Source organism: Oncorhynchus nerka, linkage group LG6, assembly GCF_034236695.1.
Source record: "Oncorhynchus nerka isolate Pitt River linkage group LG6, Oner_Uvic_2.0, whole genome shotgun sequence".
In the NCBI taxonomy this organism is placed as follows: Eukaryota; Metazoa; Chordata; class Actinopteri; order Salmoniformes; family Salmonidae; genus Oncorhynchus; species Oncorhynchus nerka.
Genome location: NC_088401.1, coordinates 9,031,103 through 9,103,191, shown reverse-complemented (window position 1 = coordinate 9,103,191; position 72,089 = coordinate 9,031,103). Strand labels below are relative to the sequence as shown.

Genomic DNA, 72,089 nt, shown 5'->3' with positions numbered 1-72,089 from the left:
CGTGGGGATGAGGACGTGGGGGATGAGGAGATGGGACGTGGGGAGATGAGGACGTGGGGAGATGAGGACGTGGGGAGATGAGCACGTGGGGACGTCGGGAGATGAGGACGTGGGGAGATGAGGACGTGGGGACGTCGGGGGATGAGGACGTGGGGGGGATGAGGACGCGGGAGATGAGGACGTGGGGAGATGACGTGTCAACTGGCCACTATGGGCAACAGTTAGAGCTGTTACCTTCAAGTGGGTGTTGGTTTTGTTGACAGGGATGGTGGAAGGGCTTGGTTAAGTATTTGCCTCTGATTCCAAAGGTTGCATGTTTATATCCAGCGATAAAAAGTTGTTTTGACGATTTTTGTTTTAAACCTATCCATCCATCCCAAACCTTAACCCTTACCTTAACTATTCAGAGTTAAGGTCTAAACTTAACCTTAAACACTTTGACATTTGACATTTGGAACAACTTAGAAATTTGACATTTGGAACAACTTAGAAATGTTGACATTTGGAACAACGTAGAAATGTGACATTTGAGAAACATGGATGAGCTAATTCTGGAGTGAGACTGAGAGCTGGTAGGTGTAAGGGGCCTGTTCAGCAATTCTCACATCAACTCAGTAAAAACACAAACTCATCACTTTCTGAAGAATTCACTGATCAAAATGATTTGTTTGATATGAATACATCATCAGACTGACATGTTTAAGTGGGATCAGTCAACAGACATTATGTGGGATCAGTCAACAGGTGTTATGTGGGATCAGTCAGCAGACATTATGTGGGATCAGTCAACAGGTGTTATGTGGGATCAGTCAACAGGCATTATGTGGGATCAGTCAACAGGTGTTATGTGGGATCAGTCAACATGCATTATGTGGGATCAGTCAACAGGCATTATGTGGGATCAGTCAACAGGCGTTATGTGGGATCAGTCAACAGGTGTTATGTGGGATCAGTCAACAGGCGTTATGTGGGATCAGTCAACAGGCGTTATGTGGGATCAGTCAACAGGCGTTATGTGGGATCAGTCAACAGGTGTTATGTGGGATCAGTCAACAGGTGTTATGTGGGATCAGTCAACAGGCGTTATGTGGGATCAGTCAACAGGCGTTATGTGGGATCAGTCAACAGGCGTTATGTGGGATCAGTCAACAGGCGTTATGTGGGATCAGTCAACAGGCGTTATGTGGGATCAGTCAACAGGCGTTATGTGGGATCAGTCAACAGGCGTTATGTGGGATCAGTCAACAGGCGTTATGTGGGATCAGTCAACAGGCGTTATGTGGGATCAGTCAACAGGCGTTATGTGGGATCAGTCAACAGGTGTTATGTGGGATCAGTCAACAGGTGTTATGTGGGATCAGTCAGCAGACATTATGTGGGATCAGTCAACAGGTGTTATGTGGGATCAGTCAACAGACGTTATGTGGGATCAGTCAACAGGTGTTATGTGGGATCAGTCAACATGCATTATGTGGGATCAGTCAACATGCATTATGTGGGATCAGTCAACAGGCGTTATGTGGGATCAGTCAACAGGCGTTATGTGGGATCAGTCAACAGGTGTTATGTGGGATCAGTCAACAGGCGTTATGTGGGATCAGTCAACAGGCGTTATGTGGGATCAGTCAACAGGCGTTATGGGGATCAGTCAACAGGCGTTATGGGGATCAGTCAACAGGCGTTATGTGGGATCAGTCAACAGGCGTTATGTGGGATCAGTCAACAGGCGTTATGTGGGATCAGTCAACAGGCGTTAACAGGCGCAGGGGATCAGTCAACAGGCGTTATGTGGGATCAGTCAACAGGCGTTATGTGGGATCAGTCAACAGGCGTTATGGGGATCAGTCAACAGGCGTTATGTGGGATCAGTCAACAGGCGTTATGTGGGATCAGTCAACAGGCGTTATGGGGATCAGTCAACAGGCGTTATGTGGGATCAGTCAACAGGCGTTATGTGGGATCAGTCAACAGGCGTTATGTGGGATCAGTCAACAGGCGTTATGTGGGATCAGTCAACAGGCGTTAGTGGGATCAGTCAACAGGCGTTATGTGGGATCAGGGCGTTATCAGTCAACAGGCGTTATGTGGGATCAGTCAACAGGCGTTATGTCAACAGGCGCAGATCAGTCAACAGGCGTTATGTGGGATCAGTCAACAGGCGTTATGTGGGATCAGTCAACAGGCGTTATGTGGGATCAGTCAACAGGCGTTATGTGGGATCAGTCAACAGGCGTTATGTGGGATCAGTCAACAGGCGTTATGTGGGATCAGTCAACAGGCGTTATGTGGGATCAGTCAACAGGCGTTATGTGGGATCAGTCAACAGGCGTTATGTGGGATCAGTCAACAGGCGTTATGTGGGATCAGTCAACAGGTGTTATGTGGGATCAGTCAACAGGCGTTATGTGGGATCAGTCAACAGGTGTTATGTGGGATCAGTCAACAGGTGTTATCAAAGGCATGATTTCCTCCATGTGCTGTGGTGAAAGTTGTATCTTTCCTCTCAGCCCCTAAACAATACTAATGCCACAAAAATATGATTATAAACTGGGTGGTTCGAGCCCTGAATGCTGATTGGCTGACAGCCGGGGTATATCAGACCGTGTAAAAAAATGTATCACTAGCCACTTTAAACAATGCCACCTAATATAATGTTTAAAATCAAATCAAATCAAATCACATTTATTTATATAGCCCTTCGTACATCAGCTGATATCTCAAAGTGCTGTACAGAAACCCAGCCTAAAACCCCAAACAGCAAGCAATGCAGGTGTAGAAGCACGTTTACATACCCTACATTACTCATCTCATATGTACATACTGTACTCGATACCATCTACTGCATCTTGCCTATGCCGTTCGGTACCATCACTCATTCATATATCTTTATGTACATATCCCTTTACACTTGTGTGTATAATGGTAGTTGTGAAATTGTTAGGTTAGATCTGCATTGTTGGAACTAGAAGCACAAACATTTGGCTACACTCGTAATAACATCTGCTAACCATGTGTATGTGACCAATAAGATTTGATTTGATTTGTACCACAGGTATGACAAAACATGCCTTTTTACTGCTACAATTACTTTTTTGTAACCAGTTTCTAATCACAGTAAGGCACTTTGGCAGTTTGTGGTACAGGGCCAATATACCACGGCTAAGGGCTGTATCCAGGCACTGCGCTTTGTGCCATGCGTAAGAACAGCTCTTAGCCGTAGTTTATTGGCCATATGCCACACACCCTCGGGCCTTAACATCCCAATCATTCATTTTCTGTCAGCCACTAGGCATTTTAATTTACTGCATATTTTCAGTTGAATAAATCAACTCCCTCAATATTCAAAGCCGTAAAGAAAACAACTAGCTGATGAAAGCTTTGTATGTCGCTGTGCTTCAGGCAACTTCATTGAGCTACACTGAAAAAACAAGGCATCTATTAGTTTATAGAGGGCCTTTCCCTGATTTCCTCCCTGGAGACACGAGGAAACGATTGCAGGTCAACACCACGGATTTTGTCCCTACGGATACAGTTGTAAAGCATGAGACTTACTATTCCACTAAAACAAAGGGATCGTTATAAATCGACTACAATCCACTGTCTCTAGTCAAATCCCCACATTGATTTTGGCCACACCTGTATAGTGACTATGACCCTCGCTTCCAGGGGAGAGCCCTTATTGGCCCCTGAGCTCTTGTAGCCAATCACAAGTGGACAGATGGGTGGAAAGAATGCATCAGTAGCCTGATCAGCTGATCAACCCACCCAGAGGGCAGGAACATACAGTACTTCACCTAGCCACTGGACCGAGCCCAATCACCGCTCTGGCCACAGATCCTTCGTTGTGATTGGAGGACTCCCACTCCACGCAGTAAATTTATCAAATCTGATCTAACAAAGTAGATATTGGTAAAGTCCGTCATGATCGGTGTAACTGTAAACAGGCCCAAAATGTGATTGTCCGATTCTGATATAATGTGGCTGTTTTAACACTTGGAAGTTTTTCCCTTTTCAGGTTTAGATGAAGCGACTGCTCAATGCTAACTCCCGTTCGAATAAGCTGGTATAAGCTGGTTAGCATAGCTAGCATACAGACATCAGTGGTCGTAGTCAAAGTTGTTTTTTAATGCAATGCAGTTGATTGGTGACGATGACATGAACATTTATTAGGGATGACATCCATAAAAGGATTACACGCAGATTTTTACCTCAACAAAGTGTAAAGGGGGCTGCCTTAATCGACATCCAAGTCAACAACGGGTTAACTGCCTCGCTCAGGGGCAGAACGACAGATTTTTACCTTGTCAGCTCGGGGATTCGTTCCAGCAACCGTTCGGTTACAGACCAATCTTTCCCTTACGCGTTTCCATGGCAAATCCATTGTTTGGGTCGACATCCATTGACCTCCTTAGTGAGGATGATTAAGTGTTCACTTCTACCCATGGTCTGGATTCAACATTATCTACTTGAGTGTCTCAAAACATGTTTTTAATTCACATGAATTTAAATGGCTGGAACACAGTCGAACAGAAGTACTGATCTCCCTAACACCCTTCTGGACAGGAACACAGTCAAACAGAAGTACTGATCTCCTTAACACCCTCCTGGACAGGAACACAGTCAAACAGAAGTACTGATCTCCCTAACACCCTCCTGGACAGGAACACAGTCAAACAGAAGTACTGATCTCCCTAACACCCTCCTGGACAGGAACACAGTCAAACAGAAGTACTGATCTCCCTAACACCCTCCTGGACAGGAACACAGTCAAACAGAAGTACTGATCTCCCTAACACCCTCCTGGACAGGAAAACAGTCAAACAGAAGTACCGATCCTCCTAACACCCTCCTGGACAGGAACACAGTCAAACAGAAGTACCGATCTCCCTAACACCCTCCTGGACAGGAAGTACTGATCTCCCTAACACCCTCCTGGACAGGAAGTACTGATCTCCCTAACACCCTCCTGGACAGAGGAATGTCTGCAAAGTTTTTCAAATGTCACTCCTTGAGTTTAATGTGATTTTTTTTCAATAGCTACATCTTTCAGAAGGCTTTTTTTCCTCTGCTGTGTTCCAAACATGCCATTTTTTCTTACCTGGATACCAGATTAGGGCTGGGAGTATTGCTTCTACAGTGAAAAGGGAGCTTGTAAAGCTGCAATGGCAGACTCCAACTATAGTTCTGCTCGGAAGACCCCCCGAGCCATCCCCTCAGCTTCGCAGAACGAGATGCAGCATTTCATGAACAGTCCCAAGGTTTACTATTGCCATAGGCATAGTGTGTGTATGTATCCACAGTGTGTGTGTGTGTGTGTGTGTGTGCTCATACGCTTAGCTCAAAGATAACAGCTGGGGCTCTGACAGTGTCTTCGTCTGCCCCCCTCCCCCCCAATGCCTCTTTGAGGAACCGCTCTGTGTGTGTGTGTGTGTGTGACACACACACACAGACACACACACACAGACACACAGACACAGACACACAGACACACAGTCGTGTATAGCTAACCTTCTGGGGACACACAATTCAGCCCCATTCAAAATCCTACTTCCCTAAACCCTAACCTTATCCCGAAACCTAACCCTAGCTCCTAACCCCTAACCCTAAAACTATCCCTATCTCCTAACCCTAACCCTAAAACTATCTCTAGCTTCTAACCCTAACCCTAAAACTATCTCTAGCTTCTAACCCTAACCCTAAAACTATCTCTAGCTTCTAACCCTAACCCTAAAACTATCTCTAGCTTCTAACCCTAACCCTAACCCTAAAACTATCTCTAGCTTCTAACCCTAACCCTAAAACTATCTCTAGCTTCTAACCCTAACCCTAAAACTATCTCTAGCTTCTAACCCTAACCCTAAAACTATCTCTAGCTTCTAACCCTAACCCTAACCCTAAAACTATCTCTAGCTTCTAACCCTAACCCTAAAACTATCTCTAGCTTCTAACCCTAACCCTAAAACTATCTCTAGCTTCTAACCCTAACTCTAACCCTAAAACTATCTCTAGCTTCTAACCCTAACCCTAAAACTATCTCTAGCTTCTAACCCTAACCCTAAAACTATCTCTAGCTTCTAACCCTAACCCTAAAACTATCTCTAGCTTCTAACCCTAACCCTAACCCTAAAACTATCTCTAGCTTCTAACTCTAACCCTAAAACTATCTCTAGCTTCTAACCCTAACCCTAACCCTAAAACTATCTCTAGCTTCTAACCCTAACCCTAAAACTATCTCTAGCTTCTAACCCTAACCCTAAAACTATCTCTAGCTTCTAACCCTAACCCTAAAACTATCTCTAGCTTCTAACCCTAACCCTAAAACTATCTCTAGCTTCTAACCCTAACCCTAAAACTATCTCTAGCTTCTAACCCTAACCCTAAAACTATCTCTCGCTCCTAACTCTAACCCTAAAACTATCTCTAGCTTCTAACCCTAACCCTAACCCTAAAACTATCTCTAGCTTCTAACCCTAAAACTATCTCTAGCTTCTAACCCTAAAACTATCTCTAGCTTCTAACCCTAACCCTAAAACTATCTCTAGCTCCTAACCCTAACCTTAAACCTAATTCCAACCCTTACCTTTCCCAGACCCCCTGTTCCTATCCCCCCAACAGGTACAAAACCCCTGAAAATAACAGACTCCTTCATTCCAGACTCTAAGCCGCTTTCACCCAAACACAACGTACATTTCCCCTCGCTCCAGGCATTCAGACCTATATCAGCATTCCACAGAAACCCAAACCTAAGGGATCTCTTAGTCTATGTAAAAATGTTCCAATAAATCCACTCCTAAACCACCTGTTGAGCAACAGTATTATAGACAACTCCCACACATTCAAAAATCCACATGCACAAACCGTGCAGTCCTATCCCACAACTCATGACCATTCAGAGCACCAACATTGTTTACGCCATAACATTGCACATTATAACACAACATTTCTATACGAGAAACCAGTCACACAGTCTCGAAACACCTCAAAATATTACCTCTACGCAATTTCATATAAAAACATATTTATTTTCACAAACACACCTGGTAAAACTCTTTCAAAACCAACCTACAACCTCCCTCCGCATCACCAGTCTGGAGATGAAAGCCTCCTGGGCCACAGACCAGAGAAGACCAACTGAATCCAAACTTATGACCATGTGTTATGAATGGTAAAGAGTAGGATAAAGCATCGACAGTGGGAGTTAGTGAGGGCCTAATTAAGAGAGCTGGAGGGACCACCGACAGGAAGAGGAAGTACAATTGTTTATTTTTTTAAGTATTTATTTGCTTAATCTGGTTTTGTCTTTTTTATATTTTTACATTGAATTGTATTATATCAAGCACTTTAACATAGCACTTATCAAGCACTTTAACATAGCACTTATCAAGCACTTTAACATAGCACTTATCAAGCACTTTAACATAGCACTTATCAAGCACTTTAACATAGCACTTATCAAGGACTTTAACATAGCACTTATCAAGCACTTTAACATAGCACTTATCAAGGACTTATCAAGCACTTTAACATAGCACTTATCAAGCACTTTAACATAGCACTTATCAAGCACTTTAACATAGCACTTATCAAGCACTTTAACATAGCACTTATCAAGCACTTTAACATAGCACTTATCAAGCACTTTAACATAGCACTTATCAAGCACTTTAACATAGCACTTATCAAGCACTTTAACATAGCACTTATCAAGCACTTTAACATAGCACTTATCAAGCACTTTAACATAGCACTTATCAAGCACTTTAACATACCACTTATCAAGCACTTCAACAGCACTTATCAAGCACTTTAACATAGCACTTATCAAGCACTTCAACATAGCACTTATCAAGCACTTTAACATAGCACTTATCAAGCACTTTAACATAGCACTTATCAAGCACTTTAACATAGCACTTATCACTTATCTTTGTACCACTTAATCATATCATCCCTTCGGGGGGGAATTTCCAATTATGAACTTATCTAAATATATATGTAATTATTTATTTATTTAATTGACCCAGAGAGTTTTATTATGATTTATTATATAACATTTGTTTTAAAGTTAAACCCTCTGCACTTTATCAATAATTGTCTTCTTCCTGTTGATGAACTGTGATGGGTGACCTCTCAGAGCTCTCTGTCTCTCATGTTCTCCCATCCTCTCCAGACCTGTTGATGAACTGTGATGGGTGACCTCTCAGAGCTCTCTGTCTCTCATGTTCTCCCATCCTCTCCAGACCTGTTGATGAACTGTGATGGGTGACCTCTCAGAGCTCTCTGTCTCTCATGTTCTCCCATCCTCTCCAGACCTGTTGATGAACTGTGATGGGTGACCTCTCAGAGCTCTCTGTCTCTCATGTTCTCCCATCCTCTCCAGACCTGTTGATGAACTGTGATGGGTGACCTCTCAGAGCTCTCTGTCTCTCATGTTCTCCCATCCTCTCCAGACCTGTTGATGAACTGTGATGGGTGACCTCTCAGAGCTCTCTGTCTCTCATGTTCTCCCATCCTCTCCAGACCTGTTGATGAACTGTGATGGGTGACCTCTCAGAGCTCTCTGTCTCTCATGTTCTCCCATCCTCTCCAGACCTGTTGTTGAACTGTGATGGGTGACCTCTCAGAGCTCTCTGTCTCTCATGTTCTCCCATCCTCTCCAGACCTGTTGTTGAACTGTGATGGGTGACCTCTCAGAGCTCTCTGTCTCATCATGTTCTCCCAGACCTCCCTCTCCAGACCTGTTGATGAACTGTGATGGGTGACCTCTCAGAGCTCTCTGTCTCTCATGTTCTCCCATCCTCTCCAGACCTGTTGATGAACTGTGATGGGTGACCTCTCAGAGCTCTCTGTCTCTCATGTTCTCCCATCCTCTCCAGACCTGTTGATGAACTGTGATGGGACCTGACCTCTGTTGATGAGAGCTCTCTGTCTCTCATGTTCTCCCATCCTCTCCAGACCTGTTGATGAACTGTGATGGGTGACCTCTCAGAGCTCTCTGTCTCTCATGTTCTCCCATCCTCTCCAGACCTGTTGATGAACTGTGATGGGTGACCTCTCAGAGCTCTCTGTCTCTCATGTTCTCCCATCCTCTCCAGACCTGTTGATGAACTGTGATGGGTGACCTCTCAGAGCTCTCTGACCCCATCTGACCTGTTGATGAACTGTGATGGGTGACCTCAGAGCTCTCTGTCTCTCATGTTCTCCCATCAGACCTGTTGATGAACTGTGATGGGTGACCTCTCAGAGCTCTCTGTCTGACCCTCAGAGCTGTTGACCTCACCCTCTCCAGACCGGTCTGATGTACAATATAGAAACAGGGCAGAAAGTTGCAACCCAAGGTTTGATACCGGCATAAACAGAAACCCTCTTAAACCTAACAGTAATTCTAACTTCAACCATGAACTCCCTAGAAATAACATTTGACCTTGTGGGGACTGACAAAATGTCCCCAGTTGGTCAAATGTTTGTTAGTTTACTATTCTTGTTGGGACTTCTGGTCCCCACAGGTATAGTTAAACACACACACACGCACACGCACACACACACACACACACACACACACACACACACACACACACACACACACACACACACACACACACACACACACACACACACACACAGTCTTGTACAAATAACCTTGTGGTTGACACACAATTCAGTTACATTGAAAATCTCATTTTACCCAACACCTAACCCTAAACCTAACCCTATAACTTTAACCCTCAGCCTAACTTGAACCCTAACCCTAAAAATAAACCATAGCTTCTAACCCCCTAGAAATAGCACACACACACAAACAAACAAACAAACATGTCCCTTCCTCATTATCATTAATACATTATATATACTGTATATGAGGAAGGGACATGTTTTGTTGAAGGCAATGTGGGGACACAGATTACAGCGCATAGATGGAGGATTGTTGAAGACATCAGGCTGTCATTCCACAGTAATGAATAGTCCCCGACTACCATCCTTACGCTATTTTTCGCATTGTCTAGGGGTTTTTGTTTGTCTAGAGTTTTTGTAGGTCTAGGTGATTTGTATGTCTATGGTGGTCTGATATGGTTCCCAATCAGAGGCAGCTGTTTATCGTTGTCTCTTGTTGGGGATCATATTTAGGTAGCCATTTCCCTTTGGTGTTTGTGGGTTCTTGTCTATGTGTAGTTGCCTGTCAGCACTCGTTTGTATAGCTTCGAGGGTTCGTTTTTGGTATTTTGTTAGTTTGTTCAGTGTTCATTCTTATAATAAATAAGAATGTACGCATACCACGCTGTGCCTTGGTCCGATCCTTATAACGAACGTGACAGAGAGTTAATGGAATATGGCAAATATTAGTAAATTCTTGCAATCTATCCATGCTGGCTTTTGCGGGCTACCTGAAACAGATCGGTGAGAGGGCATACAGACTGTCGCCAATTTATTCATGCACAATTTGTCTAAATGGATGATAGAAACGCATCAAACCCTCCTTTTCTATTTGACATTAGTTTTTTTGCAAAACAAATGTATGTATTTTCTGTTGTGAGAGATAACAATTATAGGCAATTGTCAATGTAAACTTTCTAAATGTTGACAACAACAACAACAAAACGCTTGAAGGAGGAGAGGTTCTCAATATACATTTTATGGGGAATAATCCAAATATGAAACAGAAGGCCTGGGTTCATTCAGAGGTCTGCAGTGCCATGGCAGAAATGCATTTTAGACGGCTCCCGGTTATTTGAGCATTTACAGGCCAAGTTTGACTGTTCATTTGGAGCCGGGTGAACGTGGCCCATCCGTCATGAGCTTTTAAAAGTCAACGTGTGAGAAATGACAAAGCGGTTCTGGAACATTGCTCAAACCTAAAAGGCCAGTTCATATGTGCTCTATAAAACACAAGGCTAGTAAGCTATTTCCCTCCTCCAACCCTCCATCCCTCTTTCTCTCTCTCTGACAGGCTCCAGATGGTTAGATAAACAAGAGGCTAGACGAAAGAGTGCAGTTGTTCGACTTGACATTTAAAACAGAGAATCGTAAACTGAGAGGTGTAGCTCTAAAAGGGCACGGAGTTTTAAAAAAAAATACAAAAACAAATCTTTATCTGTTTCTGCATACTAGTATTTGTTTTTTTTTGCCTGGAGCTCTGCCCATACTATGACATGGAGGTAACGGAGGAGAACCTAAACATAATATTTACACGCAAATACTTTTTAGATCCCAAACTGGTCTTGAAGCTGTGGGTAAAGATTAATCATTTTGAGTGACCTGTAATTTTAGCCTGCAGGTAGAAAGCTTTAAAACCTGTGAGCCTTTATCATGTTTTATAATAAGGCACGCAAGAAGCAGTGACGGCCTCCTATAGTTCCAAAGAGAGGAAATTGCTGCTATTGTTCACAGACTGTGGTCAGCCAAGCCAACTGGGCTTCATGGTTTTGCAAGCCAATAGGGGCTTTAAGCTTCATTAATCTTGACATCTAGAGGTAAACCTCTAATTGAGACAGTCAGTGTGGGATGTCATTCAGAGGTAAACCTCTAATTGAGACAGTCAGTGTGAGATGACATCTAGAGACAAACATCTAATTGAGACAGTCAGTGTGAGATGACATTCAGAGGTATATCTCTAATTGAGACAGTCAGTGTGAGATGACATCTAGAGACAAACATCTAATTGAGACAGTCAGTGTGAGATGACATTCAGAGGTAAACCTCTAATTGAGACAGTCAGTGTGAGATGACATCTAGAGACAAACATCTAATTGAGACAGTCAGTGTGAGATGACATCTAGAGACAAACATCTAATTGAGACAGTCAGTGTGAGATGACATTCAGAGGTAAACCTCTAATTGAGACAGTCAGTGTGAGATGACATTCAGAGGTAAACCTCTAATTGAGACAGTCAGTGTGAGATGACATTCAGAGGTATATCTCTAATTGAGACAGTCAGTGTGAGATGACATCTAGAGACAAACATCTAATTGAGACAGTCAGTGTGAGATGACATTCAGAGGTAAACCTCTAATTGAGACAGTCAGTGTGAGATGACATCTAGAGACAAACATCTAATTGAGACAGTCAGTGTGAGATGACATTCAGAGGTATATCTCTAATTGAGACAGTCAGTGTGAGATGACATCTAGAGACAAACATCTAATTGAGACAGTCAGTGTGAGATGACATTCAGAGGTAAACCTCTATATTGAGACAGTCAGTGTGAGATGACATTCAAAAACCTCTATTGAGACAGTCAGTGTGAGATGACATTCAAACAATAAAAACAGTAATTGAGACAGTCAGTGTGAGATGACATTCAGAGGTAAACCTCTAATTGAGACAGTCAGTGTGAGATGACATCTAGAGGTAAACATCTAATTGAAACATTGTAGAGTCTAGCAAAACCTTAAAACCCTTGAAAAAGTATAGAAAACCCCCAAATTGTCTTCTCACTGTGACTTTTGTTACCCTCCTTAAAACAGTGTTAAAACAGTGTTTTAAACAGTATTAAAACAATATTAAAACAGCAGTAAAACAGTATTAAAACAATATTAAAACAGTGTTTTAAACAGTATTAAAACAATATTAAAACAGTGTTTTAAACAGTATTAAAACAATATTAAAACAGCAGTAAAACAGTATTAAAAGAATATTTAAACAACATTAAAAGAGCATTAAAACAGTATTAAATGTACCCGGAGGAGCACTTTGAATTTATTTCGTCATTGGATTTATTGCGCTGCCAGACTCAGAAGAAGACGAAATCCATGTCTGTGTTTTTTTGGCGAGTTGTTTATGGGATAGCTAGCAGCTTGTAAACAATTACCCGTTCCTATATGACTACTAGTTTAATAGAATATATTACAAAAATACATTCTTCAACCTAGCCTAAAACTACAATCTTCAACCTAGCCTAAAACTCCAATCTTCTGATATTTAAAAAAAGGTTCCACATGTAACCCCTCCCATCAGAAAAGATTCCAAATGTAACCCCTCCCATCAGAAAAGATTCCAAATGTAACCCCACCCATCAGAAAAGGTTCCACATGTAACCCCTCCCATCAGAAAAGATTCCAAATGTAACCCCTCCCATCAGAAAAGATTCCAAATGTAACCCCCCATCAGAAAAGGTTCAAAATGTAACCCCTCCCATCAGAAAAGATTCCAAATGTAACCCCACCCATCAGAAAAGGTTCCACATGTAACCCCTCCCATCAGAAAAGATTCCAAATGTAACCCCTCCCATCAGAAAAGATTCCACATGTAACCCCTCCCATCATAAAAGATTCCAAATGTAACCCCTCCCATCAGAAAATATTCCAAATGTAACCCCACCCATCAGAAAAGGTTCCACATGTAACCCCACCCATCAGAAAAGGTTCCACATGTAACCGCTCCCATCAGAAAATATTCCAAATGTAACCCCTCCCATCAGAAAAGGTTCCACATGTAACCCCTCCCATCAGAAAAGATTCCAAATGTAACCCCTCCCATCAGAAAATATTCCAAATGTAACCCCACCCATCAGAAAAGGTTCCACATGTAACCCCACCCATCAGAAAAGGTTCCACATGTAACCCCTCCCATCAGAAAAGATTCCAAATGTAACCCCTCCCATCAGAAAAGGTTCCACATGTAACCCCTCCCATCAGAAAATATTCCAAATGTAACCCCCCCATCAGAAAAGGTTCAAAATGTAACCCCTCCCATCAGAAAAGGTTCAAAATGTAACCCCTCCCATCAGAAAAGATTCCAAATGTAACCCCACCCATCAGAAAAGGTTCCACATGTAACCCCTCCCATCAGAAAAGATTCCAAATGTAACCCCTCCCATCAGAAAAGATTCCACATGTAACCCCTCCCATCATAAAAGATTCCAAATGTAACCCCTCCCATCAGAAAATATTCCAAATGTAACCCCACCCATCAGAAAAGGTTCCACATGTAACCCCACCCATCAGAAAAGGTTCCACATGTAACCGCTCCCATCAGAAAAGATTCCAAATGTAACCCCTCCCATCAGAAAAGATTCCAAATGTAACCCCTCCCATCAGAAAATATTCCAAATGTAACCCCACCCATCAGAAAAGGTTCCACATGTAACCCCACCCATCAGAAAAGGTTCCACATGTAACCCCTCCCATCAGAAAAGATTCCAAATGTAACCCCTCCCATCAGAAAAGGTTCCACATGTAACCCCTCCCATCAGAAAATATTCCAAATGTAACCCCTCCCATCAGAAAAGGTTCCACATGTAACCCCTCCCATCAGAAAAGGTTCCACATGTAACCCCTCCCATCAGAAAATATTCCAAATGTAACCCCTCCCATCAGAAAAGGTTCCACATGTAACCCCTCCCATCAGAAAAGGTTCCACATGTAACCCTCCCATCAGAAAAGGTTCCAAATGTAATCCCACCCATCAGAAAATATTCCACATGTAACCCCTTTATACAGGGGTTCCTCGAATGACCTTTTCAGAGGGGAAACTACAATTTAAAAAAAAAACAAGAACAGCGACAGCAACAGTACAACAAGAACAGCAACAGCACAACAAGAACAGCAACAGCACAACAAGAACAGCAACAGCAACAGTACAACAAGAACAGCAACAGCACAACAAGAACAGCAACAGTACAACAAGAACAGCAACAGTACAACAAGAACAGCAACAGTACAACAAGAACAGCAACAGTACAACAAGAACAGCAACAGCACAACAAGAACAGCAACAGCAACAGTACAACAAGAACAGCAACAGTACAACAAGAACAGCAACAGCACAACAAGAACAGCAACAGCACAACAAGAACAGCAGCCGATCCAATGCAGCGTCTCATTTAGTTTATTTTCCGTTTCTCATCCAAACTCTCCACATTAATTATAGCAAGGACTGTCTCTGCATGATAGAGCCAAACTATTACAGCTAAACACACAATGCTGGAATGATTAAAGGGGCCCCTAACACCCTGTCTGGGTCCCTGACAGTGACGATGGAAATATGACTATAAGCTTCAACAAAACCGGACAAGAAAGGTAAAAAAAATATATCTTAAAAAGGCTGAACATTGACTTCTGCCTCAGGTATTTCTCTTTACTTTTTTTATTTTTTTATTTTTTTTATTTCACCTTTATTTAACCAGGTCGGCCTGTTGAGAACAAGTTCTCATTTACAACAACACAAACAACAACACAGAGTGACACGTGGAATAAACAAAACGTACTGTCAATAACACAATAGAAGGAGTACATCTGTATACAGTGTGTACTTGAACGCAGAAACTACAGGCCGTCTCTAGGCACACTGTACATGTCACGACTTCCCCCGAAGTCGCCCCCCCCCTCCTTGTTCGGCGGTCGACGTCACCGGCTTCCTAGTCACCACCGATCCATGTTTCAGTTTCGTTTTGTTTCGTCTGTATTACACACACACCTTGTTTCAATTCCCATATCACGTTCCTTATTTAACCCTCTGGCATACATGTCTGTTCTGTCCGTGATTGTTGGTGTCTTAAGTGGTTGTTGATTGTGCTAGTGTGTAGTGTATGTTCCTATGTGGAATTTTTGTTAGACTTTTATGAGTAAACTCCGTTGTGTTGCTCAAACCTGTGTCCTGCTCCTGGCTCCGCCTACATCTCTGCACCCAATCGCTGACAGTACATTTAATACACCGTTATACAGTGAAGTGAACACACCAGATATGCTACAATACCCGCACTAGCATAGGCCTACTATTAACAATGCATTTCCAATGGATAGTGGCATTGTGTTCTACTGTGGATACTGGAACGGGTGTCACCATCTACAACAGCATGTGTTGATAACCATAATGTAAACGGGGCCACAGCAATACATAGTGAATAACCAGAACGTCACAGGCAAAACAAGAGACATGTGTCTTCCCACCAGTACGTATTCGTGCTTCTACACCTGCATTGCACCACTCATAGCCTGATTCCTCTCTAGGTTTCTTCCTAGGTTCTGGCCTTTCTAGGGAGTTTTTCCTAGCCACCGTGCTTCTACACCTGCATTGCTTGCTGTTTGGGGGTTTTAGGCTGGGTTTCTGTAGGGCACTTTGAGACATCAGCTGACGTACAAAGGGCTATATAAATAAATGTGATTTGTTAGACAATGTTGTAAGTCATTTATGTGTCAGCTGATATTGCTCTCTTGCAAAGAGATGATTTATGAAATCACAGATTGTAACCATCAGATCATATCATTACATCATATTTGAGAGGTAATGAAAAGATCAAGTTGTCCTTTATTGGAAATGTGAAATAGTCACTTAAGGAAGGACCAGATGGGAAAGCTGTTCCTAGTACAATAGGGAATAAGTACTTACTTAGCTAATAGGAGACAATGCCAATAGTGTACAAAGCTGTCATCAAGGCAAAGGTGGCTACAGAATTTAAAATAAAAAATATATTTTGATTTGTTTAACGCTTTTTTTTGGTTACTACATGATTCCATATGTGTTACTTCATCGTTTTGATGTCTTCACTATTATTCTACAATGTAGAAAATAGTAAAAATAAAGAAAAACCCTTGAATGAGTAGGTGTGTCCAAACTTTTGACTGGTACTGTATATTGGCAAATTGGGTAAAATTGAAATATGGGTAGGTCTACTAGGAGTTACCACGACTGAGAATTAATATGTAAAACTGTGGTCTCCAGATTATTAATCCTCCCCAAAAAACAGTTACCCATTTAAGAAGAGCTACCGAGAGTACGGAGAGAGCTCCAATGTTCCCCAATACAGACACAATATTTATGCATGACCGTTCTCTCTCTCTCTCTCTCTCTGTCTCTCTCTGTCTCTCTCGCTCTCTCTCTCTCTCTCTCTCTCTCTCTCTCTCTCTCTCTCTCTGTCTCTCTCTGTCTCTCTCTGTCTCTCTCTCTCTCTCTCTCTCTCTCTCTCTCTCTGTCTCTCTCTGTCTCTCTCTCGCTCTCTCTTTCTCTCTCTCTCTCTCTCTCTCTCGCTCTCTCTCTCGCTCTCTCTCTCTCTCTCTCTCTCATGCTCTCTCTTTCTCTCTCTCTCTCTCTCATGCTCTCTCTTTCTCTCTCTCTCTCTCATGCTCTCTCTTTCTCTCTCTCTCTCTCGCTCTCTCACTCCCTCTGACCTCTCCTCACTCTCTACCTCTACCTCAGGGACACACAGAGATACTTTTCGGCATTCTCAATTATCCAAATCACCCTTCATTTGAATCACCCATCATTCATGGTTAACACCCCGGCCGTCCTATAATCTAAACTAGAACAACCCTAAATCCTCTTAGATATCATCCTGACCAACTTGCCCTCTAAATACACCTTTGCTGTCTTCATCCAGGATCTCAGCGATCACTGCCTCATTGCCTGCGTTAATAATGGGTCCGCAGTCAAACGACCACCCCTCATCACTGTCAAACGCTCCCTAAAACAGCTAGCCTTTCTAATCGGGTATCCTAGAATGATATTGACCTAATCATCAGTAGAGGATGCCTGGTTGTTCTTTAAAAGTGCTTTCCTCGCCATATTAAATAAGCATGCCCCATTCAAAAAATGCAGAACTAAGAACAGATATAGCCCTTGGTTCACCCCAGACTTGACTGCCCTTGACCAGCACAAAAAACTTCCTGTGGCGTTCTGCATTAGCATCGAATAGCCCCCGCGATATGCAACTGTTCAGGGAAGTCAGGATCCAATATACTCAGTCAGAATAAGAGCACCTCTTCCCAGCTGCACACTGTACTGAGGCTAGAAAACATTGTCACCACCGATAAATCTACGATAATTAATAATTTCAATAAGCATTTTTCTACGGCTGGCCATGCTTTCCACCTGGCTACCCCTACCCCGGCCAACAGCTCTGAACCCCCCCCCCCCCCCCCCGGATTCTCCTTCACCCAAATCCAGTCAGCTGATGTTCTGAAAGAGCTGCAGAATCTGGATTCGTACAAATCAGCTGGGCTAGACAATCTGGACCCTCTCTTTCTAAAATTATCTGCTGAAATTGTTGCAACCGGTATTACTAGTCTGTTCACCCTCTATTTTGTATTGTCTGAGATCCTCAAAGATTGGAAATCTGCCGCGGTCATCTCCCTCTTCAAAGGGGACATTCTAGACCCAAACTGTTATAGACCTATATCCATCCTTCCCTGCCTTTCTAAAATCTTCGACAGCCAAGTTAACAAACAGATCACCAACCATTTCGAATCACACAGCACCTTCTCAACTAGGCAATCTGGTTTCCGAGCTGGTCATTGGTGGACCTCAGCCACGCTCAAGGTCCTAAATGATATCATAACCGCCATCGATAAAAGACAGTACTGTGCAGCCGTCTTCATTGACCTGGCCAAGGCTTTCGACTCTGCCAATCACCACATTCTTATTGGCAGACTCAATAGCCTTGGCTTCTCAAATGAATGCCTCGTCTGGTTCACCAAGTTCAGTGTGTCAAATCGGAGGGCCTGTTGTCCGGACCTCTGGCAGTCTCTATGGGGGTGCCACAGGGTTAAATTCTCAGGCCGACTCTTTTCTCTGTTTATATCAATGATGTCGCTCTTGCTGCTCGTGATTCTGTGATCCACCTCTATGCAGACGACACCATTCTGTATACATCTGGCCCTTCTTTGGAGGGGGGCGGCAGGGTAGCCTAGTGGTTAGAGCCTTGGACTAGCAACCGAAAGGTTTCATGTTCAAATCCCCAAGCTGACAAGGTACAAATCTGTTGTTCTGCCCCTGAACAGGCAGTTAACCCACTGTTCCTAGGCCGTCATTAAGAATAAGTCTTAACTGACTTGCCTAGATAAATAAATTAAAAAATAATAATAATATTTGGACACTGTGTTAACAAACCTTCAAACGAGCTTCAAGGCCATACAACACTCCTTCCGTCGCCTCCAACTGCTTTAAAATTATAGTAAAACTAAATGCATGCTCCTTTTTATTTCATCTTTAACCAGGTAGGCCAGTTGAGAACAAGTTCTTACATATGGAATAAACAAACATACAATCAATAATACAGTAGAAAATAATATATATACAGCATGTGCAAATGAGGTAGGTTAAGAGAGGTAAGGCAATAAATAGGCCATGGTGGCGAAGTAATTACAATTTAGCAATTAAACACTGGAATGGTAGGATGTGCAGAAGATGAATGTGCAAGTAGAGATACTGGGGTGCAAAGGAGCAAGATAAATCAATACAGCATGTGTTACGTCAATTGATGGAAGGATTGGACCAAGGTGCAGCGTGGTAGGCGTACATCTATCTTTTATTGATGACACCAAAACAATAAAAAAAAAAAAAAACGAAACGCACAGTTCTGTAGGTACAAAAACAAGATCCCACAAACTAAAGGTGGAAAATAGCTGCCTCTGATTGGGAACTCGGCCAACAAAGAAATAGAAAAACTAGAATGCCCACCCAAATCACACCCTGACCTAACCAAATAGAGAAATAAAATGTCTCTCTAAGGTCAGGGCCAGACAGTCTGGGGATGAGGTAGATTGGATGGGCTATTTACAGATGAGCTATGTACAGGTACAGTGATCTGTGAGCTGCTAGTGAGGGAGATAAGAGTCCAGATCCAGAGATTTTTGCAGTTCGTTCCAGTCATTGGCAGCAGAGAACTGGAAGGAAAGGCGGCCAAAGGAGGAATTGGCTTTGGGGGTGACCAGTGAGATTTTCCTGCTGGAGCGTGTGTCAACAGAGAACTCCGCACGCCCGACCAGCATCACTACTCTGGACGGTTCTGACTTAGAATATGTGGACAACTACAAATACCTAGGTGTCTGGTTAGACGGTAAACTCTCCTTCCAGATTCACATAAATCATCTCCAATCCAAAATTAAACATATAATTGGCCTTCCTATTTTGCAATAAAACCTCCTTCACTCAGACTGCCAAACATACCATCGTAAAACTGACTATCCTACCGATCCTTGACTTCGGCGATGTCATTTACAAAATAGCCTCCAACACTCTACTCAGCAAACTGGATGTAGTCTATTACAGTGCCATCCATTTTGTCACCAAAGCCCCATATACTACCCACCACTGCAACCTTTACGCTTTCGTTGGCTGGCCCTCACTACATATTCGTCGCCAGACCCACTGGCTCCAGGTCATCTATAAGTCTTTGCTAGGTAAAGCCCCGCCTTATCTCAGTTCATTGGTCACCATAGCAACACCCACCCGTAGCACGCGCTCCAGCAGGTATATTTCACTGGTCATCCCCAAAGCCAACACTTCCTTTGGTCGCCTTTCCTTCCAGCCGTTGTATGTGTCTCACTGCTTTGCTTTATCTTGGCCAGGTCGCAATTGTAAATGAGACCTTGTTCTGAACTAGCCTACCTGGTTAAATAAAAGGTGAAATCAAATCAAATCAATACATTTGGGTGTGTGAGTAAGAAGTCGAACATTGAGAAATAAACCCTTCACTTACAGAAATTTGCATTTGCATTGACTATTTCTCAATTGGCCTGCTGACGCACCTGCATATTAAAGACATAATCTCTGATCTTTATTAATGGTGTGCGTAAAGAGGCATGTAGATGGGGAAACAGTTCCATACACCCCTGATCTGATTTAGATGAGAAGTTGCAAACCTCTCTTTGTCACTGGGAGGACCAGATGTACACATGAAGGAGAGAGGAGTCAAAATGATCAAATGAAATGTATTTGAAGGGTACCTTCACCCATTCTTCTGCAGAAGTGTCTTACTCTATTCGGCTCCATTTCTGTTTTCCTTATTTCTGAACGCAAAACATTCATTAGTATTGTATTATTAATTATTATTAATTAGTATTGTATTATTAATTATTATTAATTAGTATTGTTCTCCACAAAGTGTTGTTTACCCATTACATCTATTGGTGGTTGGAGAAATACAAAGTGTTGTTTACCCATTACATCTATTGGTGGTTGGAGAAATACAAAGTGTTGTTTACCCATTACATCTATTGGTGGTTGGAGAAATACAAAGTGTTGTTTACCCATTACATCTATTGGTGGTTGGAGAAATACTAAGTGTAAACAGTGATCTGTTCTAAGGAACCCATCCGTCTGAATAAAGATTCAGCTGTCTTTGGTGGCCACTTGATTGAGAAGTCAATGACCAAACTATTCAATATGCTTCCATTGTGGTGATAGTTTCACTGTGAGTGAATCAGAATATTTGGCAGTGTCATATCGGGACTGAGCTAGACCCCAGAGGATAACCACGGGAACCATGTTGGACAGCACATATCTGTGTAAATCACGTGTAAACATTGCTGGGTTGATGCTGAGGGGAAAAAAACACTCAGGGCCAATCAGTTAAACGTCTGTGAACACGTCTCACAGAAATGAGTGGATTTATTTGTGCTTTCCCATGCACTCAAGGACACACACAATGAGCAAAACGGTGCACGCATTGAGCAAAACCATCGCTACAATTTGAAAAGATGATCCAAGGTCAGTTCCAAATACTCGCATACAAGTGAAAGCAGTGAGATAAAGTAATTGGGAAACTGAATATGAGTGAATTCACAATCGGGAGACTGGAGAGGGGAGACGGGAAACTGGAGAGGGGAGACTGGAGAGGGGAGACTGGAGAGGGGAGACTGGAGACTGGAGAGGGGAGACTGGAGAGGGGAGACTGGAGACTGGAGAGGGAGACTGGAGACTGGGGGGAGACTGGAGGGGGAGACTGGAGAGGGGAGACTGGAGACTGGGGGAGACTGGAGGGGGAGACTGGAGAGGGAGACTGGAGACAGGAGAGGGGAGACTGGAGACAGGAGAGGGAGAGGGGAGGCTGGAGAGGGGAGACTGGAGAGGGGAGACTGGAGAGGGAGACTGGAGAGGGAGAGGGGAGACTGGAGACTGGAGAGGGGAGACTGGAGAGGGAGAGGGGAGACTGGAAAGGGGAGACTGGAGACTGGAGACTGGAGACGGGAAAGGGGAGACTGGAGACAGGCGACTGGAGACGGGCGACTGGAGAGGGGAGACTGGAGAGGGGAGACTGGAAAGGGGAGAGGGGAGAGGGGAGCGGGGAGACTGGAGAGGGGAGACGGGAGAGGGGAGACGGGAGAGGGGGACTGGAGAGGGGAGACTGGAGAGGGGAGAGGGAGACTGGTGAGGAGAGACTGGAGACTGGAGAGGGGAGAGGGAGACTGGAGAGGGAGACTGGAGACTGGAGACTGGAGACGGGAGAGGGGGACTGGAGACTGGAGAGGGGAGACTGGAGAGGGGAGACTGGAGAGGGGAGACTGGAGGGGAGACTGGAGACTGGAGAGGGGAGACTGGAGACTGGAGAGGGGAGACTGGAGACAGGAGAGGGGGGACTGGAGACAGGAGACTGGAGAGGGGAGACTGGAGAGGGGAGACTGGAGAGGGGACACTGGAGAGGGGAGACTGGAGACTGGAGAGGGGAGACTGTAAAGGGGAGACTGGAGAGGGGAGAGGGGAGACTGGAGACTGGAGAGGGGAGAGGGGAGACTGGAAAGGGGAGACTGGAGACGGGAAAGGGGAGACTGGAGACAGGCGACTGGAGACGGGCGACTGGAGAGGGGAGACTGGAGAGGGAGAGGGGAGACTGGAGGGGGAGAGGGGAGACTGGAAAGGGGAGACTGGAGACTGGAGACGGGAAAGGGGAGACTGGAGGGGAGACTGGAGAGGGGAGACTGGAGGGGAGACTGGAGGGGAGACTGGAGGGGGGAGACTGGAGAGGGGAGACTGGAGGGGAGACAGGAGGGGAGACTGGAGAGGGGAGACTGGAGAGGGGAGACTGGAGAGGGGAGACAGGAGACTTGAGAGGGGAGACTGGAGAGGGGAGACAGGAGACTGGAGACTGGAGAGGGAAGGCAGGAGAGAGGAGACAGCTTGCAGCTCTGTTTCGCCTCATTTCCATCATAATTCTAGAGCTGAAGCTGTGATCATAAGGCGTTCTATAGCTGCAGCTGTGATCATAAGGCGTTCTAGAGCTTCAGCTGTGATCATAAGGCGTTCTATAGCTGCAGCTGTGATCGTAAGGCGTTCTAGAGCTTCAGCTGTGATCATAAGGCGTTCTATAGCTGCAGCTGTGATCGTAAGGCGTTCTAGAGCTTCAGCTGTGATCATAAGGCGTTCTATAGCTGCAGCTGTGATCGTAAGGCGTTCTAGAGCTTCAGCTGTGATCATAAGGCGTTCTATAGCTGCAGCTGTGATCGTAAGGCGTTCTAGAGCTTCAGCTGTGATCATAAGGCGTTCTATAGCTTCAGCTGTGATCATAAGGCTTTCTAGAGCTTCAGCTGTCACAGCTGTCCCCAGTCCTCTTCTGGCTGTGCCGGGTAGAGATTATAACAGAACATGGCCAAGATGTTCAAATGTTCATAAATGACCAGCATGGTCGAATAATAGTAAGGCAGAACAGCTGAAACTGGAGCAGCAGCATGGCCAGGTGGACTGGGGACAGCAAGGAGTCATCATGTCAGGTAGTCCTGGGACATGGTCCTAGGGCCCAGGCCAGTTGAAACTGGAGCAGCAGCATGGCCAGGTGGACTGGGGACAGCAAGGAGTCATCATGTCAGGTAGTCCTGGGGCTTGGTCCTAGGGCTCAGGTCCTCCCAGAGAGAGAAAGAAAAAGAGAAGGAGAGAATTAGAGAACGCACACTTAGATTCACACAGGACACCGAATAGGACAGGAGAAGTACTCCAGATATAACAAACTGACCCTAGCCCCCCGACACATAAACTACTGCAGCATAAATACTGGAGGCTGAGACAGGAGGGGTCAGGAGACACTGTGGCCCCATCCGAGGACACCCCCGGACAGGGCCAAACAGGAAGGATATAACCCCACCCACTTTGCCAAAGCACAGCCCCCACACCACTAGAGGGATATCTTCAACCATCAACTTACCATCCTGAGACAAGGCAGAGTATAGCCCACAAAGATCTCCGCCACGGCACAACCCAAGGGTTGTTCTAGAGCTTCAGCTGTGATCATAAGGCGTTCTATAGCTTCAGTTGTGATCATAAGGCGTTCTAGAGCTTCAGTTGTGATCATAAGGCGTTCTAGAGCTTCAGTTGTGATCATAAGGCGTTCTAGAGCTTCAGTTGTGATCATGGAAGTCATAGGAATTGCAGTCTGGGAGCTGGAATTGCATATGACCTATAGCTTTCCATTGTTAGAGTATGGGCTCTCAAAAATAAAGAGAAATAGACCCTAGCCTGAAGAAGTTAAAACTAGTTAAGTGTTAGGGGGAGCTATTTTAATTTTTGGATGAAAAACGTTCCCGTTTTAAACAAGATATTTTGTCACGAAAAGATGCTCGACTATGCATATAATTGACAGCTTTGGATGGAAAACAATCTGAAGTTTCCAAAACTGCAAAGATATTGTCTGTAAGTGCAACAGAACTGATGTTACAGGCGAAACCCAGATAAAAATCCAACCAGGAAGTGCCGCATTTTTTTAAACCGACTCATGCCAAAGACTCCTTATATGGCTGTGGATGAGCTACGAATGAGCTTACGTTTTCCACGTATTCCCCAAGGTGTCTACAGCATTGTGACATCTTTTTACGTATTTCCATTAAAGAATAGCTGTAAGGGACCATATTTAGCAAGTGGTCACGTGGTGTCTCCCGCAGAAAATCTTGCGTAAAATACTGAGGTAGCCATTTTTCCAATCGCTTCATATGAGAAACCAATTGCCTCGACGGATATATTATCGAATATATATGTTAATACCACCTTGAGGATTGATCCTAAACAACGTTTGCCGTGTTTCTGTCGATATTATGGAGCTAATTTTGAAAAAAGTTCGGTGTTGTAGTGGTAGCATTTTCTGGTCGATTTCTCAGCCAAGCATGATGAACAAACGAGAGCTATTTCGCCTACAAAAATTATCTTTTTGGAAAAAAGGAACATTTGCTATCTAACTGGGAGTCTCCTGAGTGAAAACATCCGAAGTTCTTCAAAGGTAAATTATTTAATTTGGTTGCTTTTCTTATTTTCGTGAAAATGTTGCCTGCTGCCAGCAGAGCCTAGCATAGCATTATTCTATGATAAACTTACACAAATGCTTGAAGCTATGATTACGCTCCCGGATCCGGGATCCGGGATTGCTAGTCGCAAGAAGTTTTAAAACTCATTTTTCAACCACTCCACACATTTCTTGTTAACAAACTACAGTTTTGGAAAGTCGGTTAGGACATCTACTTTGTGCAAGACACAAGTAATTTTTCCAACAATTGTTTACAGACAGATTATTTCACTTATAATTCACTGTATCACAATTCCAGTGGGTCAGAAGTTTAAAGCCCTGACCTCAATCCTATTCAAAATGTGTAATAGTAAAATACTATAGAAAATTTGTGGGCAGAACTGAAAAAGCGTGTGCGAGCAAGGAGGCCTACAAACCTGACTCAGTTACACCAGCTCTGTCAGAAGGATTTAGCCAAAAATCACCCAACTTATTGTGCGAAGCTTGTGGAAGGCTACCTGAAATGTTTGACCCAAGTTAAACAATTTAAAGGCAATGCTACCAAATACTAATTGAGTGTCTGTAAACTTCTGACCCACTGGGAATATGATGAAAGAAATAAAAGCTGAAATAAATCATTCTCTCTACTATTATTCTAACATTTCACATTCTTTAAATAAATTGGTGATCCTAATTGACCTAAAACAGGACATTTTTACTTGGATTAAATTTCAGGAATTGTGAAAAACTGAGTTCAAACTTATCTAAACTTCCGACTTCAACTGTAGATAATTAATGTTAGCTCTCCATGTACTTTTGAGGGCCAGCCATGCTGCCATGTTCTGTGCCAATTGTAATTTTCACAAGTCCCTCTTTGTGGCACCTGACCACATGACTGGACAGTAGTCCAGGTGCGTCAAAATTATAGGAACTGACTTGTTGAGCTGTTAAGAAGGCAGATCAGCGCTTTTTTACGCACAGATTTGTTAGCTACTGATGCATCAATATGTTTTGACCATGACAGTTTACATTCCAGGGTTACTCCAAGCAGTTTAGTCACCTCAACTTGCTCAATTTCCAAATCATTCATTACAAGATTTAGTTGAGGTTCAGGGTCTAGTGAAAGATTTTTCCCAAATGCAATGCTTTTAGTTTTTGAAATATTTATGACAACCGTGTTCCTTGTTCCTTGCCACTCATTCTGAAACTAACTGCAGCTCCTTGTTAAGAGTTGCAGTCATTTCAGTTGCTGTTGTAGCTAAATGTATAGTGTTCAGTCATCCGCATACATAGAAACACTGGCTTTACTCAAAGCTAGTGGCATGTCGTTAGAAAAGATTGAAAAAAGTAAGGGGCCTACACAGTTGCCCTGGGGAATTCCTGATTCTAACTGGATTATGTTGGAGAGGGTTTATTTAATGAACACCGTCTGTGTTCTGTAGACAGGTACCTTTTTTATCCACCTTATAGCAGGGGGTGTAGAGCAATGACACATACATTTTTTCAGCAGCAGACTATGATCGATAATGTCAAAAGTCGCACTGAAGTCTAACAAGACAGCCCCCACAATATTGTTATCATCTATTTCTCTCAGCCAATCATTTGTGTAAGTGCTGTGCTTGTTGAATGTCCTTCCCTACAAGTGTGCTGAAAGTCTGTTGTCAATTTGTTTACTGTAAAATAGCATTGAATCTGGTCAAACACATGTTTTTCCAAAAATCTACTAAGGGTTGGTAACAGGCTGATTGGTCGGCTGTTTGAGATAGTAAAGGGGGCTTTACTATTCTTGGGTAATGGAATGACTTTAGCTTCCCTCCAGGCCTGAGGGCACACACTTTCTAGTGGGCTTAAATTGAAGACATGGCAAATAGGAGTGGCAATATCGTCCGCAATTATCCTCAGCAATTTTCCATCCAGGTTGTCAGACCACGGTGGCTTGTCATTGTTTTTCCCCTCTTTCCTAACTCACTTTACGGAATTCAAAAGTACAATTCTTGTCTCTCATAATTCGGTCAGATATACTTGGATGTGTACTGTAGTGTCAGCATTTGTTGCTGGCATGTCATGCCTGAGTTTGATCATATTGCCAATGAAAAAATCTTTATAGTAGTCTGCAATATCAGTGGGTCTTGTGATGAATGAGATATCTGATTCAATGAATGATGGAGCCAAGTTTGCCTTTTTGCCCAAAATGTAATTTAAGGTGCTCCAAAGCATTTTACTATCATTCTTTCTATAATTTATTTTTGTTTCATAGTATAGTTTCTTATTCTTTTTATTCAGTTTAGTCACATGATTTCTCAATTTGCAGTATGTTTGCCAATTGGTTGTGCTGCCAGACTTATTTGCCATTCCTTTTGCCTCATCCCTCTCAACCATACAATTTTTAAATTCCTCATCAATCCAAGGGGATTTAACCGTTTTACAGTCATTTTCTTAATGGGTGCATGCTTATTAGTAACTCAAGTGCAGCGTCTGGTTGCTCCTCATTACAAACCACAGACCAGCAAATATTCTTTACATCAACAACATAAGAATCCCTACAAACTTGTTGTATGACCTCTTATACACTATATTAGGCCCAGCGTTAGGATCTTTGGTTCTCCTAGATATGGCTCCAATATTGTGATCACTACATCCAATGGATTTGGATACATTAGTAAAGATGTGATCAATATATGTTAATGATTTAATTCCTGTTCTGTTTGTAACTACCCTGGTAGGTTGAATGATCATATGAACCAGGTTGCAGGCACTGGTTAGAGTTGGAACCTTTTTCTTGAGTGGGGAAGGTTGATGAAAGCCAGTCAATATATAAATCACCCGGGGCCTCCCGGGTGGCACAGTGGTCTAAGGCACTGCGTCGCAGTGCCACCAGAGATTCTGGGTTTGAGTCCAGGCTCTGTCGCAGCCGGCCGTGACCGGGAGGCCCATGGGGCGGTGCACAATTGGCCCAGCGTCTTCCCGGGTTAGGGAGGGTTTGGCCGGCAGGGATATCCTTGTCTCGTCGCTCTCTAGCGACTCCTGTGGCAGGCCTGGCACAGTGCACGCTGACCAGGTCGCCAGGTGTACGGTGTTTCCTCCGAGACATTGGTGTGGCTGGCTTCCAGTTTGGATGGGCATTGTGTCAAGAAGCAGTGCGGCTTGGTTGGGTTGTGTTTCGGAGGATGCATGCCTCTCCCGAGTCCGTACGGGAGTTGCAGCGATGAGACAAGACTGTAACTACCACCAATTGATATCACAGACATTATCAAGCATTTCACACGTTATCCAGATACTGACTGTTAGCACTTGATGGTCTATAGCAGCTTCCCACAAGAATGGGCTTTAGGTTAAGTCATATTACTTCAACAGTATTTAACATGAGATCCTCTATAAGCTTTACAGAAATGTGGTTCTGAATATAAACAGCAACACCGCCCCCATTGGCATTTCTGTATTTTCTGTAGATGTTATAACCATTTATTGCTACCACTGTATCATCAAATGTATTATCTAAGTGTGTTTCAGAGATAGAATATGAATGTAATCTGTTACAAGAAAGTTATTGACTTCATGAACCTTGTTTCTTGTACGTTAATATGGGCAATTTTTTTGCACTTTTCTGGGTTGCTTGATTGTTTTCAATGGTTTACTGGAAGCTTATCAGAGGTAAACTTGCTCATGTTATTTATATTGGAGCTGATAGTGCAGGGTGAGCTGCACAAAGTGGACTTTTTTCTGTCAATTATGTTTTGCTTTCGATTTGATTGGTGTGAAGCTAAATCCAAACTAGCTTCCCTTGGTACTTTTTTGGGGGGCGCCCCAACACCATTCACGGTTGAGTCAATCAGTTTAGCTTAACGCTGATTGGCTATTATTGTATTTATTTGTTTTTTATCAAGGGAGGCCAAATGCTGGTTGACTTCCCTTGCGTTCAGTGCTGTGGGCAACAATGTCATACTCTTTTTGACCAGACAGCATCAGATAGATTGGCTAGACATACTGAGACAGATGGGTGCTGTTTCTTTCGCTCAGATTCTTTCTCCAATGAGAAACGTTTAGCCTCTTTCAAATTGAATACATTTTATTAAACAGAAAGACGTTTTTTATGTTTTTTTCTTTCTCAATCTTTTGGAGAAGCCCGGCTTCCCTTGGCATCCATAAATACACACCACTGTCCCTATATTATGTAAAATGCATTATTTTGTGTCCTCCTCTCATGCAAAACCGTTAAAGCATTCAGAATGACTTGTCTGCTACCAAAGAGGATTCACCCTGGTTCCGCCACTCTCCAAGATACCCCCGTCCGTCCGTCCGTCCTATAAACAGAACCAAGTGGAGCAGCTGTCTGCATGTGAGGTTGTCCTTCAGCTCAGCTGCAACACCTCTACATTCATATTTCATCACACAATCACACATTGACCTTGTTGGGTTGCCCATTTCGTAGCTATTCGTTAGATGTAAAAATGCAATCTCACAACTCCTATTCACCACCAAAGCAAACAATACTGAAAGCAAATATAAACAATATAGGGAATCATTTAATATGTTTTCAGTCCCCCATGGTCTCTACTACTTTGTTATTTAAAAAAATAATCAAGGACATTTAAAACGCTCTATGACATCTAGGGAAAAATATGACTTTGTTGGGAAAATACTTATTTTGCCATCTAAAGTCACGGGCTGAGTTCCGCACTCAACCTTTCATAGATGCACAACATGTATTAGTGCTGGCCTAACGTTCACCCTGAAAATGCCTTGTATCATCGTCATATATATCTTTTTTTCACATTCGGCACCTACATGTCTTATCACAAGCTTTGGAACAGAGGACATAGACTTCAGTTAATAGATGCATAAAACCAAACACATCATCTACTGTATATACACACTCACATATCCCACAGCGCTGGCAAGACCCTCTGCGTCGACAGAAAGCACAAGAAAGATGTCTTCAATAGAGCACCGAATTGGAAATAGAGTAGTAGAGAATACTGACGTTTTTGCCAGGGCTATAAACACATTGACTCAGCTCGGCTGGACTGAGATGCTAGGGAAACAGCTTCACATACTTCTGGGAGACTCAAAAAAATGTAAGCAGAAAATTGTAAATCAATACAGGTGTATCACTAGCAAAAACAGTGCAATTTTAGCTACACAAGTGACGGCAGGCCTTATGTTGTCATTTATCCTTGGGGGGAGGGAAGTGTTCTACTAAACAAAAATAATAACATTTAATGAAACATTGAATTTGGCCTTACTGGTATTAGCCCATAAACACACATTGAATAATATAGGCATACACGGAAAAACAGATTACAAAATAAATAAAATCTTTCTATCTGCAAATTAAATGTAGGCCTAACCATACTTTATAAATCATATATAAACAATTATACTATTTAGGCCCATATAGCATTTACGAAAGTCATCAACAGCTATCATTTCAATTCAACCCAGTGGTTCAACTAAAAATAACAACACATAAAGGCCAAGGGATTCAAGCTTCGGTTGAGTTCAAATGTCATTTTCAAGGTAATCATTTATATGTTGGATTCACTTCTCTATCTGTTTTAAGATGGTCATACCATGGATCATTTTGTCACGTTCTGAACTTAGTTCCTTTGTTTTGTCTTTTGTTTTAGTATGGTCAGGGCGTGAGTTGGGTGGGTTGTCTTATGTTAGTTTTTCTATGATTTGCTATTTCTGTGTTTGGCCTAGTATGGTTCTCAATCAGAGGCAGCTGTCAATCGTTGTCCCCGACTGAGAACCATATTTAGGGAGCCTGTTTTCTATTGTGTTTTGTGGGTGGTTATTTTTCTGTCTTTGTGTGTCTGCACCAGACAGAACTGTTTCGGTTGTTTCCTTTGTTATTCAGTTTACATTAAAAAAGATGAACACGTACCACGCTGCGCATTGGTCCTCACCTTCTTCCCAAGACAGCCGTTACACATTTAGCTATTTGACTTTAAATTATAGGAACCCTGAAGGTATCAAATCATTTTTTTATTTTTTTTAAATATTTTTTAATTATTTGAACAAATATTGAATTTGGCCTTTACTAATATAGCCCATAGAAACACATTGAATAACACATTTAAAAAAATGGCAAAACAAACAGTAAAAAAACAAACCCCATAAGGAATAAAGTTTTGAAATGTCTTTCCTATTTCTCGGAGATATAAGAATTAAATATTTTTCTTTTTTTTGGACACATTTAACCACCTTTTTATTTGTTGCCACAAAACTATTTCCATTCTTCCATTATAATTTTTAAAACCGGTACTGGGTTACCTTCAGATGAGTCCCGTGAAACAGAGAACACTGTCGTGTTCGTGAGACTCTCCCCTTTCCATAGTGGGGTGGTATTAGTTTGTAACCCAAACGGTTCTGACGCTACAGACGGAAGTTGGTACCGACTTCAGACGAGTCCCGTGTTCCTGGGAATCTCATCTTTCCATAGAGGAAACACAGAACAAAAAAATAAACGCAACATGCAACAATTTCAAAGATTTTTTACTTAGTTCATATAAGGAAATCAGTCAATGTAAATAAAATCATTAGGCCCTAATCTATGGATTTCACATGACTGGGAATGCAGAGATGCATCTGTTAGTCATAGATACCTTTAAAAAAAAGTAGGGATGTGGATCAGAAAACCAGTCGGTATCTGGTGTGACCAATATTGGTCTCATGCAGCGCAACACATCTCCTTCTCATAGAGTTGATCAGGCTGTCGATTGTGGCCTGTGGAATGTTGTCCCCACTCCTCTTCAATTGCTGTGCTCAGTTGCTGGATATTAGCGTGAACTGGAACACGCTGTCGTACACATGGGTCCAGAGCATCCCAAACATGCTCAATGGGTGACATGACTGGTGAGTATGCAGGCCATGGAAGAACTGGGACATTTTCAGCTTCCAGGAATTTTGTACAGATCCTTGTGACACGTGGCCGTGCATTATCATGCTGAAACATGAGGTGATGGCGGCGGATGAATGGAACGACAATGGGCCTCACGAACTCGTCACAGTATTTTTGTGCATTCAAATTGCCATCGATAAAATGCAATTGTGTTCGTTGTCCATGGCTTATGCCTGCTCATACCATAACCCCACCACGTGGCACTCTGTTCACAACATTTACATACATTGCCCACACAACGACATACATGTGGTCTGCGTTTGTGAGGCCTGTTTGACATACTGCCAAATTCTCTAAACGAAGTTGGAGGTGGCTTATGGTAGAGAAATGGACATTAAATTATCTGGCAACAGCTCTGATGGACATTCCTGCAGTCAGCATGCCAATCACATGCTCCCTCAAAACGTGAGATATCTGTGGCATTGTGTTGTGTGACAAAGCTTCACATTTTAGAGTTGCCTTTTATTGTCCCCAGTACAATGTGCACCTGTGTAATGATCACGCAGTTTAATCAGCTTCTTGATATGCCACACCTGTCTGGTGGATGGATTATCTTGGCAAAAGAGAAATGCTCACTAACAAGGATGTAAACAAATGTATGCACAAGATGTGAGAGAAACCAACAGTGTAATATAGCCAAGGCCGTGTTTGATATAGGCACAAGTAGCACAACCTAGAGTCACATTAAAAGGATAAACAAACTTGACCTACAGCCTAAAAAATTAAACGCAACAACTCAATGTCCACAGCAAATGATGTAGACTAATTAATGACAATGCATCAATTTTAATGCCTCTATGAAATACAAAATAGCGTACCATTGTGTCTTAAAATGTTAAAAATGGTTTTACAGAGAAAAATATATGCTGCTGCGTGTAAAACGAAACACGTTTTTTTTGTTCGACTATTTCCGCCGGGTTCGACTATTTCCGCCAAGCTCTCAAGTCCCTCCATTTTGTTGTATGTGCTGTTGGCAAGAGAAGTGCAAAAAAAAACTGTTGTCGTTTATAACGATATTCTAGCAATGGACGGGTATGTATTGGCCATCTATGTGTTTTTCATGAACGATTAATCATCTTCGGCAAGATTTAGTTGTTTCAATTCGAGTAGCTTGCTTACCTCACCCTAGCTTGGTTTTTATGTATTTAAGCTAAAGGTAGCTAGCTAACGTTACGTTAGCTTGGCTAGCTAACTCCTGGATGGACATGTGAACTGACAGACGACGATGGCTAGTTAGCTTTAGTTAGAGAACTAAAATTATATTTTGTTTATGTAACTGTTAATAAACTAGCTAATAAATCGAGTAGCTAACGTTAGTTAAGTAGCTAGCTCAAGCGGCTAGCTCTGGCTAGTCTTAAGAGATGAGGACCATTCGAGCATGACAGGGTGTGTCGTCACTTGTCCGGTGATCATTCATTTTATCCTTTGTTGATCGGAAATGTAACTAGCGTACGCTATCCACTCAAAAAAAACTATCAACACCATTAAACTACAAAATCACTGGCTAACGTGCATTGCCATACAGGTTACCCATTTTATAGGTAGTCAACGTGTGTAGGTGACTAGCTATGTTGTAAATAGGAGTTAACTAGCTGGTGTGGAGAGAAAGAGAGAAACGTTAGTCATTGGTTTTCTTTGTTTTGCGTGTATCCACGGCACTAACGTTAGCCTGCTAGCTAACTTCCTTAGCTACTAGCTAGTTGAACTGCAGATGAGTAAAGCAGCATGCTGCTATAATTGTGGGAAGATTTTGCTTAACATTCTGTTCCCTCTCTTTTTCAGTATGGGAGATGTTGCAGTTGGTGTGAAGGTAAGCTTCAGCCCAATGCCCTCTCTATGGCAAGTAGCCTAGTGGTTAGACCGAAAGGTTGCTGGCTCGAATCCAGGAGCGGACAAGGTACAAATATGTCCTTCTGCCCCTGAACCAGGTGTGCCCGATGTGAAATGGCTGGGTCCCTGGTTCGAGCCTAGGTCGGGGTGAGGAGAGGGACAGAAGCTATACTGTTACACACTGTTCCCTGGTAGACTGTCAATGTAAATAAGAACTTGCCTAGTTAAATAAAGGTTTAAAAAAAATATAGATATATATTTATTGCAAAGGTTATAGGCTAGTTAGATAAATGGAAACCATATCTTGAAATTCCCTTTCATTGCTATGGCAATACAAACACATTTTTTCTTACCCAGTTGAGTTGTTAAATTAATCTGATGTAGCCTAATGTATCTCACGCTGGTCAAATTTAGCCTCCATGCAGTTTGTTGAACCCCTAGAGTACTTTATGGGCAGATACCTAACACTGACACACAACTCAAATTTACCTCTCTCCCATTGGTGACAATTGTTTAAAAAAAGATGTGCTTTCAAGTCAGGATCTGGGCATAGGCCTACTGGTATGAGTACAGAATCCTGAATGTAACTTACTACTGTTGAGAGAGTATGTCGTATCGGGGCCCACAAAAAAAGGTCCTAATTTCTAGCTTTCATGATATTAGAACAACCGTAACTAAATAGGAACCACGTAAGTCGCATCTGTTTAGGGAGAAACTTGTTCTCTTATAAATGCTTCATGATCCTGTACCCTTCCATCTTGATTTATGTCCAATAACCCTTGTTCCATCTGGTGCAAAACAAAGGTGACTTCCTCTTAACGGAAATACTCTTTGCCTCTGTTTATTTCATCAATGTTTCACGTACAAAATAAAGTTTGCTTTGAGAAGCATTCGTTTCAGTTACATTCCCTGCCCTGGTGTGAATTAGCCTTGGCCTAGTTGTCACGTTTTTAAGTTAGACAACTTACTAAAATGTATTTGTGAACTCTGGTCCTACAGAGTTATTGTGTCTATACATTTTTGTTAGAGATAAAGAAATATTCAGACAAAAAGAGAAAAAGCTTAAGACCCAGGTCTGTCTCTAATGGCTCCAGGCATAGCGTAGTTTTAGCGGAACTCTGAACGCGTCGGCCACCAACTGCAGCCCAGCGGACAGGCGCTTACTGAAGCCCAGCGGACAGGCGCTTACTGAAGCCCAGCGGACAGGCGCTTACTGAAGCCCAGCGGACAGGCGCTTACTGAAGCCCAGCGGACAGGCGCTTACTGAAGCCCAGCGGAGGCGCTTACTGAAGCCCCGCGGACAGACGCTTACTGAAGCCCCGCGGACAGACGCTTACTGAAGCCCCGCGGACAGACGCTTACTGCAGCGCGCGGGCGCTTACAGCAGCCCAGCGGACAGACGCTTACTGCAGCCCAGCGGACAGGCGCTTACTGAAGCCCAGCGGACAGACGGCTCAGAGCCTTTGGGGATTTCCCAGATGAAATGACATGCCTGACATCTTGAGACTTCATGAGATTGGACTGACTGTCACTAGAAAAAAGAAAACGAGGCAACTCTTTCTGGTGTTTTGTGTGTCCCCCCCCCTGTATTCTCTACCTGTCCAGAGAGAGATCTGTATTTCATTGTTGTCTTTCAGGGGCTCTGCTTGCTCTCAATTTCTTTCTCTCTTTCTCTCCCCCTCTCTTTCTCTCCCTCTCTCTTTGTTTTCTTTCTCCAGAGAGGATCAGATGAGCTGATGTCAACCAGTGTCTACAACAGTGGATCTGACATGAGCAGTATCGGTGGTAAGTTTGGGATTATTTTTTGCCAGCCCTCTCTGAGGGGATATTTGCATAAGTAATTTGACCGTGTTCCAACGGCATTCAAATAAGTCAAAGGATTAATGAATGTTTGAAGTAGAACGGCTGGTCAATGTCTTCCTCACGGCAGGTGTTTCAGTATGTGTAGGTGGGAACACGCTAGCATGTGACTGAAATAGAGTTGCGATGCATTTCAATAGGCTATATCTCTTCGGGACATGGCTGTAATGTCTTAGAGAAACTATAGTATGGTATTTTTTTTTAAACACAAAAAAACAAACATTTTTACCGGGCAAGTCAGTTAAGAACACATTCTTATTTGCAATGATGGACTACCGAGGAGCAGTTAAGGACACCTGCTCTTTCCATGACACAGACTGACCAGGTGAATCCAGGTGAAAGCTTTGATGTCACTTGTTAAATCCACTTCAATCAGTGTAGATGAAGAGGACAAGACGGGTTAAAGAAGGATTTTTTAAGGATTGAGACAATTGTGTATGTGTGCCATTCAGAGGGTGACTGGGCAAGACGAAGGATTTTAAGTGCCTTTGAATGGGGTGTGGTAGTAGGTGCCAGGTGCACCGGTTTGAGTGTGTCAAGAACTGCAACGCTGCTGGGTTTTTCATGCTCAGCCGTGTCCAGTGTGTATCAAGAATGGTCCACCACCCAAAGGACATCCAGCCAGGTTGACAAAACTGGGAAGCATTTAGATCAACATGGGCCAGCATCCCTGTAAAACTTTTTTGACACCTTGTAGAGTCCCCATGCCCTGATGAATTGAGGCTGTTCTGCGGACAAAAGAGAGGGGGGTCCTAATGTTTTGTGCACTCAGTGTATATTGCATTCAGATGCTAAATATAGTATTATACTTTAAATGTTTGAGCAACACTAATACTGAAGTTCAGGTATGACGTGTTCGTCCATCGTAAGAGGATGGAGTCTCGTGGTGTTCATTCCGTGCTCCTCTCAAGGAAGTTGGTGTTTTGTGCTTTCTGGTGGGGGTGGCTTTAGAGCAGAGCAGGATTGGTACAATAAAAGCTGTGTTTTCTATCTAGATGTTACAGCCAATGGGAGCGACAGTAAATCCAATGGGAGCGACAGTAAAAAGCTGAGAGTGGAAGACCGGATGGAGGCCCCTCCCTCTCGTGTGCTGCACATCAGAAAACTGCCCAATGAAACTTCAGAATCGGAGGTCATTGCCCTGGGGTTACCTTTCGGGAAGGTCACAAATATCCTGACGCTTAAGGGGAAAAACCAGGTGAGTGTGCCCAGATAGAGGAACAGGCGATCAGCAATGTTTTACTCTGCCCAAAATCTATACGAAAAATAAACCCACAATGTAAAGAATTTTTGTATGTAGGTTAATGAGTGTTGAATTTGGTTAATAAAACATGTAATTGGTAATTTGCTGCGTGAGTTCTACTCGATCTAATAGAAGTTACGTAATGGTTAGGTTGTTACAAATGCACTGATATAAGAGGACATGTGGCATTTTGCGAGTTTTTGTTTTATTTTTATTTTTTTAACCTTTATTTTACTAGGCAAGTCAGTTAAGAAAAAATTCTTATTTTCAATGACAGCCTAGGAACAGTGGGTTAACTGCCTGTTCAGGGACAGAACGACAGATTTGTACCTTGTCAGCTCGGGGATTTGAACTTGCAACCTTTCGGTTACTAGTCCAACGCTCTAACCACTAGGCTACTCTGCCGCCCCGAGTGGGGCGAGGGAGGGAGGGTTGAAGAGGAGGAGGCTTGGCTTGAAACGCTGGGCATCTTATGTATTAGGTCCACACAGAAGTCTTAACTTCTGAAAGTTAACGTTGGACTAACAAGTTTGTATGCAGAGTGGCACCAGAATTCAAATAAAAACATATATTATTTTAGTTAATAAATCCAATTTAAATGTTACCTTTATTTAACTAGGCAAGTCGGTTAAGAACAAATTCTTATTTACAATGACGGCCAAACCCGGACGATGCTGGACCAATTGTGCGCCGCCCTATAGGACACCCGATCATGGCCAGTTGTGATACAGCCTGAATTTGAACCAGGGTGTCTAGTGATACCTCTAGCACTGAGATGCAGTGCCGTAAGACAGCTGTGCCGCTCATGTCTTCTCTAATAAAAAATCTCTCCCTAATTTCTGAATCGAGTAATGTCAGTAGGCTACAGTAGGATATGTTTCAGAGGGGCAGGTAGCCTACACAAACACTGGCAAAGATTTTCAATTGGCAGGCAGGCGCTGGAACATGTATCTGAGTGACAGAGTAAGGGCTTTGCATAGGCACTATGTTGTTATTAACTGGTTCCCATGCTTTTAAAATAAAGGTTCTGTTCCGTAACAGTGTAGATCACTTTCGTTTCTGATTCTGTTCCAAATTTATTTTTCTGTTCTCTTCCTTGAACTGGTTCCAACCCCTGCTTGAAAGAGGAGATGGCCTCAATGGCGCTGCCCCAGCTGTCACGGACACTAATATGGCACAGTAACAAAGATACTATGGCCTGTAGTTCACATGCGTATCTGCCCTCTCATTGGCTAGAAGGGTCCCACCTGATCTCGCCTGCCTTCCATCTTTGAGGACATCTTTTTCCATTGTTAGAGCGGTTGGTCAGTCGACTGTCCTGTCAATTTAATAGACGATCTTTGGCCCAGAATAGTACAGCGGCCAATTTAGATTGTGTTCTCTGTCATGGGGCTTGCTAAAGATTGAATGTCTATCTTTCAAGAGTAGGCTGTGGTCGGTTGGCCCTTCCTCCTTTCTTGTTTGACCAATTACCTGAGTCATTAATTGCCTGCGTTTTAATCCATTGGTATTACATGTCACAAGGATTTAAAAAAAACATTGGCTGTGTTTTGTTTGTCTGACATGAATGTCGTGTTTACAATTTTGTTGCATTAATCGCTATGTTTTCTTCGTTAATGTCCCACTCCCTGTCTATAAAGTATTTTATGATACCAGAGTTCCATGACTGGTACCATTTTAATCACATTTTGTGGCCCTTTTGACTTGGGCTTAGCAAGTTAAAAAAAAAACTTTTAGGAGGTTAAAACCATGTTTTGGTCAAACCGTAAAGTACATTATCCACATGATTCCTGTGATGAGTGTCGACCTATTATATTTACAGTTAGCCATCTAGCTAATGTGTTTTAGTTATTCAGGTGGAGAATTATCTCTAAAATAAATTAGAATATGATGTTGGTGCACATAAAGATGTAGGCAAATTCATTTTATTGAACATAAAAAAAAAATGAAAATATTGGGAGTAAAATATGATAAAAATATACAACCAGTTTTTGTTGAGGGGTGTGACCAAATCATGGGCTGGTGCCACCAGGGGGAAATGTTTGAACCTTGGATACAGACACTGTACAGTTTCATTGAACTGTATCATAAGACACTTCCCAGGATGCCGTTGGGTATTTCGCCTAACAGAAGACTTAATGCTGTTCCTATCCTATTGGTCTTCAGGCTTTCTTGGAGCTGGGCACAGAGGAAGCAGCGATAACCATGATCAACTACTACTCTACTGTGACACCGCATGTTCGGAACGTCCCCGTGTTCATCCAGTATTCCAACCACAAAGAACTCAAAACAGATAGTGGAAACCAGCGGGCCCAGGCGGTCCTGCAGGCGGTGTCAGCGGTCCAAGGAGGAGGTACTCCTGCGTCGGGCTCCGTTGTAGATCTAACCGCTGCGTCCAGCCCTGTGCTCAGAATAATCATCGACAACATGTTCTATCCAGTCACTCTGGATGTGTTGCAGCAGGTAACCTACATTCACTATGTATTCTTAGTTTTTCTCATAGGTTTGGCAGAGGGCAGATTTATGAATGTTATATACAATATGGATGTGCTGCAGCAGGTAACCTACATTCACTATGTATTCTTAGTTTTTCTCATAGGTTTGGCAGAGGGCAGATTTATGAATGTAATGTACAATATATTTTTTATCCTCCATTGTGTACAGACGTGATCTGAATCTATGGCGCTGTACTAGATGGCAGCCGTTTCGCTCCGACCAAACGTTGCTATTTGTGATTTTTTTGTTGTTTCTTTTTGCTTTATTTTCATGCACTATTAATTCTTACAACCGACAATAATTTTTGAACATCAGACCAGCAGTTACTTACTCCAATTCCGTCTTCAACTTCTACTCATCTTCCCTGGGCTCTCTCTGTAATTCTGACCCAATTTTTGGCGGACAAGCAGACACGCCGGCTTTAGAGGCAAAAGGGGTGGAGGATCGTGGTGAGATTAAGGCAAAGGTAAAAAACCGGCCACCTCTGCCCCCCCTCCAACCCGCTGGCCAACATAGTCACTCGACAATAAGATGGATGACCTCCGGTCGCAGATTTGCTACCAACAAGACTCGAAACGCCCCCCCCCCCCCATACACATCGACAGGCCTGCAGTGGAGCAGGTCGAGAGCTTCGAGGTCCTCGGTGTCCAAATCACTAAAGACTTAAACAAAGAAGACGCAGTGGCATTAAGACAGATGAAACGGGCCCCTCAAATTCCTCGGTGCCGTTGAGAGCATTTTGATTGGCTGTATCACTTCCTGGTATGGCAATGGCACCGCCCTCCATCGCATGGTTCCACAGAGGGTGGTGTGGGCGGCCCAGCTCCCTGCCATCCAGGACCTCTATATCAGGAGGTGTGGTAGGAAGACCTGGAAAATCATTAGACTCCAACCACGAGGGGGGGTGGGGGGGGGGACGCAAAAACCGGACAGGAAGATCATGTCAGTGACTCAATCCACTCAAGTGACACACCCCTCCAAGGGACGGCATGGAAGAGCACCAGTAAGCCAGTGACTCGGCCCCTGTAATAGGGTTAGAGGCAGAGAATCCCGGTGGAGAGCGAGGGGAACCGGCCAGGCAGAGACAGCGCCTTGCCAATTCACATTGTTATTGATTTTGAGTTTGCATGAAAGGCATTTCACTGTACTTGTCACTTGCATGTGACATGACGACTTGACTAGCTCTTCTGCCCATTTATCTCACCACAGTAGTTTCATATTACATCTGATAGTTAAACATCAGCTATTTCGTAGAGGTTGTCTTAATATTTTTGTATTGCTGCTGTTTTGTTTTTTGGGGGGGGTGGGGTCAGATCTTCTCAAAGTTCGGAACAGTCATGAAGATCATCACATTCACCAAGAACAATCAGTTCCAGGCTCTGTTGCAGTTCAACGACCCACCCACCGCCCAGCAAGCCAAAATAGTGAGTGGGACTTTTCATTGTTCATTGTTCAATTTGTTATGTACTGAATTTGATCATTTCACTACACGTTTGTGTGCAAATAAAGTAAATTTGTATAGTTGCTGTTCGGTGAAGATTTCCGGTACATTTATCATTAGATATGGCAAATAACCCCAACTGGAATCGTTCCATTGTTCCTCAGGCCCTGGATGGTCAGAACATCTACAACTCGTGCTGTACGCTCCGCATCGACTACTCCAAGCTGGTCAACCTGAACGTGAAGTACAACAACGACAAGAGCCGTGACTACACCCGGCCAGAGCTCCCTGCAGGGGACGGCCAGCCTGCCATGGACCCCAACATGGCTGCTGCCTTCCAAGGCAAGGACTCCAACTCTCTGCTCGGTAAGATCTCAGGTAGCCCCCTCTGCTCGGTAAGATCCCAGGTCGACCCCCCTCCCCTGCTTGGTAAGGACCCCCCTCAGCTCTAAATTCCCAGGTAGACGACGCCCCCTCTGCTAGGTAGACAACCCCCCTCTGCTCGGTAAGATCCTAGGTAGACAACCCCCCTCTGCTCGGTAAGATCCTAGGTAGATGACCCCCCTGCTCGGTAAGATCCTAGGTAGAACCCCCCTGCTCTGTACGATCCCAGGTAGACGCCTGACTGCCGGGGAAACATTCGTTTCACATCGCCCAGGGCTCTGGGTGGGCGGACTTTGCTTATTTTCCACCATTCAGTTGGTCCTAGAGGGAAATCTCTGCCCTCACTAGCCCAGGGTGAGCTGAAATTAATCCTGTTGGGTCTAAATCCTGACCCCTCTGACCTCTCCAGGTGGCCTGAGCCCGCTGAATGCTGCGGCGGCGGCGGCTGCTGCTGCAGGGAGGGTAGCTCTGTCGGGTCACTCTGGCGCCAGTGGCGTGCTCCTGGCCTCCAACCTCAACGAAGAGGTCAGTAATGATCTTTCTACCCCCTCCAGACGTAACTCATATCACAAACCAACACTATCTCCACTTTCTCTCTCCATCTCTCTCTCTCCTCCATCTTTCTCTCTTTCGCTCCTCTCCATCTTTCTCTCTCTCTCCTCTCCATCTTTCTCTCTTTCTCCTCTCTCTCTCCTCTCCATCTTTCTCCTCTCTCTCTCCTCTCCATCTTTCTCCTCTCTCTCCTCTCCATCTTTCTCTTCTCTCTCCTCTCTCCCCATATTTCTCCTCTCTCTCTCCTCTCCATCTTTCTCCCCTCTCTCTCCTCTCCATCTCTCTCCTCTCCATCTTTCTCCTCTCCTCTCCTCTCCATCTTTCTCCTCTCTCCTCTCCTCTCCATCTTTCTCCTCTCTCCTCTCCTCTCCATCTTTCTCTTCTCTCTCCTCTCTCCCCATATTTCTCCTCTCTCCTCTCCATCTCTCTCCTCTCCATATAAATGTCTAAGCCTGCCAGTGTAGACTGAGACTCTCTTTCTCCTCCTCTCTGCCATGTTAACACTCTAATCTCTCCTCCTCTCTGCCATGTTAACACTCTAATCTCTCCTCCTCTCTGCCATGTTAACACTCTAATCTCTCCTCCTCTCTGCCATGTTGAGCTGAACTCTCTGCCATGTTGAGTTGAGGCTGGTTAACACACTCCTCTCTGCCATGTTGAGCTGAAGCTGGTTAACACTCTCCTCTCTGCCATGTTGAGCTGAAGCCGGTTAACACTCTCCTCTCTGCCATGTTGAGCTGAAGCTGGTTAACTCTCTCCTATTCTCTCTTTCTCCTTTTGCCTGACTGAGCTGAAAAGTAACTGTCTCTCTCCTCTCTGCACTCTCTCCTATCCTGACTTCACCTCTCTGTCTCTATGGAGAGGACCCTGTATTTCAGATACTTAAACTTGCAGTTATATTTTTATTTGGGCCCCACACCCTGTTGACATGTATGTCTGTGGGGGTCAAACATGATCTATGGTTGCCATAGTGCTTCCATGTGGTTTCATGTCTGTTCTTGCATGTCGATGACACTAAACAGAGATTTGACTGCATGCCCTTTCTACTAGTTATCTTCATATCACCCCCTTTTTTACTATGTACCGATTGATCCTGGACTTCATGCGTTAGCCTATCGCATGCCTTTTTTTGTTCATTGCTAGGCTATAACTCGTATGTTTATGATTTTGACATTTACTGTACCTTATCTGTGTTTTTCAAGGGGATGATATACATTTGGCCCAGTTGATTTGCTTATTTAGTTGTGATAAAGTACATGAACCAGTCAGTCTGACCAAACTCCTGCATCATTTCCTGTGTACTGACCTGTATTTTAATTTGTCTCCCTCCCTCACTTTGTTTTTTTACATTTGCATTTTCCTTCCCTCTCTCCCTCCCCACCTAATTACCCTTCATATCTCTCTCCCCCCCACTCTCTCTCTCCACCTACCTTCCCTCCCTCTCTCCCCCTACCTACCTACCTACCCACTCTTCATCCCTCTCTCTCCCTCCCCAACTACCTACTCTTCATCCCTCACTCCCTCCCTCCCCATATACCTAACCTTCATCCCTCTCGCGCTCTCTCTCCACCCACCCTCCACACACCCCCCGTGCTCATGCTTGGTGCTTGAACAAAACCTGTTCCCTCGGACCAACCTTTATCCCCAAATGTAACTGCCTTGAACCATACTCCATGACCACCTTCACCATTCTACGGGAAACCACCCTCCTGGATGATCTGTCCACCTCCGCTCTCTCTACCTCCGCTCCGACTCTTCTACCTGTCTTCCTGTCTTCTGCTGCTTGCTCTCTTCTCCTCTTCTAAAGATGGTTACGCCCCAAAGTCTGTTTACTCTCTTCGGTATGTTGTTGTTAGCTCTCTGTTGCTCTTCTGTTGTTGCTTATTTCTGTTCTAAAGAGACATTCACTTGTTTATTTTTGTTCATTTCCATATTGCAGTAATTGTTTTTGACTTTTTAGTGTTGTTGTTGCTCCTCGGTTATCATTTGGTTTGGTTCTGTGTCTCTCTCTCTTTGGCTATCGAAAATTGATCCCATCCATAGATTTGTGTTAAAATGCATGGTACATTGATTTGGCATAGCCTGTACAGTAGTTTAATTAGCCAAACATGTCCTTAACGTATCTGTTTATGGGGTGTCTCAATCTGTCCTTAATATACACACACAAACACACACACCTCTTGCTCAACTCTCTTCAAATGTTAATTCTGATGAATGATCTCTAGCCTACATTCAGACTCTCTCTCTCTTTCTAGCCTCTTACTCTGCCTTGCCTAAACTTTCCCTCTATCTCAAAGTGCTAAAGTGTTTCCTCACTGTCTCCTCTTCCTCCTCTTCCTCGCCCTCCTCTCGTCTGCTCATGACTTTAACCCTAGGGGTGTATGGTGATGCCCAGAGGGTGAAGATCCTCTACAATAAGAAAGACAGTGCTCTGATACAGATGGCTGATTCCAACCAAGCCCAGCTAGGTAAGACCCCGGCCCCGGCTAGGTAAGGCCCCGGCCAGGTAAGACCCCGGCCCCAGCTAGGTAAGGCCCCGGCCAGGTAAGACCCCGGCCCCAGCTAGGTAAGACCCCGGCTAGGTAAGACCCCGGCCCCAGCTAGGTAAGACCCCGGCTAGGTAAGGCCCCGGCTAGGTAAGACGCCGGCTAGGTAAGACCCCGGCCCCAGCTAGGTAAGACCCCGGCTAGGTAAGACCCCGGCCCCGGCTAGGTAAGACCCCGGCTAGGTAAGACCCCGGCCCCGGCTAGGTAAGACCCCGGCTAGGTAAGACCCCGGCCCCAGCTAGGTAAGACCCCGGCTAGGTAAGGTAACATGATCCTCCTCTATTGTCTCATGTTTATTGACTGATAAAAAGGAAATTTCCCCAGATTTATTTAGTCTAGTTGATTGATTGTTCCAGTCTTTTGAAGTAGATTCTCCTAAATGTGTGTGGGGGGGTGGTTGTCTTGGGACACAGTACTGCTGTATAAAAACTCACTCGGTACAAATGAAATGCTTCCAGCCATGAGTCACCTGAATGGGCAGAAGATGCATGGGAAACCAATCAGGGTGGCTCTGTCTAAGCACACCTCGGTACAGCTGCCCAGGGATGGACTGGATGACCAGGGCCTCACCAAAGACTTCACCAACTCGCCCCTGCACCGCTTCAAGAAGCCTGGCTCCAAGAACTTCCAGAATATTTTCCCTCCCACCACCACTCTTCACCTCTCCAACATCCCGTAAGTCTACCACCTGGCCTCTACACTACACACTGATCTAAGAACAGTTTTGCATTAGCTCATAATGGTTATTGTTAGGATTTGGACATGGTAAGCAGATTCTGTATCTGTTTTGGCGCATTCCCCTAGACACTGATTTTTAAGGACAGTTTTGTTCTTTCTCACTAGGATTTGGGGAGGGTAATCTGACCCCGGGGAAGGTAATCTGAGGCAACATCTATACCTGGAAGAAAAGTTAAGGGAGCTTTATGTCTAGGGGAAAACACCAACAGACAGAGGAGCTGCTTACCACGTTCAAATCCTAAAGATGAACCATTATGAGTTAATACAAAACTGTTCTTAGATCAGTGAAGTCTTAGGGCTTCCCGAGTGGCGCAGCGGTCTAAGGCGCTGCATCTCGGTGCTAGAGGCGTCACTACAGACCCTGGTTTGATTCTAGGCTGTAGCACAACCGGTCGTGACTGGGAGTCCCATAGGGCGGCGCACAATTGGCCCCAGCGTCGTCCGGGTTTGGCCCTGGGGCCGGCCGTCATTGTAAAATAATAATTTGTTCATAACTGACTTGAAGAAAAGTAAAATTTATGATCTGTGCCTGGGGTTTGTGATCTGTGCCTGGGGTTTGTGATCTGTGCCTGGGGTTTGTGATCTGTGCCTGGGGTTTGTGATCTGTGCCTGGGGTGTGTGATCTGTGCCTGGGGTGTGTGATCTGTGCCTGGGGTGTGTGATCTGTGCCTGGGGTGTGTGATCTGTGCCTGGGGTGTGTGATCTGTGCCTGGGGTGTGTGATCTGTGCCTGGGGTTTGTGATTTGTGGCTGGAATGCTAAGTTCACGTGTTTCCACAGAACGGACGTTTCCGAGGAAGACCTCCGACTGCTGTTCTCCAACGCCGGGGGAACCGTCAACGCATTCAAGTTCTTTCAGTACGTCTCTCTTCGCCGTTTCTATAACAGAACTGAGCTACAGTTGTTCTTCAATTGGTTGTGAATGAACTTGAGCATAGATTTTTTTTTTTTTTTTGGAACACTCCTTAGCTCTGTGGCTAGCTCCAGGGACTATGTGAGACTTGCTGAGGTTGTGTTCCTGTCCATTCTGTGGGGTGTGGTTTGAGAGGAGAGCAGAACATACACACTACATTCTGATTGGACAGATCCAAGATGTATTTCAATGTGTTCTTCTGTTCCCAGGGATCACAAAATGGCGCTGCTCCAGATGTCAACGGTGGAGGAGGCCATCCAGGGTCTGATCGACCTCCACAACTACAACATGGGTGACAACCATCACCTGAGAGTCTCTTTCTCCAAATCCACCATCTAAACCTATGCATAATGATCGATCCTCCACAACATCCATCGCTTTCTGTTTTCCCTAGCAGATTTTTGGCTGGCATTTGTTAAACCCTGTTGACTCGTTCCAGACTCTGGGGACCACATTTGGACCTTATTGTTTCTTTCTAAGTGTTATCAGTCATTCCTTCAAAAAACCAGAAACCCAAACCGGGGGGAGAAAATGTTGTACTTCTATGTTTTGAGGACATTTTAACCCCTTCACCTGATCCTGACCCCTGTGTTAGTCCCATACCCCCTGATCCTGACCCCTGTTAGTCCCATACCCTCTGACCCCTGTGTTAGTCTCATACCCTCTGATCCTGACCCCTGTGTTAGTCCCATAGCCTCTGATCCTGACCCCTGTGTTAGTCCCATACCCTCTGATCCTGACCCCTGTGTTAGTCCCATAGCCTCTGATCCTGACCCCTGTGTTAGTCCCATAGCCTCTGATCCTGACCCCTGTGTTAGTCCCATACCCTCTGATCCTGACCCCTGTGTTAGTCCCATACCCTCTTATCCTGACCCCTGTGTTAGTCCCATACCCTCTGATCCTGACCCCCCTGTTAGTCCCATACCCTCTGACCCCTGTGTTGGTCCAATACCCTCTTCTCCTGACCCCTGTGTTAACCCCACGCCCCCTGACCCCTGTGTTAACCCCACGCCCCCTGACCCCTGTGTTAACCCCACGCCCCCTGACCCCTGTGTTAACCCCACGCCCCCTGACCCCTGTGTTAGCCCCACGCCCCCCCCTGACCCCTGTGTGTTAGCCCCACGCCCCCTGACCCCTGTGTTAGCCCCACGCCCCTGACCCCCCCTGTGTTAGCCCCACGCCCCCTGACCCCTGTGTTAGCCCCACGCCCCTGACCCCTGTGTTAGCCCCACGCCCCTGACCCCTGTGTTAGCCCCACGCCCCTGACCCCTGTGTTAGCCCCACGCCCCCTGACCCCTGTGTTAGCCCCACGCCCCCTGACCCCTGTGTTAGCCCCACGCCCCCTGACCCCTGTGTTAGCCCCACGACCCCTGTGTTAGCCCCTGACCCCCCTGTGTTTAGCCCCTGACCCCTGTGTTAGTCCCCTGACCCCTGTGTTAGTCCCCTGACCCCTGTGTTAGTCCCCTGACCCCTGTGTTAGTCCCCTGACCCCTGTGTTAGTCCCCTGACCCCTGTGCTAGTCCCCTGACCCCTGTGCTAGTCCCCTGACCCCTGTGTTAGTCCCACGCCCCCTGACCCCTGTGTTAGTCCCACACCCCATTTGTATGATCAGCAAACTATTAGCCTTTTCTACCTTCTCATTATGAAGGGTGGATGATTGGACATGGGCGCCTCTTTTTTGACTATGATGATTTAGTTCTACAAGATATGTGCCTTACCAGACTATCAACTCTTTTTACATCCCAAATATTGACATGAATCCCTGTCTGATTTTGAGGCACATTTAATTTTGATGTGAAATTTAACATGATTTGTCTCTTCTCCCGTGTCACTGTTGTCGTTTGTACGTTTCTGCCATCCAAGTTTGGCCTTTTTCAGTTGCTGTTCAATTTGTGGAGTCCCCCCCCCACCCTTTTTTTCCCGTTAAATTCACTGTGGTTGTTGTGGAGTGGGGAACCATATGAGATTGAAGTTGAATCAGTCTTTTAATTTTAGCTCCTTTAGACCACGTTGCTTGAAGGTTTCTTTTAGAGGAACAACCAACAATACCGATTTTTTTAACCCGTTATTTTTCCTTTATTTTTTTAGTTTACACATTTACTAAAATAGTCTTAATGTTTCTGTTCTTTATAGGTTTTTACTTCCCTTGTTTTTCATCACATTCATGTACATGGGTAGGAGGTGAGAGGTTTTCTATGCTTCTACTGCCTGTTCTCTCTAGTTCTTGGAATAAAACATTTACGTAATACTTTTACTAATTTGAACTGCACTTAACGGTCACGATGTTGTCATACACATGACGAAGCAAATGTTATGACTGTTTTTGAGACATACAGTTCAAGCGAAGTGTTACAAAAAAAAATAATCTGCTTTTGCATGTGTTGGAAGAGGTTAGCGAAGTAGAACCTGTTGTGAAGTCAACGTGTTGCTGTTTAGAGGGACAGCCCCTGGTTGGGACCAAAGTCGGTGCCTTTTTTAGTCTTTAATTTACAGTTGTATCACAAAGGAAAAATAATCAGCATTTTAATGAACCCCCTCTGATATATTTTGTATATCTGGGAGGAGAGAAGGAAAAAAAATAAGGTAAGGTACAGGACACGATTCATTATCAACGACATTAATTCCTTATACAGTTATTTTAAGCAGACCTACACATAATACCCATTATGGTTTTAAGAATCCCACAACCTCAACTTGCTGGATAAAAGTGTGTTTTCAAGAGAGAAAAAGTCGTGTATTTTCTATATTGGTTACATTTTTTACATCTCTGGAAATGTTAAGATTCAGATATAGTTTGGAAGCGGCACAATTAAAATAATTTTCTAACAAAAAGTCGGGAGATTTGGTCGGACGTGTTTTAGATGTTTCTCTTCTATCGTGTGTGTGTGTTCTGCTTTTCCTCTGTAGCATGTTCAATAAACTTCTGTAGCTCTATTCACTTCTGTCTCTCTCTGCGACCTGCTCATCTTTTCTCTCCACTCGCGCTTATATATTATTTTGATTGTATTTTATTCCGATCCCCATTAGCTGTTACTAAAGAGCATCTACTCTTCCCGGGGTCCACATAGAACATGACATTAATACAGAACGGTAATAGACAAGATAAGCACATTGCTTACCATTACAACATGAGTATAGCCTACTTGGCTGGCATGAAAATGAACCACGGGAAAAGCGTCCTCCCCATTTGCTAATTAAGTGTGTGGAATTACTTTTCCCATGGCCCTGTTCTGAGACCGGTACATGTATGTTTAGATAAGGTTTGTTTGTATCAACTAAAGTGGCCGAGTAACTTCTTAAAATTAAGCACATTAATTTGCTTTACAACAGGAGTAGAGCCTAAACTTGCACACATAGGCGGCACGTGAGTTTCAAGTTTGGGGAAGATAATTTTCACCATAAAAAACACCTTTTATAATAATCGCGTTTGTGGTCACTTGGAAACAATATTTTCCCACTAATTGATTTTGGAACATTCGCGCATATACAGCCTTCTGCCGTGTGCGCATCGCTGCGCTCATAATGTGAAGAAATAGCCTAATAGTTGATCAACATTTTAAGCTAAACCTTCTGATCTGTTGCATCAGCCTCATTGCTTAATTTTTGTTTTTGTTGTCGGTTGCAATTGATCTTAAATTTATACAACTGTCCCAGATGTTTGGAATATTTATTTAATGACAAGTTGACCAATGGAATAGGTGTCAACTTGTTGTACTATGGGGGACAGTGGATTGCTGTTTGTTAGGCCTACTCACCCTGTGGACAGATCTTCTAGCATACTCAATATGCGCCTTGGAATTCGATAATATGGACCCAGAATTTGTGTCCCGATTGTCTGTCTTCCAGTTGAAGCTCGCATCCGCTACAAGACCATGGTGCTTGCCTACGGAGCTGTGAGGGGAACGGCACCTCAGTACCTCCAGGCTCTGATCAGGCCCTACACCCAAACAAGGGCACTGCGTTCATCCACCTCTGGCCTGCTCGCCTCCCTACCACTGAGGAAGTACAGTTCCCGCTCAGCCCAGTCAAAACTGTTCGCTGCTCTGGCCCCCCAATGGTGGAACAAACTCCCTCACGACGCCAGGACAGCGGAGTCAATCACCACCTTCCGGAGACACCTGAAACCCCACCTCTTTAAGGAATACCTAGGATAGGATAAAGTAATCCTTCTCACCCCCTCTTAAAAGATTTAGATGCACTATTGTAAAGTGGCTGTTCCACTGGATGTCATAAGGTGAACGCACCAACTTGTAAGTCGCTCTGGATAAGAGCGTCTGCTAAATGACGTAAATGTCTTGACTTGGAGCCTACTTCATAGCTGAGATGCCTGTGAGAAGGACCTGATCATGTACGTTGACTAACAAGAATTAAGATATCTGAGTGAGCCATGTGAGTGAGAGCTGCTTCAGTAAGAAGGGAATTATTGGCATATAGAAAAGATGGGAGACAAATGGAGCGGAGGTTGGATTGCCTGCTGAGAATTCATAGGCCAGTGAGTAAACTTCCACTACAATCCATTCTATTGACCAATGTCCAATCATTGGAAAACAAAATGCATAATATACATTCAAGACTATCCTACCAACACTACATTAATAACTGTAACATCTTATGTTTCATCGAGTCGTGACTGAACGACACGCATAATGTAGCTGGCGGGATTTTCCGTGCATCGGCTGGACAGAAAAGCTACGTCTGGTAAGGGGTGTGTGTCTATTTGTCAACGGCTGGTGCGCGATGTCTAATATTAAAGAAATCTCAAGGGTATTGCTCGCCTGAGGTAGAGTACCTCATGATAAGCTGTAGACCACACAATCTACCAAGAGAGTTCGGAATTATATTGTTCATAGCCGTCTTTTTACCACCACAAACCAATGCTTGCACTTAGATCACACTCAATGAGCTGTATAAGAAAACAAGACAATTCTCATCCAGGAGCAGCGCTCCTAGTGGCCGGGGACTTTAATACAGGCAAACTTAAATCTGTTTTACCTCATTTCTACCACTTCGTTTGGCAGGGCTTGAAAACTATTATGGACTACAAAGGGAAACCCAGCCGTGAGCTGCCCAGTGACGCTAACCTACCAGTCAAGCTAAATGTATTTTATGCTCACTTTGAGGAAAGCAACACTGAAGCATGCATGAGAGCACCAGCTGTTCCGTACGACTGTGTAATAACGCTCTCGGTAGCCGATGTGAGCAAGACTTTTAAACAGGTCAACATTCACAAAGCCGCAGGGCCAGACGGATTACCAGGACATGTACTCAAAGCATGCACGGACCAACTGGCAAGTGTCTTCACTGACATTTTCAACCTCTCCCTGACTGAGTGTGTAATACCAACATGTTTCAAGCAGACCACGATAGTCCTTGTGCCCAAGGAAGCGAAGGTAACGTGCCTAAATGATTACCGCTCCCATGGCACTCACGTCAGTAGCCATGAAGTGCTTTGAAAGGCTGGTCATGGCTCACATCAACAGCATCATCCCGGATACTCGAGATCTACTGCAGTTCACATACCTCCCCAACAGATCCACAGATGACGCAATCTCAACTGCGCTCCACACTGCCCTTTCCCACCTGGACAAAAGGAACATCTATGTGAGAGTGCTGTTCAATGACTACAGCTCAGTATTCAACACCATAGTGCCCACAAAGCTCATCTCTAAGTTATGGACCCTGGGACTAAAAACCTCACTCTGCAACTGGATCCTGTACTTCCTGATGGGCTGCTCCCAGGTGGTAAGGGTAGGCAACGACACATCCTCCACTCTGATCCTCAACACTGGGGCCCCTCAGGGGTGTGTGGTTAGTCCCCTCCTGTACTCCCTGTTAGCCCATGACTGCTTGGCCAAACACAACTCCAACACCATCATTAAGTTTTCCAACAACACAATAGTGGTATGCCTGATTACCTACAACAATGAGACAGCCTATAGGGAGGAGGTCAGAGACCTGACAGTGTGGTGCCAGGACAACAACCTCTCCCTCAACGTGAGCAAGACTAAGGAGATGATCGTTGACTACAGGAAAAGGTGGGCCGTACAGACCCGCATTAATATCGACGTGGCTGTAGTGGAGCGGGTCGAGAGTTTCAAGTTCCTTGTAGTCCACATCACCAACAAGCTATCATGGTCCAAACACACCAAGACAGTTGTGACACCTTTTCGTCCCTCAGGAGACTGAAAAGATTTGACATGGGTCCCCAGATCCTCAAAAAGTTCTACAGCTGCACCATTGAGAGCATCCTGACCCGGTTGCATCAGCGCCTGGTACGGCAACTGCTCAGCATCTGACCATAAGGTGCTACAGAGGGTAGTATGTACGGCCCAGTACATCACTGGGGCCAAGCTTCCTGCCATCCAGGACTTATATACTAGGCATTGTCAGAGGAAAGCCCATATAGTTGTCAGACACTCCAGTCACCCAAGTCATAGACTGTTTTCTTTGCTACTGCATGGCAAGTGGTACCGGAGCACCAAGTCTATGACCAAAAGGCTCCTTAACAGCTTCTACCCCCAAGCTGCTGAGAAATGTATCAAATTGCCCCCATTTGTTTTTACACTGCTGCTACTCACTGTTTATTATCTATGCATAGTCACTTTACCCCTACCTACATGAACAAATTGCCTTGACTAACCTGTACCCCCGCACATTGACTCGGTACTGGTACCCACTGTATATAGATTTGTTTTTGTTATTTTGTGTTACTTTTATATATTTTTTTACTTTAGTTTATTTGCAACTTTTTTCAAATCATCATTAGTCACTTCATGCAGCTTTTAGAATATATTACAAATGGAAACATAGTGGGGCAAAAAAGTATTTAGTCGGCCACCAATTGTGCAAGTTCTCCCACTTAAAAAGATGAGAGGCCTGTCATTTTCATCATAGGTACACTTCAACTATGACAGACAAAATGAGAGAAAATCACATTGTAGCATTTTTATGAATTTATTTGCAAATTATGGTGGAAAATAAGTATTCAGACACTTTGCTATAGGACTTGAAATTGAGCTCATCCTGTTGTTTTCATTGATAATCCTTGATGTTTCTTCATCTTGATTAGAGTCCACCTGTGGTAAATTCAATTGATTGGACATGATTTGGAAAGGCACACACCTGTCTATATAAGGTGCCCCAGTTGACAGTGCATGTCAGAGCAAATAACCAAGCCATGAGGTCGAAGGAATTGTCCATAGAGCCCCTGAGACAGGATTGTGTCAAGGCACAGATCTGGGGAATGGTACTAAAACATTTATGCAGCATTGAGAGAACACAGTGGCCTCCATCATTCTTAAATTGAAGAAGTTTGGAACCACCAAGACTGGCCGCCCAGCCAGGGAGAAGGGCCTTGGAAAGGTAGGTGACCAAGAACCCAATGGTCACTCTGACAGAGCTCCAGTTCTTCAGTGGAGATGGGAGGACCTTCAAGAAGGACAACCATCTCTGCAGCACTCCACCAATCAGGACTTTATGGTAGAGTGGCCAGACGGAACCCACTCCTAAGTAAAGGGCACATGACAGCCCACTTTAAGTTTGTCAGAAGGCACCTAAAGAACTCAGACCATGAGGAACAAGATTCTCCTCTCTGATGAAATCAAGATTGAACTCTTTGGCCTGGAACTAACTGCAAAACATCACTGAAGCTGGAGACTCATATCTCCCTCACTAACTTCAAGCATCAGCTGTCAGAGCAGGTTACAGATCATTGCACCTGTACATAGTCCATCTGTAAATTGCTCACCCATCTACCTCATCCCCATATTGTTTTTTTGCTCCTTTGCACCCCAGTATCTCTACTTGCACATTCATCTTCTGCACATCTATCTCTCCAGTGTTTAATTGCTAAATTGTAATTATTTCGCCACTACGGCCTATTCATTGCCTTACCTCCCTAATCTTACTTCATTTGCACACACTGTATATAGACTTTTCTATTGTGTTATTGACTGTACGTTTGTTTATTCCATGTGTAACTCTGTGTTGTTGTTTGTGTCGCACTGCTTTGCTTTATCTTGGCCAAGTCGGAGTTGTAAATGAGAACATGTTCTCAACTGGCCTACCCCGTTAAAATTAAGGTGAAAAAAATATATACTCAACTAGTCTAAAGAAGGCCAGTTTTATGGCAGTTTTCAGCTGTGCTAACATAGTTGCAAAATGGTGTTCTAATGATTAATTAGCCTTTTCAAATGATAAACTTGTATTAGTTAACACAACGTGCCATTGTAACACAGGGGTGATGGTTGCTGATAATGGGCCTCTGCGGCTAATGTAGATATTCCATTAAAATCCAGCTACAATAGTCCTTTACAACATTAACAATGTCTACACTGTATTTCTGATCAATTTCATGTTATTTTAATGTACATAAAAAATTAGCTTTTCTTTGGAAAAAAAAAAGGACATTTCTAAGTGACCCCAAATTTTTGAACGGAAGTGTAACAGCTTTCAATTCAGAGACCATAGGTGGGAAAACACATACACTATTGACCAATAACTGTTTCTGCACTGTGAAATGTTAAAGAGTAGTCTGATGGTCTGCTAACACTTTCCTGTACTTGACCCGTGGCTGCTGTGCTGTGCTTGCAGTGTTGTTATTGAGTCACTTCATCAGCAGGGTTGTAAAAATGATGGATGCCCTGTCTGACTGTCTGATGAAGACAATACTTCAGCTCTGCTCTGTAGTTGATGTGCTTGGCCTGATGTGATTCATCATGACTGTCTGATGAAGACAATAATTCAGCTCTGCTCTGTAGTTGATGTGCTTGGCCTGATGTGATTCATCATGACTGTCTGATGAAGACAATACTCCAGCTCTGCTCTGTAGTTGATGTGCTTGGCCTGATGTGATTCATCATGACTGTCTGATGAAGACAATACTCCAACTCTGCTCTGTAGTTGATGTGCTTGGCCTGATGTGATTCATCATGACTGTCTGATGAAGACAATACTCCAGCTCTGCTCTGTAGTTGATGTGCTTGGCCTGATGTGATTCCACCGTAATGCAACACGACGCTGTTTGCCAACCTGTGTTCTCCATGTACTGTTTTTATCATCCGAAATGACGGCGCAAGTGAGCAGACGACCCAGACCAAATCAATAGCTCGTCTAGCCCCAATGTATCACGGCGGAAACATCTGTATCCACTCTCCATCACCCAGTCAACAAAATGAATCAACAAAATGGGAGCTGTTCTTAATTGTCCTGTCTTTGCAATTATGTCTCAAATGCTTCTGCTTCAGATCTATGTGTAACAGTATAACTTTAGACCTTCCCCTCGCCCCCATACCCGGGCGTGAACCAGGGACCCTCTGCACACATCAACAACAGTCACCCACGAAGCATCGTTACCCATCGCTCCACAAAAGCCGCAACGCTTGCAGAGCAAAGGGAACTACTACTTCAAGGTCCCAATTGAAACGCTTTTTTAGCGCGCACCGCTAACTAAGCTAGCCGTTTCACATCCGTAACATATGTATAGTCACTTTAATTAACTCTTCCTACATGTACATACTACCTCAACTAACTGGTGCCATAGCACATTGACTCTGTACCGGCACCTCTCTGTATATATTGTTATTTCTTTACATATATTTTATACTGCTCCTCTTTAATTACTTGTTACTTTTATCTCTTATTCTTATCTGTATTTTTTTTTAAAACTGCACTGTCGGTTAGAGGCTCGTCAGTAAGGATTTCACTGTAAGGTCTACTACACCTGTTGTATTCAGCATGTCACTAAGGTCTACTACACCTGTTGTATTCAACATTTCACTGTGAGGTCTACTACACCTGTTGTATTCAGCATGTCACTGTAAGGTCTACTACACCTGTTGTATTCAGCATTTCACTGTGAGGTCTACTACACCTGTTGTATTCAGCATGTCACTGTAAGGTCTACTACACCTGTTGTATTCAGCATTTCACTGTGAGGTCTACTACACCTGTTGTATTCAGCATTTCACTGTAAGGTCTACTACACCTGTTGTATTCAGCATTTCACTGTGAGGTCTACTACACCTGTTGTATTCAGCATTTCACTGTGAGGTCTACTACACCTGTTGTACTCAGCATTTCACTGTGAGAACTACTACACCTGTTGTATTCAGCATTTCACTGTGAGGTCTACTACACCTGTTGTATTCAGCATTTCACTGTAAGGTCTACTACACCTGTTGTATTCAGCATTTCACTGTGAGGTCTACTACACCTGTTGTATTCAGCATTTCACTGTGAGGTCTACTACACCTGTTGTATTCAGCATTTCACTGTAAGGTCTACTACACCTGTTGTATTCAGTATTTCACTGTAAGGTCTACTACACATGTTGTATTCAGCATTTCACTGTGAGAACTACTACACCTGTTGTATTCAGCATTTCACTGTGAGGTCTACTACACCTGTTGTATTCAGCATTTCACTGTGAGGTCTACTACACCTGTTGTATTCAGCATTTCACTGTGAGGTCTACTACACCTGTTGTATTCAGCATTTCACTGTGAGGTCTACTACACCTGTTGTATTCAGCATTTCACTGTAAGGTCTACTACACCTGTTGTATTCAGTATTTCACTGTAAGGTCTACTACACCTGTTGTATTCAGCATTTCACTGTGAGAACTACTACACCTGTTGTATTCAGCATTTCACTGTGAGGTCTACTACACCTGTTGTATTCAGCATTTCACTGTGAGGTCTACTACACCTGTTGTATTCAGCATTTCACTGTGAGGTCTACTACACCTGTTGTATTCAGCATTTCACTGTGAGGTCTACTACACCTGTTGTATTCAGCATTTCACTGTGAGGTCTACTACACCTGTTGTATTCAGCATTTCACTGTGAGGTCTACTACACCTGTTGTATTCAGCATGTCACTGTAAGGTCTACTACACCTGTTGTATTCAGCATTTCACTGTGAGGTCTACTACACCTGTTGTATTCAGCATTTCACTGTGAGGTCTACTACACCTGTTGTATTCAGCATTTCACTGTGAGGTCTACTACACCTGTTGTATTCAGCATTTCACTGTAAGGTCTACTACACCTGTTGTATTCAGCATTTCACTGTAAGGTCTACTACACCTGTTGTATTCAGCATTTCACTGTGAGGTCTACTACACCTGTTGTATTCAGCATTTCACTGTGAGGTCTACTACACCTGTTGTATTCAGCATTTCACTGTGAGGTCTACTACACCTGTTGTATTCAGCATTTCACTGTGAGGTCTAATACACCTGTTGTATTCAGCATTTCACTGTAAGGTCTACTACACCTGTTGTATTCAGCATTTCACTGTAAGGTCTACTACACCTGTTGTATTCAGCATTTCACTGTAAGGTCTACTACACCTGTTGTATTCAGCATTTCACTGTAAGGTCTACTACACCTGTTGTATTCAGCATGTCACTGTAAGGTCTACTACACCTGTTGTATTCAGCATGTCACTGTAAGGTCTACTACACCTGTTGTATTCAGCATGGCACTGTGAGGTCTACTACACCTGTTGTATTCAGCATGGCACTGTGAGGTCTACTACACCTGTTGTATTCAGCATTTCACTGTAAGGTCTACTACACCTGTTGTATTCAGCATTTCACTGTAAGGTCTACTACACCTGTTGTATTCAGCATTTCACTGTGAGGTCTACTACACCTGTTGTATTCAGCATTTCACTGTGAGGTCTACTACACCTGTTGTATTCAGCATTTCACTGTGAGGTCTACTACACCTGTTGTATTCAGCATTTCACTGTGAGGTCTACTACACCTGTTGTATTCAGGATTTCACTGTAAGGTCTACTACACCTGTTGTATTCAGCATTTCACTGTGAGGTCTACTACACCTGTTGTATTCAGGATTTCACTGTAAGGTCTACTACACCTGTTGTATTCAGCATTTCACTGTGAGGTCTACTACACCTGTTGTATTCAGCATTTCACTGTGAGGTCTACTACACCTGTTGTATTCAGCATTTCACTGTGAGGTCTACTACACCTGTTGTATTCAGCATTTCACTGTGAGGTCTACTACACCTGTTGTATTCAGCATTTCACTGTAAGGTCTACTACACCTGTTGTATTCAGCATTTCACTGTAAGGTCTACTACACCTGGTGTATTCAGCATTTCACTGTGAGGTCTACTACACCTGTTGTATTCAGCATTTCACTGTAAGGTCTACTACACCTGTTGTATTCAGCATTTCACTGTAAGGTCTACTACACCTGTTGTATTCAGCATTTCACTGTGAGGTCTACTACACCTGTTGTATTCAGGATTTCACTGTAAGGTCTACTACACCTGTTGTATTCAGCATTTCACTGTGAGGTCTACTACACCTGTTGTATTCAGGATTTCACTGTGAGGTCTACTACACCTGTTGTATTCAGCATTTCACTGTGAGGTCTACTACACCTGTTGTATTCAGGATTTCACTGTGAGGTCTACTACACCTGTTGTATTCAGCATTTCACTGTGAGGTCTACTACACCTGTTGTATTCAGCATTTCACTGTAAGGTCTACTACACCTGTTGTATTCAGCATTTCACTGTAAGGTCTACTACACCTGTTGTATTCAGCATTTCACTGTAAGGTCTACTACACCTGTTGTATTCAGCATTTCACTGTGAGGTCTACTACACCTGTTGTATTCAGCATTTCACTGTGAGGTCTACTACACCTGTTGTATTCAGCATTTCACTGTGAGGTCTACTACACCTGTTGTATTCAGCATTTCACTGTAAGGTCTACTACACCTGTTGTATTCAGCATTTCACTGTAAGGTCTACTACACCTGTTGTATTCAGCATTTCACTGTAAGGTCTACTACACCTGTTGTATTCAGCATTTCACTGTAAGGTCTACTACACCTGTTGTATTCAGCATTTCACTGTAAGGTCTACTACACCTGTTGTATTCAGCATTTCACTGTGAGGTCTACTACACCTGTTGTATTCAGCATTTCACTGTGAGGTCTACTACACCTGTTGTATTCAGCATTTCACTGTGAGGTCTACTACACCTGTTGTATTCAGCATTTCACTGTAAGGTCTACTACACCTGTTGTATTCAGCATTTCACTGTAAGGTCTACTACACCTGTTGTACTCAGCATTTCACTGTAAGGTCTACTACACCTGTTGTATTCAGCATTTCACTGTAAGGTCTACTACACCTGTTGTACTCAGCATTTCACTGTAAGGTCTACTACACCTGTTGTACTCAGCATTTCACTGTAAGGTCTACTACACCTGTTGTATTCAGCATTTCACTGTAAGGTCTACTACACCTGTTGTATTCAGCATTTCACTGTAAGGTCTACTACACCTGTTGTACTCAGCATTTCACTGTAAGGTCTACTACACCTGTTGTACTCAGCATTTCACTGTAAGGTCTACACCTGTTGTAAGGGAGGTATCACATACAGATGGAAGAGTAAGGGAGATATCACATACAGATGGAAGAGTAAGGGAGATATCACATACAGATGGAAGAGTAAGGGAGATATCACATACAGATGGATGAATAAGGGAGGTATAATCTACAGATAGAGGAGTAAAGGAGGAATCACATACAGATGGACGAGATCCCTTGATATCCATGGAAATCTAAAGTATTTTTATTGTCTCTTTTCAACTGCGAGAGACATCATGGAAAATCCTACCACCCTTAGTGTCCTCAGCCATACGATGTAGAACTCCCACCCTTAGTGTCCTCATAGCCATACGATGTAGAACTCCCACCCTTACAGTGTCCTCATAGCCATACGATGTAGAACTCCCACCCTTAGTGTCCTCATAGCCATACGATGTAGAACTCCCACCCTTACAGTGTCCTCATAGCCATATGATGTAGAACTCACACCCTTACAGTGTCCTCATAGCCATACGATGTAGAACTCCCACCCTTACAGTGTCCTCATAGCCATACGATGTAGAACTCCCACCCTTAGTGTCCTCATAGCCATACGATGTAGAACTCCCACCCTTAGTGTCCTCATAGCCATACGATGTAGAACTCACACCCTTACAGTGTCCTCATAGCCATACGATGTAGAACTCACACCCTTACAGTGTCCTCATAGCCATATGATGTAGAACTCACACCCTTACAGGTAGCCTAGCGGTTAAGAGTGTTGGGACAGTAACCGAAAGGTTCTATTATTTTAGTCTGGGTCTAATGTTTTAGTCTGGGTCTATTATTTTAGTCTGTGTCTATTGTTTTAGTCTGGGTCTGTCTATTGTTTTAGTCTGGGTCTGTCTATTGTTTTAGTCTGGTTCTATTGTTTTAGTCTGGGTCTGTCTATTATTTTGGTCTGCGTCTATTGTTTTAGTATGGGTCTAATGTTTTAGTCTGGGTCTATTGTTTTAGTTTGGGTCTGTCTATTATTTTGGTCTGGGTCTATTGTTTTAGTCTGGGTCTAATGTTTTAGTCTGGGTCTATTGTTTTAGTCTGGGTCTAATGTTTTATTCTGAGTCTATTGTTTTAGTCTGGGTCTGTCTGTTGTTCTAGTCTGGGTCAATTGTTTTAGTCTGTGTATTGTTTTAGTCTGGGTCAATTGTTTTAGTCTGGGTCAATTGTTTTAGTCTGGGTCTATTGTTTTATTCTGGGTCTATTGTTTTATTCTGGGTCTGTCCATTATTTTGGACTGGGTCTATTGTTTTAGTCTGGGTCTAATGTTTTAGTCTGGGTCTATTGTTTTAGTCTGGGTCTGTCTATGGTTTTAGTCTGGGTCTACTGTTTTAGTCTGGGTCTGTTTATGGTGTTAGTCTGGGTCTATTGTTTTAGTCTGGGTCTATTGTTTTAGTCTGGGTCTAATGTTTTAGTCTGGGTCTATTGTTTTAGTCTGGGTCTAATGTTTTAGTCTGGGTCTATTGTTTTAGTCTGGGTCTGTCTGTGGATTTAGTCATGGTCTATTGTTTTAGTCTGGGTCTATTATTTTAGTCTGGGTCTGTTTATGGTGTTAGTCTGGGTCTATTGTTTTAGTCTGGGTCTATTATTTTAGTCTGGGTCTGTTTATGGTGTTAGTCTGGGTTTATTGTTTTAGTCTGGGTCTGTTTTTTAAATCTGGGCCTGTCTATGGTTTAAGTCTTGGTGTTCTCCCAATATGGAGAAAAAATGCTGAACACAGCCTCCCTTCTCTCCTCGACATTTACACGTAGAATATACACAAATACTTGTACTGGCTCTAACAGACACACACAGACAGACATACTCTCTCCATCTGAATGGAAGGCATTTATACACAACACAGAACAGACTCAAATACTTTATTTCCCAATCCCCCTCCCTCTCGCTTGCTCCCTTTCTCCCATTCCCCTCCCTCCCCCCTCCCCTCTTTCCTCTTGGCAGGAAAATGGGGTTGTGGGTGTGGGGGTGTGTGTGTGGGGGGGTGTGGGTCTGTGCATGTGCGGATGGTGTGCATGTGTAAATAATCTATTTAAAAAGAGGAGTAGAATGATTAGGAAACCTTTTCCTGTGATTTGTTCATCCTTCCATCCTCCTCCTCCTGCCCTCCTCCTCCTCCTGCCCCTCCTCCTCTTTCTTCTGCCCTCCTCCTCCTCCTGCATCCCCCTCTTCCTCCTCCTGCCTCTTCCTCCTCCTGTCTCCTCCTCCACCTGCCTCTTCCTCCTCCACCTGTCTCCTCCTCCACCTGCCTCCTCCCCCACTCCTACCTCCTCCTCCTCCACCTGTCTCCTCTTCCTCCTCCTCCTCCTCCCCACTCCTGCTCCTCCTCCTCCCCCCTCCTCCACCTGCCTCCTCCTGCCTCCTCATCTTCCTCATCCTGCCTCCTCTTCCTCCTCCTGCCTCCTCCTCCCCCTCCTCCTCTTCCTCATCCCTCCTCCTCCTGCCTCCTCCTCCCCCTCCTCCTCTTCCTCATCCCTCCTCCTCCTCCTCTTCCTCATCCCTCCTCCTCTTCCTCCTCCTGCCTCCCCTCCTCCTCTTCCTCATCCCTCCTCCTCCTGCCTCCTCCTCCCCCCCTCCTCCTCTTCCTCATCCCTCCTCCTCTTCCTCATCCCTCCTCCTCTTCCTCCTCCTCCCCTCCTCCTCTTCCTCATCCCTCCTCCTCCTCCTCTTCCCCCTCCTCCTCTTCCTCATCCCTCCTCCTCCTCCACCTGTCTCCTCTTCCTCCTCCTCATCCTGCCTCCTCTTCCTCCTCCTCATCCTGCCTCCTCTTCCTCCTCCTGCCTCCCCCTCCTCCTCCTCTTCCTCATCCCTCCTCCTGCCTCCTCCTCCCCATCCTCCTCTTCCTCATCCCTCCTCCTCCTGCCTCCTCCTCCCCCTCCTCCTCTTCCTCATCCCTCCTCCTCCTCCTCCTCCTCCTCCTCTTCCTCATCCCTCCTCCTCCTCCTCTTCCTCCTCCTGCCTCCCCTCCTCCTCTTCCTCATCCCTCCTCCTCCTCCTCCCCCTCCTCCTCTTCCTCCCCTCCTCCTCTTCCTCATCCCTCCTCCTCCTCCTGTATAAAAACATTATTTACAATATCAAACAGACTTTTATATCATATACAAATGACTCCCCTCCTCCTCCTCCTCCTGCCTCCCCCTCCTCCTCTTCCTCATCCCTCCCCCTCCTCCTCCTCCTCCTGCCTCCTCCTCCCCCTCCTCCTCTTCCTCATCCCTCCTCCTCCTCCTGCCTCCCCCTCCTCCCCTCCCCTCTACATATTTGAATAATGTATTTGAAGGTTTCAAAGTGAGGTGTGCGATAACCCAAAATATATTTTTGAACCAGAGTTTCTTTCTTTCAATTACAGCAATTGCTTTCCTTGTGGGTTGAGCTATGGGAACCATAGATCAACACTGGGTTATTGCACGGTTTCTCTCTGAATATTTTGCCTACAGGGCTTTCACCGGGTAATGTCAATATCAGGTGCTTGGCTCTTTCCTCAAACCTCCGTCAAACCTCTTGTCACATATCAAGACGTCACTCTACTCAGACATGGGCGATATAGGTAATTTCATCCCACGTTGAAGGCGTGTGTGGTCGTGTGTCAGCTCTTACCAGATATGACACCTGTCCCCTTCAATAGCCCAGGTGTCGCTCTCCTGTCGGTCACATGATCAGAGAGGCATAGGGATGGTCCAGGGAGATATTCACCTCCATGTAAAGACACTTGACCGTAGATGACTGGTGTTTTTATATTGTGTATATGTAACAGTATAACTTTAGACCGTCCCCTCGCCCATACCCGGGCGCGAACCAGGGACCCTCTGCACACATCAACAACAGTCACCCTCGAAGCATCATTACCCATCGCTCCACAAAAGCCGCGGCCCTTGCATAGCAAGGGGAACCACTACTTCAAGGTCTCAGAGCAAGTAACGTCACCGATTGAAACGCCACTAGCGCGCACCGCTAACTAGCTAGCCGTTTCACATCCATTAACATATATATTATTATTATTATAATGTTTAGTTTTTTTAAGGGTGTAGATCAGCTTTAATATTGCAGATAGATTGTAGCTTCCATCAATGTAATTGTCTGCATCAATTCCAATCCCCCATATATTTTTTTGCAAATATATGTATATATACTGTATATACATATATACATACACATATAAATACATACATATACACATACGTACATACATACATACATACATTCACATATATACATACATACATACATACATTCACATATATACACATATCTTTAAAAATATATATATTTCCTTTACTACCCTACCTTTATATTCTCATTGTTTCTACAGATACATTTTTTTTTTTAAATGTAAACTTAAAATATTAAAATATTGATCATTGACTGTGACCTTTCAGATCACCCAGTAGTGCTACATGCAGGGTTAGCTCCAGGAAAATATTGTAATTTTTCAGCCATTCCTGGACCTGTGACCAAAAACAAGCTACATATGGACAGTACCAAAACAAATGATCTAATGAATCTTGATGACTGGTGTTAGAAGACTTGCCCTGTGTACCTGCTGCCTTCACTCTGTGTACCTTCTGCCTTCACGCTGTGTACCTTCTGCCTTCACTCTGTGTACCTTCTGCCTTCACACTGTGTACCTTCTGCCTTCACACTGTGTACCTTCTGCCTTCACACTGTGTACCTTCTGCCTTCACACTGTGTACCTTCTGCCTTCACACTGTGTACCTTCTGCCTTCACACTGTGTACCTTCTGCCTTCACTCTGTATCTTCTGCTTTCACACTGTGTACCTTCTGCCTTCACACTGTGTACCTTCTGCCTTCACACTGTGTACCTTCTGCCTTCACTCTGTGTACCTTCTGCCTTCACTCTGTGTACCTTCTGCCTTCACACTGTGTACCTTCTGCCTTGCATTCACGCTGTGTACCTTCTGCCTTCACTCTGTGTACCTTCTGCCTTCACACTGTGTACCTTCTGCCTTCACACTGTGTACCTTCTGCCTTCACACTGTGTACCTTCTGCCTTCACACTGTGTACCTTCTGCCTTCACTCTGTGTATCTTCTGCCTTCACTCTGTGTACCTTCTGCCTGTGTACCTTCTGCCTTCACACTGTGTACCTTCTGCCTTCACACTGTGTACCTTCTGCCTTCACACTGTGTACCTTCTGCCTTCACTCTGTGTATCTTCTGCCTTCACTCTGTGTACCTTCTGCCTTCACACTGTGTACCTTCTGCCTTCACACTGTGTACCTTCTGCCTTCACACTGTGTACCTTCTGCCTTCACTCTGTGAACCTTCTGCCTTGCCTTCACTCTGTGTACCTTCTGCCTTCACACTGTGTACCTTCTGCCTTCACACTGTGTACCTTCTGCCTTCACACTGTGTACCTTCTGCCTTCACACTGTGTACCTTCTGCCTTCACACTGTGTACCTTCTGCCTTCACACTGTGTACCTTCTGCCTTCACACTGTGTACCTTCTGCCTTCACACTGTGTACCTTCTGCCCTGCCTTCACACTGTGTACCTTCTGCCTTGCCTTCACACTGTGTACCTTCTGCCTTGCCTTCACACTGTGTACCTTCTGCCTTGCCTTCACACTGTGTACCTTCTGCCTTCACACTGTGTACCTTCTGCCTTGCCTTCACGCTGTGTACCTTCTGCCTTCACACTGTGTACCTTCTGCCTTCACTCTGTGTACCTTCTGCCTTCACACTGTTTACCTTCTGCCTTCACACTGTGTACCTTCTGCCTTCACACTGTGTACCTTCTGCCTTCACTCTGTGTACCTTCTGCCTTCACGCTGTGTACCTTCTGCCTTCACGCTGTGTACCTTCCGCCTTCACACTGTGTACCTTCTGCCTTCACACTGTGTACCTTCTGCCTTCACACTGTGTACCTTCTGCCTTCACACTGTGTACCTTCTGCCTTCACACTGTGTACCTTCCGCCTTCACGCTGTGTACCTTCCGCCTTCACGCTGTGTACCTTCCGCCTTCACACTGTTTACCTTCTGCCTTCACGCTGTGTACCTTCTGCCTTCACACTGTGTAGAATCTGGAGAACTCTCTCCTACTGTCATTTACTGAACTGACCTAGAATCCCTATCAGTGTTAATTTCATCAACAAAAATAACGAATAAAATATGAATTAAACTCCTTATTTTTCAGTGGCAATTGACAAGACAATCACTGACTAAGTAGAAACAGATCAAACTATAACTAAACGAAAATGATTTTTAATTTCAGTTGACTAAAACGAAACTAGACAAAATTACCTCTGTCACTAAAATCTGACTACTAAGTGGACTGGGAAAGAGGTTTTGGAGAAATTGAGAGCTTTTCATTGATAATGTAAGCACAATTAATTTCAGCAGCGCAGTTCAGCAGTGGGAAGGACACGCCACACCAGGCACAGCCTACATCAGCTGGTGAGCTGCGGGGGAGCAAGCGATGAGTATGGGCAGACAGGCAGACAGGCTCTGCTCTGGGGACACACATGAGGCAGGCCAGTCACTTGCTTCCCCGTCACTTGATTCTAGCCCTTTATGGTTCAAAACATATGACCCATAATACCGGCGCTACGTTTTGTTCTTTCTATCGTGCGTTGGCCGGCTGCATTTCACAGTCATAAAGCATATCACATGCCGTTGTAAAACTAGGCTACTTGCGGACCGGACTGTTAACCATTTGTTTAGGCCACACCTTTATTCAGTCATGTTACCTAAGTAGCTAGCAATAGCAAAACAACTTGGGGAGCGTTTAGCAGGAGGCAACGTTTTGGAACTCTCAGATAGGAATCTGCTTCAGAACAAACATGCCACTCTGACATGTTGAATAAGGAAAAACGTCGGCTCTATTCATGTGATTTCTATCTGCAAAGTTTGAGAACGTTTTTCAACTGAACTTGGCCCTGGAAGCCTACTGATTGTAACCATGGTAACGTTACCAGTAGCCTACTGAAAGTAGCAATGGTAACACAACCAAAAGTCTACATGCAAACACTTATGAAAAAGGATAGCAAGTAACGTATTGACTAAACCCCTCTTGCCACTGTACTCTATATCTGACTGGGTTAATAACTCCTCTATATCTGACTGGGTTAATAACTCCTCTATATCTGACTGGGTAAATAACTCCTCTATATCTGACTGGGTAAATAACTCCTCTATATCTGACTGGGTTAATAACTCCTCTATATCTGACTGGGTTAATAACTCCTCTATATCTGACTGGGTAAATAACTCCTCTATATCTGACTGGGTTAATAACTCTATATCTGACTGGGTTAATAACTCCTCTATATCTGACTGGGTGAATAACTCCTCTGACTGGGTTAATAACTCCTCTATATCTGACTGGGTTAATAACTCCTCTATATCTGACTGGGTGAATAACTCCTCTATATCTGACTGGGTGAATAACCCCTCTATATCTGACTGGGTTAATAACTCCTCTATATCTGACTGGGTTAATAACTCTATATCTGACTGGGTTAATAACTCCTCTATATCTGACTGGGTTAATAACTCCTCTATATCTGACTGGGTTAATAACTCCTCTGACTGGGTTAATAACTCCTCTATATCTGACTGGGTTAATAACTCCTCTGACTGGGTTAATAACTCCTCTATATCTGACTGGGTTAATAACTCCTCTATATCTGACTGGGTTAATAACTCCTCTATATCTGACTGGGTTAATAACTCCTCTATATCTGACTGGGTTAATAACTCCTCTATATCTGACTGGGTAAATAACTCCTCTATATCTGACTGGGTAAATAACTCCTCTATATCTGACTGGGTTAATAACTCCTCTATATCTGACTGGGTTAATAACTCTATATCTGACTGGGTTAATAACTCCTCTATATCTGACTGGGTGAATAACTCCTCTGACTGGGTTAATAACTCCTCTATATCTGACTGGGTTAATAACTCCTCTATATCTGACTGGGTAAATAACTCCTCTATATCTGACTGGGTTAATAACTCCTCTATATCTGACTGGGTTAATAACTCCTCTATATCTGACTGGGTTAATAACTCCTCTATATCTGACTGGGTAAATAACTCCTCTATATCTGACTGGGTAAATAACTCCTCTATATCTGACTGGGTTAATAACTCCTCTATATCTGACTGGGTTAATAACTCTATATCTGACTGGGTTAATAACTCCTCTATATCTGACTGGGTGAATAACTCCTCTGACTGGGTTAATAACTCCTCTATATCTGACTGGGTTAATAGCTCCTCTATATCTGACTGGGTGAATAACTCCTCTATATCTGACTGGGTAAATAACCCCTCTATATCTGACTGGGTAAATAACCCCTCTATATCTGACTGGGTTAATAACTCCTCTATATCTGACTGGGTTAATAACTCCTCTATATCTGACTGGGTAAATAACCCCTCTATATCTGACTGGGTTAATAACTCCTCTATATCTGACTGGGTTAATAACTCTATATCTGACTGGGTTAATAACTCCTCTATATCTGACTGGGTTAATAACTCCTCTATATGTGACTGGGTTAATAACTCCTCTGACTGGGTTAATAACTCCTCTATATCTGACTGGGTTAATAACTCCTCTGACTGGGTTAATAACTCCTCTATATCTGACTGGGTTAATAACTCCTCTATATCTGACTGGGTAAATAACTCCTCTATATCTGACTGGGTTAATAACTCCTCTATATCTGACTGGGTTAATAACTCTATATCTGACTGGGTTAATAACTCCTCTATATCTGACTGGGTGAATAACTCCTCTGACTGGGTTAATAACTCCTCTATATCTGACTGGGTTAATAACTCCTCTATATCTGACTGGGTGAATAACTCCTCTATATCTGACTGGGTAAATAACCCCTCTATATCTGACTGGGTTAATAACTCCTCTATATCTGACTGGGTTAATAACTCCTCTATATCTGACTGGGTTAATAACTCCTCTATATCTGACTGGGTTAATAACTCCTCTATATCTGACTGGGTAAATAACCCCTCTATATCTGACTGGGTTAATAACTCCTCTATATCTGACTGGGTTAATAACTCCTCTATATCTGACTGGGTTAATAACTCCTCTGACTGGGTTAATAACTCCTCTATATCTGACTGGGTTAATAACTCCTCTGACTGGGTTAATAACTCCTCTATATCTGACTGGGTTAATAACTCCTCTATATCTGACTGGGTTAATAACTCCTCTATATCTGACTGGGTAAATAACTCCTCTATATCTGACTGGGGGAATAACTCCTCCATATCTGACTGGGTAAATAACCCCTCTATATCTGACTGGGTTAATAACACCTCTATATCTGACTGGGTAAATAACCCCTCTATATCTGACTGGGGTAAATAACCCCTCTATATCTGACTGGGTTAATAACTCCTCTATATCTGACTGGGTTAATAACTCCTCTATATCTGACTGGGTAAATAACTCCTCTATATCTGACTGGGGGAATAACTCCTCTATATCTGACTGGGTTAATAACTCCTCTATATCTGACTGGGTTAATAACTCCTCTATATCTGACTGGGTTAATAACTCCTCTATATCTGACTGGGTTAATAACTCCTCTATATCTGACTGGGTTAATAACTCCTCTATATCTGACTGGGTTAATAACTCCTCTATATCTGACTGGGTTAATAACTCCTCTATATCTGACTGGGTTAATAACTCCTCTATATCTGACTGGGTTAATAACCCCTCTATATCTGACTGGGTTAATAACACCTCTACATCTGACTGAGTAAATATCTTTATTTTGGGGTAATTTGGACCTAGATACTCAGACTTGAGCATTTGAACCAGGCTTCAAGCACTGGGACTCAGGCTTCAGCCATAGGGACTCCTGATTCGACCATTTGTGACTTGGACTTGGGACTCGTTTCAGACTCAAGGTTTAGTGACTCAACTACATCACTGGGTGAAAAAGTCATTAGCTCCCGTTCAAAATCATTACGCCCCCCATTCTACTTTTGGACATCAGTGTCGCTGCGGCTTCTGTGGAACGGTGATACAATGGCGATGACGCGACGGAGTGACGGAGGTGCAACCCACACCACATTACCAATAGTTTACAGCACCATCTGGTGATTGTGCTTCTCTCTCTCTCTGCTTGTATGTGTCTGTTTGTTCTGTATGTGATGTGTAATGTATATGTAAACTGAATCAGGAATTTACATGGTCAGATTATTCTTATATATATATATATATATATATATATATATATATATATATATTTTAAATGTTTGTCATATTTCTGCTCTGCTGAAGAGTATAGGATGTTATGCAGAATATGTTGGTAGGACAGGGCTTTGTATGTCTGTACACATGGTAGTCAGTTATTTATGTTTACAATAGGTTAATGAGCCAATACAAATGCATTGTGACTCAAATGAAAGGCCATTTTCTCTCGTCTTTCTGTGTGTGCTCAAATAGGTCAGCAAACAAGGAAACAGCCATAATCTAAGAGTCACACTCAAGGGGAAATGTACTTCAATGCTCTGATGTACTTTTAATGCCGTAGACCATTCAGACTGCATACTCACCATAGTATACTCTTAGGCAGGGATGATATATAATTGAACGGTCGCTGCTGTGCTGTTTGTAAAGGTTAACTGAGTGGATTGGCACATTTGCAGATTTTTTTTCCCCCTGCTCACATTGCTTGATTTCAGTTGAGCTTTTTCCAGATAATAAATGAGCCGTGAGCACTGCTCTAGGAAAAATGACTGGTGGCAAAGGCTATTATATTGTTATCTTATCTGTTCTACAGTATGTCTTCTGCCCTCTAATTTCCCATCAAGTGCTTCTGCCTCCAGCTAGTCTCAGGAATCCCAGACCGAGGGCAACAACAAAAGGTCTGGGAATTAGGTTGGATTTTCTTGGACAATTTGGGGAGGGAGTTTTTCAGACAGACAACTCTCCTAACAAATCACTGTAACGTTCGTCGTAGGTGGAAGGAGAGGAGGACCAATGCGCAGCGTGGTAAGTGTCCGTATTGATCATTTATTATCATGAACACAAGATAACGAGAACGAAACCGAAACAGTCCTGACCGGTGAATACAAAAACACGGAACAGAAAACAATCAACCCACAACTCAAAGGTGAAACCAGGCTGCCTAAGTATGTTTCTCAATCAGGGACAACCAGGCTGCCTAAGTATGGTTCGCAATCAGGGACAACCAGGCTGCCTAAGTATGGTTCTCAATCAGGGACAACCAGGCTGCCTAAGTATGGTTCTCAATCAGGGACAACCAGGCTGCCTAAGTATGGTTCTCAATCAGGGACAACCAGGCTGCCTAAGTATGGTTCTCAATCAGGGACAACCAGGCTGCCTAAGTATGGTTCTCAATCAGGGACAACCAGGCTACCTAAGTATGGTTCTCAATCAGGGACAACCAGGCTGCCTAAGTATGGTTCTCAATCAGGGACAACCAGGCTACCTAAGTATGATTCTCAATCAGGGACAATGTTTGACAGCTGCCTCTGATTGAGAACCATACCAGGCCAAACACAGAAATCCCAAAATATAGAAAAAAGAACATAGACTGCCCACCCCAACCCCCCTCCCTGACCATACTCAAACAAAGACAAAACAAAGGAACGAAGGTCAGAACGTGACGATCACGAGTTTGGTTAGGCTTAAAAATGTTCTCCTTGGAAACATGTTTTGGCGACCGGTCGCCTATATTGCATGTTATTTTGCAATTAATTTGTGTTTCATATCAGTTTGAAAACAATGGTCTCTTTCTTGAGTAAGGCATCTCGAAAATGCAGCCCTTTCAGTCTAGGTCAGTGCTTTTTATGGTGGAGGGTCTGCCAGCTGAAGCACAGAGCGTAGGTGTCGGTCATTTTCTCTAGTTGCGCCATGATTGGCTCAGTGTTCTGTCACTCATGGGGACACTACGTCACCTGCATAATCTTCAGGGAGAGCTTGGCAGTTCAAGACCCCTTGGCTGCTGCCATAGATTTATATTAGAAGGGACCGTCCAAGAAGGCTCAAGGTCATTGGCCACAGATAAAATGATGTCAAATCACGTTATATCTACCGTAGCTTGGATTGGACTGATCATGTCAACATCTTAGCTAGCAAGCTAGCTAGCAAGACAAGAAGTCATCAATCATGAATCACATTGGCAATCTACTGGCAAATCCTTTTAAATCCTTGTCATGTGAAGATAAATCATAGATACAACTTATCAGTGATCATCAGCCATCAGCAAATTCAACAATGAGTAGTTTGGATGGAATCAATGGCTAACTGTGATGCAAGGCAATCACGGTTTTGCTTCCCCTGCCTGCTATTCGGTGGAGAGGGTGTGTGGTCCAAGTCTGGGTTTAAGGGTTTAAAACATCTGTCTGAAAGATTAAAAGGATAAAAAATCTTCACTGGCAACACAATGGGCTAGAAAAGGTTGAATACTGTCTATTCAGCATGTCTTCTGCCAGGTTCAAAACAACTGGGAATTCAGAACTGGGTAATCTCAGACTTCAGTGCCTTCAACAAAACTGGGAAACACAGAAAAAATGGGAAAATACTTTTTCAGTCGGGAATTTAAAACTCTTTCTAGTGCTCCGGCTTTCTGACCTGAAGATCACTTATTTAATGCTTCAACCTCGTTTTTTCCTCCCAGAGTTCCCAGTTTTCTTGAAAGCACCATCAATTCAGAGAATGCCAGGCTTTTGACGACAAAGTTTGATGACAAAGTTTGCACACAAGAAGGACCGCCGCGCCACATCCCTGTTCAAGTGAGCACAGCACAACAACAGTGAGTCCAAAAATAGGCCTATGTCTTGTCTGCTGCTGCATAAATGATGTAATATGCCAGGGAGATATGTTTACTGTA

The 72,089-nt window shown here is 43.8% G+C and overlaps 2 protein-coding genes across 2 annotated transcripts; both read left to right on the top strand.

Annotated features, from left to right (window-relative positions):
* Window positions 1–32,749: 32,749 nt before the first annotated feature.
* LOC115130088 (polypyrimidine tract-binding protein 2-like) lies at window positions 32,750–46,912 on the top strand. The gene is made up of 13 exons (XM_029660858.2): window positions 32,750–32,850; window positions 33,601–33,628; window positions 35,367–35,433; window positions 36,504–36,706; window positions 38,918–39,214; window positions 40,561–40,671; window positions 40,853–41,054; window positions 41,482–41,597; window positions 43,432–43,465; window positions 44,000–44,092; window positions 44,629–44,845; window positions 45,688–45,765; window positions 46,030–46,912. Exons 1-13 carry the CDS (start codon window positions 32,843–32,845, stop codon window positions 46,157–46,159), a joined length of 1,584 nt encoding a protein of 527 aa, XP_029516718.1. The 5' UTR covers window positions 32,750–32,842; the 3' UTR covers window positions 46,160–46,912.
* LOC135572224 (cornifin-A-like) lies at window positions 46,352–47,228 on the top strand. Its single transcript, XM_065019836.1, has 3 exons — window positions 46,352–46,356; window positions 46,705–46,900; window positions 47,073–47,228. The coding sequence occupies exons 1-3, from the start codon at window positions 46,352–46,354 to the stop codon at window positions 47,226–47,228; spliced, it is 357 nt and encodes a 118-aa protein (XP_064875908.1).
* The last annotated feature ends 24,861 nt before the right edge of the window (window positions 47,229–72,089 follow it).

Excerpts from the sequence above, each read along its gene's own strand:
- LOC115130088 (XM_029660858.2), top strand. Across the intron at positions 41,055-41,481 it reads GGACTCCAACTCTCTGCTCG|GTGGCCTGAGCCCGCTGAAT; the intron begins GTAAGATCTCAG and ends TGACCTCTCCAG. Across the intron at positions 45,766-46,029 it reads AACGCATTCAAGTTCTTTCA|GGATCACAAAATGGCGCTGC; the intron begins GTACGTCTCTCT and ends TTCTGTTCCCAG.
- LOC135572224 (XM_065019836.1), top strand. Across the intron at positions 46,901-47,072 it reads CCACGCCCCCTGACCCCTGT|CCCCACGCCCCTGACCCCTG; the intron begins GTTAGCCCCACG and ends CCCCTGTGTTAG.